This window comes from Nelumbo nucifera, chromosome 8 (assembly GCF_055504915.1).
Source record: "Nelumbo nucifera cultivar China Antique chromosome 8, China Antique-T2T, whole genome shotgun sequence".
Taxonomy (NCBI): domain Eukaryota; kingdom Viridiplantae; phylum Streptophyta; class Magnoliopsida; order Proteales; family Nelumbonaceae; genus Nelumbo; species Nelumbo nucifera.
The window spans coordinates 16,327,426-16,399,514 of record NC_142656.1 but is presented as its reverse complement, the minus strand read 5'-3'; the positions used below and the strand labels follow the sequence as shown (position 1 = coordinate 16,399,514).

Sequence of the window (72,089 nt, the reverse complement as noted above, 5' to 3'; positions counted from 1 at the left end):
CTTTTAATAGTAGATTTTTATGGCTAAAATTGTTATTGCCTTTTTTTTACTTGAGAAATAAAAGAATATGGGTAAATACACTTACTTGGGTAAGTGTTTCCCAGGAAAAACTGACCCAGGTATTTCCATTTACCCAAGTAACTTACCGAAATGCAAATTTTAATTAATTGGAATGACAAAACCAGTGCACGATGGGTTTCTTTCCCTCTTCTATTTAATTTTTCTTTTTTTTTTTTCTCTTACTGCTTGTTTTCTACTCATACTTTCTGTTTGCTATCTTCATATAATAATCACTGATCCAATTCTATACAAATCATACATTAGGTTTATTTTGGAAAGGGTACAAATGCAAATATGTAGAGTGTAATACCTTATATTTTGTATTATTTTGTATATATTTGTACTGTACATATTTGCATTTATACTTTTTCCAAACTGAGCCTTATGAAAAAAATAAAAAGAAAATTCAAAATCGACGGATTAAAGAAAGTTGCAAGAACACGATCGTGATCCTATGCATTCCTTTTAAGGATCACAAAATATTAATTCAAAACCCCCTACTAGAATTCTCAAACCCAACCCACTAACATCCTTCTTGGGATGAAAGTAGATTCTAACCTATGAGAGAGAGTTTCACCATACATTTAAGTCCACACTTGAAATTCCCTTCTTTCTTTTGATAGCTTATGATTTTTACTTCTAAAATTTTGAAAGAAACTTATAAACTATAAAACTGAGTGAAGGAAAGACATGTTGGATGTGATTAAAATTGACAATTGTGTTTGAAATGGTTTTGAGTAGAAATTGTGCACCTATGAAATTTTTGCATCTAAAACTTGAAACTTATATCAAAGTCCAAAAATAAATAATTAATTAAACTAGATGTAGAAAGGTCACTAATTCAATCATTTTAACAAATCACAATTTGACAAAACAATAAAAATGCAAGGAAAAACATTGATAGTAATAATAGAGGGACTCAGATGCCAAAATATTGATAAAAAACTATTGTTTTAAAAATAAATTGCCTCCTAGTTTAGCAAGCCAACTTATTGTGATGTTATAAATTTAATAATAAAAATGAAAATATAGAAAATTTTGTAAAACTTATAGAAAATTTAAGCATGCCTTTAACATTATATTCATAATATTTGACAAAATATGTGTGAAAAGTAAAATTGTTGTTATTAATGATGGAAATGGCTAAAATACAGAAAAAAATGAACACAAAAATTAATATCTTATTCATGCCTCGTTGACCTGACCAAATAGATTAGTAGTTCAACCAATAAGGCCATCTGCTTATTGACCAAATCAATGGTCTGAGTTAAAATATACTTATAAATTTACCCGTGAAATGGGTTAATCAATTGAACTGTTTGGTTTAATTGCAAGTTACAAACAGTTACATAAACTACAAATAAAAAGATATAAAGATTGGTCTTTAGATTAATTAAATGCAACAAATCTATTATTACACCATGCTTCAATTACTTGTATTTGTTACATAGGTTTTGATAAAAACATTAAAATTATTATTATTATTATTATTATTATTATTATTAAAACCAGAAGGAGAAAACAGTATCTTACTTGAGCGTGCTTTCAATTGCTGAAACACGCATCAAACCATTCCTTACATTGGTTGATCGGTGCAAGCTGCAGTTCCGCCACTGGTATAGTGAGAAGAGGATGGAGAAGATAAAATGAAACATTAAAAAACGAAAAAAAAAAACTCTACTATTGATCTTTAAGGATGTAAAAATGAAGAAAGAAAAAGAAAGAAAAGAAAAAAAAAAAGAAAAGAGAGGGCAATGAAGAAGAAAGGGTCAAGTTGCAGCTCTGCCGCTGATCAGAGAAACGGTCAAAGAGCCAACTCTATGTTTTTTTAGGGCATGTGGTATTTTGAAATTTAATTGGGACAACTTTGGAATCAAAATTTCAAATAAGTGTTTATTGTATAAAAACTTAAAAAAATTAAAATTGTAGGCTTCTTCAATAAATACGTATGTTGGATTTGTTTTTTAAATAGAAATAAGTGTTTATTCGAATAAGTATTTAGTTTTAAGCACTCCTAATAAATACGGATGATCTTGATGCCTGCTTCTTCAGATGATTCATACTTTGATCACGTAATCTTAACCATTTATTTGTCAAGGCTCATCTGTGCTCCCATGCTACACCGTCTATATTAGACTCTGAGATGGAGACACGTAGCCCACATCCACTGGTTGCTCTTCGCATCTAGAAATCCATAATATGTTTTTTATGTGATTTTGTTTTGAGGAACATTCTATTTTCAAACAAGATATAAGATGGTTTTAATTTGCTTTTAAAACCAGCAACAAAGAGAAGCAATTCATGTTATAAAACACTCCCTTGTTGCTGGTTCCGAAAACAAATTACAAACATATACCATTGTTTGATTTGTTTCTTTTCTTTTGTTTTCAAAATGACACAGATTCCTCTCAAGTCTGAATATCATTTATTGGCAAAGGTGAAAGTATATCCATTCGGTCCGAATCTCTATCTGATATGAATATTACTGTTTTGGTTTTGATCTGTCTTCAAGAAATTTCTGTCATTTACTCTGAAAAGAAGGAAAAGAAACAAAATTTGAAAAAAGTGTCAACTGACTGGTTGGAAAGGTCTCCTGCTGGTTGTGATGTATTCCACCTACATCAGGAGTGGGGAAGTTCAGATTAGTATCCCATATATCACACCTCACATGCCATATCTCAGCATTGCATGCATTGAGAATAAGAGATATTCCGAATATACTGTTAGGATGTGCTGTAGGGCACGTCTGAGGTGCCCATGCGAATTCAGGTTGGGGGGCTATTGGGCTACCCCGTTGTGTTATTTAATCCAATGGGCCCCATTGGATCTCCTAAAACGATTCCTACACCAATCAGACAAATTGATAAGCGCTTGGGTCACCACTACCACAGGGCCCACAACGGTGCGACTCTCCTTTGAGACAAGTTGGATGAGAGAGGTTATTGGAGCCTTAAATGTCTTAATCGGCTGTCCATTAAAAAACACGTGGCCTTCTAGACCACACCTACCGGCTGGCTACTACAACTACAAGCAGTTCTTCGACCCGTCCAACCATTTTAAACCAATTTTTTAGAAACAACAAGGCCCACTAGGTCAGCCCATTACCCACAATAGGCCATGGATCCCTTTCTTTCCATTTTCCTACCCTACCCCTTTTTGGCTGCAGAGGAAATTACTCTACTACTAGGATAGACGACTTGATTATATAGAGCATAGTATCATGACATCTGCTACACTTAGAGGGACATGGGACCCACCACTCTTTGACACCCATCCAAAAAACCGCCCTCATCCAGTGATAAAATTAAATAAATTAAGGGTCCGTTTGATTTGCATTATAAAATGGTCTATTTCCCTGCATGTTTGGTTTAAATAAAAAGCAGATTTGGAATCAAATTAATTGGAATGGATTCTTATTCCCAATGGAAGAGGAGGGAATGGATGTTCTTTCAAATAAAAAAGTGCCATTCCACAAAAATGGGAATTGGATTTTGATTCTATTCAACCAAATGGTAGGAATTGGATTTTTGCAAACCAAACATATCCTAAATTTAAAATGATAAGTAAGAACCGCCCAGACACTCCAGAATGATCAAGGAGATAAATCAAAACTTGTATCAGACGATTGGTTATATCATGCATCAGAGCTTGAATCAATTCATTAATTTTCAGATTTATTCACCTCAAATTATCTACAGCAACATGAATTTTATATTTTTCTATTTTGTAGTTATATTCTATTCTAAAACATTAAACAAGAATTACAATTTTTTATTCAAGGTGAGGAGCCCCACAGTACCTCTGCAACAATTGTGGCAGCCTCAGCATCAGAAACACAGGCTTCTCGAATTCTTCTCAGTATCTCCTGCTTGAAAGCTCTTTTTTCTCTTTGTCTCAGTCCTTCTCCCACCTCTAACTGAACCGCGAACCTCGCAACGCAGCTGGCGAATGGATGGGTCTCCAAGAATTTGCTCTCTCTGCTCTCTTTCCTCCCCTTGGCTTCGACCTGAACACCTCCCACACTCACCCCATTGTTGGCATTCTCGTCGAATCGACCCATGTCGATCAAGTCACCACCAAGTTCGGATCTCTGCAACTCCACGAGCTTCTTAATTAGACCCTCTTCGAGCATCGCTTCGATTGCTTCTTTTCTCCCGAAATATCCGATTTCGAGAATACAGTCCATGGCGGTAACTCGGATAGACAAATCTTCAACGCTTAGGAGGCTGATGATTTTGGGGATTTCTCCATTCGATTCGATTTCGTCGACAAGAGGGCTTCTGATTGACTTGATGAGAGAACAGAGGACGTGAATTGATGAGTTCGAACCCATGGATACCAGTGCGCGTACGGTCGGACCCATCAACACTTGACCCACGAACACGTCTTTGTTGAAGCGAACCAGAGCAGCCATAGCGAGAGCCGATTGCTCTCGAATCCGCTTTGAACACTTCGAGTCGCAGAGAATACATTCGAGCTCCGAGAAGACCTTCGATTTAAGAAGCGAGTCCTGTAAACCTCTATCGAAGCCCTGAGACACCCGGCTCTCGAACTGAATCAAAAGCTTAATCTTCTCTTCCTCGCTGACGGACCCATGTAGGGAACTCACGAGATTCTCAACGCTCTCCCTATCGATCCAAGCCTGGATCTCAATCTCGATGGAGCCAGCAATCCGAGAGATTTCATGGTTGGAGACTCGGCGACGGAGGAAAGACCGGAGACTGTAGCCTTGTGATTGTTGAAGATTGTCGACGAGGGTTTTGAGGTTGGAGAGATGACAGGAGAGCCTTGACAGATTTGGATCGCTGGATAGGATGTTGTCAGCCTCGGTTTCAAGCTCTAGCAGAGCTTTAATGGCGGACGCATCTTTTCCTAAACTCGGCTTCCTCTTAAGATCGTTCGAAGCTTGTCTCAGGGCTTCTAACACTTTCAGCACTACTTGTTCGTTCTCTTCCTTACCAGTTTCCTCTCTGGTTTCCCCCATAACCGCTCAGCTTCGAAGCTCTAACACAGAAGGAATGGAGGGAGAGTTTCTTCATTAGAATCTCTAAGAATAAGCCCAACGACCAGTCTTTCATATGGCGGGACCAAACCAAACCTTCCACTGACTTCTATTTCACTTTTCTTTTTTTTTTTTTAAATTTCCGTAGGGAAATTAAGCACCGATCCGGCGGTCCCTACCCGACACGTACCGATACGTTATTTTGTTTGTCGGCCCTAAAGTGAAAGCGTCTGGCCTGGTTCGATGCGGTTCATGCATTTCCTTAAACCAATTTGACCCAATGGCATATAGAGAAGGCAATCGATGTTTTAAAAACTGACTCAGAACCGGAACTGCTTTGGCCACCGGTTTTTGAGTTTGGCTTTGGTCAATGTAAGCCCATGCTTACCTTGCATTAGGAATATTTCCCTATGAAATAAAGCACATAAGTACGGAGATATTCCCAATGCAAGACTGTAAAGGTTGTTTGGACCAGCATTGAAGCCAAATTCCAGGTTTCCAGGTCAGTGGTTTGATCATTCTGTCTAAACAGATGGCCCATTGTAATTTAAAAAACAAAAATAATTAATATAATTAAAATAAAAAGGCCAAAATTACTGTTTGAGTTAAACGGGTCAATAGTTCGACCACCCCAGGTCAGTGAATTGCTGACCAAATCAATGATTTTTGGCAAAAAAAAAAAATTGAGAGTAAAACATAACCAGTTGCCTAGACAGTTTTTGGACTAAATGGTCTGACCATCTGGGTCAATAACGGTTTAAAAACCATAAAAATGACTTTCAATCTAGACCTGTTCACAGGACAGGGTTGGACCGGGCTTTACCACTTTTTAACAAAAATATCCAGGTCCATATTATCAATCACTAAAACTAATTGGGCCTAATACTTATAGCCTAGCCAAGCCTAAGCTTGTGGGTCTTAAATTTACGCTTGGGTTCGAGAGGTCTACGTCAATTGGCCATAAACGGTTCATAACCATTATTTATTATAATCATCTCTTACCTTACTTTGGTCTAAACCCATTGAACGTCAAGCCGGTTCAATGGGTGGCTTGCGGAGTGGGCCGGTGCCTCTTCAGTCTTCACGTGGGAATTGCTTAGGCTTTGGGGGAAATAATTATTTATAGGCTTTGAGTGACTACTAATAAGATTCTAAGGTTAAATTATAATTATTTAAAATAAATATTTTGGCGTTAAAGTATTTATTAAAACAAAAAGTTGACCACGTAAATGTGAGACACGGAAAAGCAAGCGCGCGGTGGTATATTCTGATCATAACGTGGGAATATGGAAGCCAATACACGTTTTGGGGCTGGTGTTTTCTTGTTTGCTTCTATTTATTTACCTGAGAGGCTGATAGTAAACGATTTGGTTTAATTAATCTGAAATCTGGGATTCATGGAGTCTTTTTGGTGGGGTTAGTTCAGATTTACAAGTATAATTTTTAGTTGTTAAGAATGATGACTTTAGTTCACGCATTTCGGTGATGAGGTTTTGTCCTGTGGCTGTGGGTCCAGAGAGAGAGCACATGACATGAGAGCTAATTAATGGTTGTGTACTTGTGTATTATGAAAGGGATTACTGTTCTTTCATTAATAATTTTTAACAGTTTTTTATATTGATTAATACTTACAATGTCCCGATATGCATTTGTTGCTTCAATCTCTTTTTTTTTTTAACTTGTATTATTAAAAAATAGCGGCTTTTTAATTTTGATGTCTCAAAATACTAGAGTATAAATGTTTCATGGGTCCGACTATAATGTCAAATTGGCATGATCGTTCAGATACAATCATGCCATTAAGGCTGGTTGGTTGAATCTGTTTGTAACAGCAAGGTGGCTCTATCACTTACAATGTTTTAACATATATATTGCAATTATGTACATTTATATTCTTATTCATCAAAAAAACTACATTTATATTCTAGTTGCTTCAGTTTTTCTTAACTTGTTTGCCCTTATAATGCTCATACTTTTTAGAATCAGTGTTTTCAAACCGTTATTGATCTAGACAATTGGACTGTTGGGTACGAAAATTATTCAGGCAGTTGGTTCTATTTTATCCTTAACTTAGTATTTGGTAAAAAACTGTTAATTTGGTAAGCAATTTATTGACTTAAGCGATCGAACCATTGACCTGTTCAATGATTTTGGTTATTTTTATTTTAATTATTGTTTTTTTATTTTTAAAATTGGTATAAAATTGTCAGTTCAAACTGAATAGTCGAACCATCAAACCAAAAACCAATGGCCATAATAATTCTGATTCCGATCGATTTTTAAAACCTTCAAAAAAAATGATGATTTTTAACTTTTATTTCTAAGAATACTATAGTAGAAATGTTTCATGGGTCCGACTATGATGCTGGAATGGCATGATCTATTGAGATACAATCATGCTCCTCCTCACTCTTTAATTATGTATTAAAGGGCTAAAGGCCCAAGGTTTATGTAGGGGAAATTAGAATTAATGGACCCTGCTCTTACTTCTAATTAAGTTGTGCCAGCTAACAACTCAACTCAAATGGCCAAAACACATGCCAAATACTCTTGCTTGAGAGACGGATTAGGATAATATTTAATAAACGATTTATTGACCGGATCTATGATTCAACAAATCTCACCAACCATTGTTGTAAGACTCAGACTGAACCGGATGATCGGACCGTAAAAATTGAGAAAACCAGTAGACATTTTGGGTCCCGATTAAATAGTTTTTTTTTTTCATGAGTTGAATGGACTAACTGCTCAATTGACCCGTAAATTGAGCGGTTAGTCTCCACTCTCCACATGTATGGGTATCAATGGAATTCACTTTTGCTATGATAATGTTCTAATGAAGGATTAGAACTAAGAATCATGGCCTTAGATGTATTGTTGTGATCCCACCAAGATACCAGTTCATTTAATTTGGGGCCGTATCAATTCATCAAATACTTTGATTTTGATAGTGTGCAATCTGAATGTTTTTAGCCGTAGGGCAGTTCGGATGTCTGTCGCCAAGTAGGTTGTTCGAACTGCAAAGAAAAGGAGGAATTAAAGAACCCGGGGTGACTAATCCGGCAGGGTCGTTCTGATGCTTAAGTCAGTAATAATAATACGCGAGCTGAGAGTTTGAGAAATAGGAGAGCAAGAATGCACTTAATCGTGCGTACCTGGGTTCTAGGGGGGTTGATGTTCTTATATAGTTGAGTTGTCATGGTTCTCACGAAACAACTCCGATATCCTCGGCCCGTGTAGATGGGATTCGTTCCGCATTAGAAGGAGAGTAACGTACCAGTCAATGAAGTCTACCGTTACTGTTTGATTCAGACGGGGAGAGGATAAGGCCTGCCGTTACACGACGTGATCCTGGGAGATTCGGAGTCCGCTGAAAAGCTTCTGAGTCGATTATATGTCACTTCGGTACTCGGGTACCAATGGTGCCGAGGTGCCCAAACACCCGGGCTCCCGAACTATTGACAAGGCTCTCCTTGCTGAGTTGTCATCCTGTTGGCAGGTCGTGTCCATGTGTCCTTTACTTACTAGGTTGCGCCAAATCACCTCTCATCAATTGCCCCCCATTCCTCGTGCCAAGGGTCCTGACTTGGCACGGGGAGTTCATGACAAGCCTAGGTGGATTTGGCATGATGTCTAGGGGTGTGGAGGGAGGTTCTTTGGTCAGACCTATATGACTGCTTGGCTCGACCAAGAGTTGACCTAGATCGCGTATCAGGTACACGCAAACTAGACCTGTTCATGGGCCGGGCCGGGTCGGGCTCGGGCCGGGCTTTTACTGTGTATTAACAAATTTTTTTAAGGCCCGAGCCCAAGCCCGGCCCGACCATCGGGCCTACAATTTGGGCCCAATCCCGGCCCTCATAAAAAGCCCAAAGTCCGAGCCTGGGCCCGGGCCCGAAATTTAGCCTATATTATTATTATTATTAATGTTGAAGCAGCTGAATAAAGAGAGAGATAGATTGAAATTATAAAAAAAAGAATAAAATATATATATTAAATTATAAATATATATTTTAATAAATATTGTATTATTTATATATTTTATATAATATATAAAATACATATTATATATTATATATTTTATAAAATATATAATACTGAGTCGGGCCGGGCCGGGCTTTTTTGACAAATCCCGAGCCCGGCCGGGGTGCGGGCCGGGCCGGGCCGGGCCGTCGGGCTACCCGGCCAATGAACAGGTCTAACGCAGACGTCACACTGTTTATAAACTCTACGGATGTCAAAACACGCTCTCAACTGATTTCAACCTCGGGTGGCGTGCAACCGATTTTCATAGGAGCCATCGGATCATGCAGATCTTGGCCGTTGAACCTCGGATATGGTGGCTATAAATAGCTCACCACAAACCGCATGATTGAGTTTCTTGAGATCGCTTCCAAGTCTCCCAGCTCAGTGTCAACTATCCCCGTGTCCGAGGTCGTCCTACTTTCTTCGGTCTTCTTGGTGAGTTCGCTTTCCCTTGCTTCCAATTTCGTTGTCCTATTCCTTTAGCTTAGCATGTCCAGTGTTAGTTTAGATAGCCTTTTAGATGGGAGTGGTGAGTTCGCTAGGGCCGAGGTGGACACCTCGACACAGCCTGTGGAGTCTCGTTCTGCCAAAGTGGGTACCTCAGTGTAGGATGTGGACTCCGACCCGTCCGAGGCGGACTCACCTTTATAAGAACACGAGGCTTCCGACAAGTCGGCCTCCACTTCGCGTCGGGGTCGGTTGCCGGACAGCTTTGGTCCATCTTCAGTGACAGCGGATAGGCTCTTGTCCCTGGTAGCTCAGTATAGGCTACCCGATAACCTTGTGTATAACATTCCCTTGGGATCATGACCACGACGAGATTGTGGTCTTCGAGGACCGGCTCGTAGCTGGGCTGCGCTTCCCACTTCACCCTTACATAGTCGAGATCATCAAATTCTTCAACATTGTCATAGACCAGCTCCATCCCAAATTGATCCGTGACACTTTTTCCTCCATCTTATCCATGAAGAAAAATTCAGCCTGTGTTCTCCCCGAGCATAGGCGAAGTTATTATATGTTTCCTCGCCCCAGGTACAAACTATTGCACGAGCACCCAAACAAAGTCCCGGCCTAGAAGAGCGTTACTTTGTAGTCCATAATACTGCGGGGTGTCCGTTTCCAACTCATTGGAGGCCTTCCATCCAGGACCTTGACGTCATATTGGACCAAAAGACATGGGAGGAAGTCCGATCTTGGGCGAAGCTCGAGCTGAAGTTCGAGAACTTCGTGACCGAAGAGAATCTCGTACAAGCTGGGCTAAGTCCTCCTGGTAGGTCGTCATCACAATTGTTGTACTTGCTTTCTTCGTCTTGTTTTGTTTCGATCTTGTAACTTACCCTGTTTGTCACCTTTTGCAGCTCCCATGGCCAACATCCCTGCTGACGAACTCTTCGGGAGCGTGATGAAGGGGAAAAAAAAGAGGGCCTCCAAAAAGACTCGTCTCCACAAAGGCACCACTACTTCCAGCATTGACACCGCTGTCCCCGAGCATCCTCTGGTTGCCGAGCACCTGCCAGTCATTGACTTTGTCGAGGAGGACCAAGGTAAAGCTTCTCCGCCCCACCTGCCCGAGGAGACCACATCATCCGAGCCTTAGCACACTCAGGCGGCCACCCCCTCTAGAGATGATACTTTCGGGGCAGTTTGAAGTATCTTGACTCCAAAGTTCGGTCTCCTTAAGAGCAAGGACGCGGTCTTCGCTAAGGAGGTTGCTCATTGGGCTGACCTACCGATAGGTCAGCTCGGGGCCAGAGCGGTAACTCATTGCATGGTGGTATGTACCTGACCTTTGGACTATATTCTTCGTAACTTTTTCTCCATACTTGGATTTTGTTTCTTCTCTTCGCCGGTGAACTCTGCGATCCACGCCCTGGCCTACCAATTCAAGGTGAACCTGAAGCGAGCTTTGGAGGCTGAGGAGTCCTCTCAAAATGCTAACGCCGAACTAAACCTAACTCGCAGCGAAATCAACAAGCTGCAAAAGGACACGGAGCTAAGAAGGAATTGTTGACTCTACTGATGGCGGAAAAGAAGGAGCTAGAGGAGCGTGAGGAGGCTCTCAAAAGAGAGAATGAGAACCTCGAAATACTGGTGAAGTAGTCCACCTGATGAAATAGGAGCGAAAGCCTGGTAGGATTTCTCTAACTTTGTCTAAGTAGGCCGCCATAGTTGCATCACGAGCTTCATAATTGCCGTTGACTTGGTTTACCATTAGCTGCGAGTCGCTGTACACTACAAGGTGTTTAACATCCAATTCTTTCGCTAACTTGAGCTCGGCAATTAGTGCCTTGTACTCCGCCTCATTGTTCGATGCCTTGAATTTGAACCGGAGAGTGTACTCCAGCTTCACCTTGCTTTGGCCGTACAGTATTAGTCCAGCACTGCTTCTTAGCAGGTTAAACGAGCCGTCTACATAGAGGATCCAGGGTTCCTCGTCCCAGGTCGATCTTACCCCGATCGGGACCAATGCCGCACTGGTTGACGCCTCCAACGTGTTAGCAAGCTCAGTCAATTCTGGGGCCGGCGTACTGAACGTACACTTCGCAATGAAATCCACCAAGACTTGGGCTTTGATCGTTGACTGTGGCTCGAATCGGATGTCGTACTCGCTTAGCTCGACAGACGACTTCGTCAATCTCCCTGACACCTCGGGTTTAAACAGAATATGCCTCAGAGGTCTATTGGTGAGGACGATGATGGTGTGAGCTTGGAAGTACGGGTGTAGTTTCCGAGCTGCTACTACTAACGTGTATGCCAACTTCTCAATGTCGGGATACCTCGTCTCCGCATCCTGCAAAACTTTACTTACGTAGTAAACTAGTCATTGGACCCGATCTACTTCTCTGATCAGTACCGAGCTGACCACCTCGTCACTCGCAGAGAGGTATAACTTCAACTCATCTCCTTCCTCAAGTCAGGTTAAAACCAGGGCGGTACTTAAATACCATTTTAGCTCATCAAACGCAAGCTGACACTATTCAGTCCACTCAAAGTTTTTGTTCTTTTTTATCGCCTTAAAAAAGGGTAGGCACCGACCCGCCGATTTAGACATAAACCGGTTTAGGGCAGCTACCCGTCCAATTAGCCATTAGACTTCCTTGATTTTTTGGAGCAGTCACATATCTAAAGTAGCCTTAATTTTATCCGGATTAGCTTCGATGACATGTCGGTTCACTATGTAACCGAGGAACTTGCCCGACGTGACCCCGAAGACACACTTGTTTAGGTTTAACTTCAAATTATACTTTCTTAAAATTTGAAAAACAACATTTGAATCATTAATTAAAGATCTAGAAAACTGGGTCTTCACGACCATGTCATCAACGTAACATTCCACTTTATTGCCATTCAAAGGCTCAAAAATTTTGTTTACAAGTTGCTAGAATGTTGCTCCAACGTTTTTCAAACCAAAGGGCATAACTTTATAAAAGTACAACCTGAGTTCGGTTACAAAATCAGTTTTATCCTGGTCAGCTATGTCCATCATAATCTTGTTGTAGACAGAGTAGGCGTCCATGAAACTCAGCAACTCTTGCCCTAAGGTCGCGTCTACTAGGCGGTCTATTCTGGGCAGGCTCTATTCAGGTCGGTGTAGTCGATTTACATGCGCCACTTGTCGTTGGCCTTCTTCACCAGCACGGGGTTGGCGACCCAGTTTGAGTAAAAGACCTCCCTGACGAAGTTTGTGGTGAGGAGCTTCCCGACATCCTCATTGACCACCCTCCACCGCTCTGGGGCGAGGTTGTGTTTTCTTTGTCTAACTGGCTTGACTAAAGGGTCCATATTTAATTTGTGAGTTATCACACTAGGGTTGATTCCAAACATTTCTACCGTGGACCAGGCGAAAACATCTAAATTATTAAGTAAGAAACTTATTAGTTGTGTTCAGAGCGGTTCGTTTATTAGGGCACCGATCTGGAGAACCTTGGTCGACTCGATCTCAGGGACCGGTATGTGGACTGTCTCCTCCATCGAGGATGCTCGCTCCTCGGTGTAGTCCGCTAGTTTCTCCAGTTCAATGTCTTCTGCCAGTTTCGCTTTTCCCTTGAGAGCAGCCACGTAGCACTTACGAGACTCGAGTTGATCGCCTCGTATGACCCCTACTCTATAATCTGTTAGAAATTTCATCGCTAGATAGTAGGTTGATACTATCGCACGTAAAGTGTGCGTGATGGGCCGACCTATGATCGCGTTGTAAGGGGACAGAGTTGCGACCACCAGGAAGGTGTGTTCGAACCGCACAATGTTCGGCCACATGCCCGCCTCCACCGGTACTGTGATCCGACCGATAGGCCTGACTTCTTCTCTACTGAACCCTATTAAGGGGGTATCCATCGGTTTCAAATTGCTTTGCTGTAGCTGTAACTTGTCGAAGGTCCCTTTGAAGAGGATGTCGGCCAAACTATCTGAGTCCACCAAGATCTGCTTCACTTCGAAATCATTGATGATGAGCTTTACGACAAGAGCATCGTCATGAGGGTACTGAATCCCACGAGCATCATCCTCGGTGAAGTAAACGGGTTCTTCTATCCGAGGTCGCTTTGGTGGGTTCTCTACCTCGTGCTCCAGTTCTCAGACTGAAGTCTTCCCTGCTACTACTGTGCACCCCGCTACAATGGATCCACCAGTGATCATGTTGATCACCCCGCGGATCGGTCTTTCTTCTGGTAGCGGCCGAGGTGGCTGCTCGTTCTGTCTGCTTGTCTCCGGGGCATCTTTCTTCTGATCTCCCTGTCGGTCCCCTTGCCCTTTCTCCTCACGTAGAATATAGTTTTTCAAATACCCGTGGCAGATGAGTTCCTTGATCTCGTCACGGAGATTTCTGCAATTTTCCGTGCTGTGACCATGGTCCTGATGAAAGTGGCAGTAAACATTTGGGTTCCTGGTCGTTGGGTCTCCCTGTAGCCTAGGTGGCCATCTAACAATAGAGGAGTCCTTGATGGCCATTAAGATCTCTCCTCGCTTCGCGTTAAGGGGGGTGTAGTTGATTCTCTCTACAGGAGGGGTCCTAGAATGCCAACCCGACCTGTAGCTTCAGGAGGGGGACTTACTCCTCGAGCACGTCGGTTTGCTTCTTCTCCTCGGGGACTTGGTCTTTTTTCTTTTCTACTTACTGTTGCTCGTTCCTTCTTCTTCTCTCTTCCTCTTTTCACCTTGTTGGTTTACTATCTTTTGGTTGATCTCTTCTTCATTGCTTATGAACTGATCGCCCAGCCTAAGGAACTCGGTGATGTTCTTTGGCTTGTTTGCTACGACATGCCACTTGAATTCCTTGTGAGTAATTCCCTCCCGAGCTGCGGTAAGGCGTACTGCTGGATCAAGGTCTGATATCTGCAAACAGGTCTCGTTGAAGCATTTGATATAGCTTTGAATTGATTCTCCTTCCCTCTGTACCACATTCAGAAGGCTCTCCTGTGACTTCAGACACTTCTCACTAGTGATGAAGTGGGCCATGAACATGTCTGCGAACTGCGTCCAACATTTGATAGAGCCCAACGCAAGGTTCCTGTACCACATGTATGGGCCATGAACATGTCTCCACTCTCTTCATGTACGGGTATCAATGGAATTCACTTTTGCTATGATGATGTTCTAATGGAGGGCTAGAACTAAGAATCATGGCCTTAGATGTATTGTTGTGATCCCGCTAAGATATCAGTTCTAGCAATTCATCAAATACTTTGATTTTGATGGTGTACGATTTGGATGCTCCAAGCTGTAGGGCAGCTCGGACATCTGTCGCCAAGTAGATCACTCGAACTGCGAAGAAAAGGAGGAATCAAAGAACCTGGGGTGACTAACCTAGCAGGGTTGCTCTGATGCTTAAGTTAGTAATAGTAATATGCGAGTTGAGAGTTTGAGAAATAGGAGAGCTAGAATGCACTTAATCGCGCGTACTTGGGTCCTGGGGGGTTAATGTCCTTATATAGTTGAGTTGTCGTGGGTCTCACAAAACGGCTCCAAGATCTTTGGCCCGTGTACATGGGATTCATTCCACTTTAGAAGGAGAGTAACGTACTAGTCAATGAAGTCTATCATTACCGTCCAATCCCGGCAGGGAGAGGATAAGGCCTGCCGTTACGCGGCGTGATTCCGAGAGATTCGGAGTCTGTTGAGAAGCTTCTGGAGTCGATTGTGTGTCACTTCGGTACTCGAGTACAGTAGCGGATTTGGTGCCGAGGTGCCCGAACACCCGGGCTCCCGAATTGCTGACAAGGCTCTCCTTGCTGAGTTGTCATTCTACTGGTAGGTCGTGTCCACATGTCCTTTACTTACTAGGTCGGGCCAAATCACCCCTCATCAGATTTCGTTATTTTAGTGCCACACTATAACATGGTATGGGTCTAATTGGATACGAGTTGTAGAGTCTCAACCCATCATGAGTTCAGATTGTCCCACTTGCCCTGCTTCGTGACCCGATATTGATTATTGTCCCACTTTAGTTTTCTTTTTTTTTTTTAATTTATTTATAAAACGAGTTTGGCTTCTATCAGGGCAAGTCGGTGCTCACACCCTTCGAGCAGCCCCTTGCAACCTTGCATTGGGAATATCTCCCATGAAATAAATCACATAACTATGGAGATATTCCCAACGCAAGGCTATAAAGCCTGTTGGAATGGGCTTTGCCCTGATTGATTGAAGCCGAATACTTATTAAACCAGGTAGTGGTACCCAAGATGGGGGTAGCACGTCCCCACAAATCACTCAAACAAATAAACCCTAAGACACACAGGATATTACACATATTAAGGGGAACAAAACCACTGATAAAAGAGTGAGCTTCATTTGCAAGCCAATCAATCACTTGGTTAGCTTTTGAATAAACATGCCTGTAATGAATTCCTTGCTTGAGTTGCTCCTTCATTTGCAAGCAATCCTGCACTATATTCCTCAGACTCCATGAAGGGGTAACCTGGCTGTTGAGACATGAGATGGCAAGTTTCAAGTCCCATTCTATTATAATCGAAAAATCTCTAAAATTTGAAGCCAAATTATGAACCTTCCATCCAGCCCACACTTAAGAAGCATTATAGTGGTGGCACCTAGGGATGGCAATTTTCCCCATCCCCAATGGGAACCCAACTTCCCCAACCCGATGGGGTCGGGGATGGGGATTGAAATCTTCACCCCGCCTTGACCCTGAATATATTTATTTATATATATATATATATATATATATTTATTTATTTATTTATTTAAATATTATTTATATTAAGTGTATATTATATATATATCAAAATATATTTAAAATAATATTTATAATTCAAAATTTTATTTTTCAAAAAAATATTATTATCTAAAAAAATTTTATTTAAGGGTTATTTTCAAAATCAGAGATAAGAAAGAGGAATATAATCCCTTCCCCAAACCCACACTATTGTCATTCCTAGTAGCACAAGAGAATATCGTTTATCGTCCCACCCTGCATTTCTATTGATGGGTCGGGGCAGATTCAGGGCCGGATATGTTAAAAGTCAGGTGAGCGCCCAACCATGCTAAGCCCGATCCATTGACATCATGCACGCCTCTTATCATCATATCTCTACTCTTCATGTAGCAAGTTAATGCTTTATTATTGGAGCTGCAAACAATATCCGTTTGTCCAAACTTAAATCTGAATCCGATCCAGTTTAAAGGTGATTCTATTTAATTCATTTATAATTGGATTTAAGACAAATCTGTGATGCGAGAACTTGACGAATCAAACCAATCAAAATCCCTTGTGAATTTTGATGAATATCAACTGATTGATTATCACTTTTATAATTTTAGTTGATATATTATAAGGTTTTTTTAGATATTATTCCAAGTATGAAGTATCATCCCCGGATTCTTGAAATTAATATGGATCCACCTCTAACCAATGCGATATAATCTAATTTATTCAATGATATGTTTATATTTGCATTAAATTTATATTATAAAATTTGTTTAAATGTTGTATGGCCTAAAATGCATTCAAGAGATATTGCAATCCAATTCGATTTAAAAGATATCCGAATCCAACAATTGGATCAAATTCAAAGTTGAACAGGATCGGATCTGACTCTTTTTACTTTTTCTGCTTCAGTGCTCCGACTCATTTGTAGCCCTATTTATAACCCCAAATGTTTGAAAAAATAATTTTATTGGGAGGAAGAGTCAATATACATGTATTGACCTTGACTTAGAGAAAGGGACAAAATAATTGAAAATGGATAGCTACTTTTCTTACTATGTTCACCATTCTCGTCTGCCCCCAAACACGACCTAACAATTTGTGACTAGACCAGCTAAGATTGCAAATTTCCACCCGTGTCAAAATTCGCCCCTTTCATAGTCCCTCAAGGCTCAAGTTAGCTGTTAACTGTTTGAACCGTTTCATTTCTATTAATAGCAATTGAGTTTATTAAGGCTTAAAAGCAGCTGGAAATACCAAGGTATTTCACTGTTTTTGTTTGATAACAACTAAAATGATTAAATTGAAAATCTTATTATTTTGTTTTTAGCGAATAATTTAGATTTCTATTAATAGCAATTTAGATTAAATTGAAATGATTAAAGTATTGCTTTGGACCATTTTGGACTAATCCATTTCAATGTCTAGGCCATCCAACCTTTCAAATTGGTTGTAATTTAGATTGGCTTCAACTCAAACCCAGTCTATTGACACCTGTTCTCTTATCTTATATCAATGGATCAAATATTGGTTCAAACCATCCCATTCTAATATAAATCCATTATAGATAAACCAGGTCCAATCCAATCCAATAAATACTTTGGACCATTAATTTTGAACTATAATCCATTTCAATATGCCTTATTAATTCATCTAATCCTTTCAAAATGATTTTGATTTGAACAAGATCCAATCCAAAGCCGGTCCACTGTTCCCTGCCTTATTCCATAGTGAATGAGATTATATTTCAAACTTGCTTTCCATTGATGAGCAAGGTATAATTTAGAGTTGATGCATTCCATAATTAAGCTAATACATCTCTCGTGGAATCCATGAGCTTAAGGATGTAATATTCGATGAAATTCAGTCAATTCTATCTTATGTTTTTTTTCATATCCCACTTAATAATCATCTAACTATTCTTTCTCTTGATTTGTCTTTTTTTCTTTTTTCTTGTGTTATTATTTCTTGTCTAAAATTGTATATTATTTCTTGTGTTATTAGAGTATTAACAGTTTTTTTATGGCTCAAAATGAAAATGTCCCACCAAAATCAAGTTTATGACTTTATCTAGCAATTGTCACATTCCAAGCTTTTGAACTATCCAAAAGCTTGGACTGGTTGACCTGTGAACCATCCAAGCAATAGGTTCCGTTTTATCCGAAAATCTTTCTTGAGCCAAAAAATCATTGACTTGGTCAACGATTTGTTGATCCAGTGATCAAACCGTCAATCCATCAACCTGAACAATAATTTTTGTATGTACTTTTATTTTAATTATTTTAATTTTTAAATCAGAATGAGTCATCGATTTGAATCAGATGGTCGAACCACCAGTTTCAAATTAATTTTTAAAACATTAATTTATTTCATTCTGTTAACTTTAAATGCCTGGTTGGTCAATTCTGTTATCATTGTCAACGAAATAGGATCTATTCCTCACACATGGGCGCCTCACAGACACATCCACGGTTGGAAGCATCTCCCATGAATTATAAGTACGGAAGATGTTCCCATGCATGATAGGATGTACGGTGAAGTCGGTGTGAGGCGTCAGGTGGGGATCCGGTCTCATTGTCAATAAGCCAAGCCGAAAGGAGGGAAACGCTAAACTGACCCAGTTCACTCGCCGTGGATTAAAGCCACGTAATGAAGGTTATCCGATGCATACAAGACGTGGCATTGTTATCTACCGTTAAAAGGACCATTTCCTCCAATTTTTTAAGGGAATAAGGAATCTCATTTCTATCATTTTTGGTTTTGGAGGCACGTTTGTCAGCCATTACTAAAATTGGGAGACTACACCCGAGATTAGTGGCGTCTGTTGCTTTGCCAGTAACACTAATGCCTAACTGATAAACCACTTCAAGATTCCATGGGATGAAACACATCGTACGAAAATGTGCCCACCAATTTTTCTCGGCCAATATTGATAAAGAGCGTCTTGTCCATCCATTTCATAACCGAGAACATAGATCAATCTGTATGTAACTTATAAGCATAGATCAGGTAATACAAATGAAGTCGAAGCTCAAATCAAATGGTAGAGACTGATGGGGGCATTTTCAAAAATTGTAATCGGGTCTGATGGACAACCGGTTGGATCTTGAATGTAACAACCGTTTCAAAGCAAACACCATGTCAGATGTCACCATCTCTCTTAACTTACGCCTCCCCTCATCGCTTCTTGCTAATTTATGCCTTCTCACCCTTGCGTATAAAGCCCTCTGTCATTCCTCTCTCTCGCTCGCTCTCTCTGCCAATTACCAGTGTCAGGTATGCACTACTCATGATCTGTAACAGCTTTCTGTTATCAGTTTCTTGCTATTTGAACTTCAGAACACACACACTCTTTCTCTCTGCGTATAAATCTTTGTGGTTTTTCTGTGTATTTCTGTTCTGAAATTTTACTTAATTCTGTTTATGGAAAGGGAAGTATATAGATGAAAATGTAGAGCAACTAAGCTGAAGACTTGATATTTTAGCTGAATAATGCGGATGACCATTTCAATGAAGCTTGTTGATCATGTTGCCTTATCTGGATTGTTATTTGGTTGGTTGCTCTATACATGTTTTTCTGAACCCGAGTGTTAGCTTAAGGGAGGAATTTGGGGTAAGTTTGGTTGAGTGCTGCAGTGTAGGTTGAAGAATCGATATTCAACTGGCATTTGCAGAAGAGCAAACATATATATTGCAATGCTAATTATCATCATCATCATCATCTAAGTCTTGTCCCAACTATATGGGATCGGCTAAATGATTCCTTTTTGATCATTCCGTTCTGTTGAGTGCCATATCCATTGTTAAGTTATGAGTGCTTAAATCATTTCTTACTACTTGAACCAATGTCCTCTTCTGTCTGGTTAAATGCTTAGGTTTAGATGATTATCAAATAAGAAAATTAGAATTTATTTTGCTTTCTGAATACATTCGGTCGATACTAAAAGTAAATGTGTTGTTGTTTATCAGGTTTATCAAAATGATGGTAAAGATTATGGGGGTACGAACAAGAATGATTCAGCTCCTACTTGTATCATTTATTCTCTTGAGCTGTTTGGAAAAAGGGAGTGCAGGGGTCACTAGTTCTTTTGTTCGTTCTGAATGGCCATCCATTGACATCCCTCTTGACAATAAAGTATTTGCAGTTCCGAAGGGTTATAATGCGCCACAACAAGTAAGCCATCATATTATTTGTGAATATTTGACTATTTATAATAGACAATCCTGTTTGCATTTGAACTGAATAATAAAGATACATAAAATTCTCTGCCTACCTCATTCTCCGAAGATGCTTTCTTCATATTTACACAATGAAGTTACACTGTTGGGTCCTCATTTTCTTGAAGTTTGTGTTATTGTTAAGCTTGTTGCCATGTGAAATGGAACCTTTATGTTGATATAACCTTGGTGAATGCTGTTAAATTCTGTTGTTGTATTCAAGTTATTTTTTTTTTTTACATTGAAACAACATTGAAAAGTAGGCTGGACTTGTCATAAAATTCAAGAGAGAAAAAGAAAAGTTTCAATTGTGGAAACCATAGTTATTCATGACACTTAGCACTAATATCACCTGATATTCCACCTGTGATTAAGGCTCCATTTGTTTATAGTGCAAATTTTATTTGCAATGGTGTAAATGCAGGGGAATGCAAATGGGTTGGGTGTAAATTTTGGTTTACTTTTGTTTCAGATTTTACATTGGCTTGTTTGTTTGTAATAGGTAAAATGATGTGATCCTACCTTACATGAAGAGAATGGAAGCAATAGGAGGAAGGTGGTGAAAATTTTGCATAAATTTTTTAGATGCAAAATATGCATTGCTAATTAGTGCAAACAAGGCAAAATGTGCAAATTTTTACTAACTAGAAGTGCAAATCATAGTCATAAATTTATGCAAAACTGAAATGGGTGCAAAATTTTTATCTGGTTCAGATTTTCACTACAAACAAATACAGCCTAAGCAACTAGAGATGTTTGCTACCAGAGGCAAATATGGTTATGTAATAACTAATATCTATAAATGATTTATTCATATAATGATTGATTTTGTTTGAAGGAAGTTCTATTGATATACCGAACCAACTGGGACTTCATATTGACCACTTGATTTTTTGGTGTAGGTGCACATTACTCAAGGTGACTATGATGGAAAGGCTGTGATAATCTCATGGGTTACAACTGATGAACCTGGTCCAAATAAAGTTCAATATGGCAAATCAAAGAAGAAGTATAGTTTTAGTGCTGAGGGAACAATAACAAATTATACATTTTACAAGTACAAATCTGGCTACATTCATCACTGTCTTGTTGATGACCTAGAGGTAACTTTCTGATTTTGAGCCCTATACAACCGACCCACTCCTCTATGCTATATTATCCAGGTACCCGTACTAGGGTGATCAGTGTTCTTTTGTGACTTCAAACTTTGGTCTAAATTCCATATTCCACACCTTGTTTAATTTATCTTTGCTATATCTAGATAACATAGTCAGAAATGCAATACAAAAACATTCACAGCATGATTTACTATATCCATGGTTCAAAATGTCTAAATTCTTCCTAATATTTGCTTTCATTAAGCATTTCTTTTGCTATAAAAATATAATATTATAAAAATATATTTGACATATTTTCTAGTGCTCTAAATTGTTCTCAACATGTTTTAGTTTGTTAATTATATCTATGTAATATTTTCAATTTACATATACATAGATATCTCTGAAATAATTCTTTTAGTATTATTCTTTTTTTTTTCTTTTAATCCATTGTTCTTCAAGTTTGTCATTGCAGATGACTATTCCTTATCATTTTCCTTGATGAAGTATTTTTTTTAATAGTATATAATTTAAGAAAAATATAATTGGTATTTTAATATTTTAAATATTATGAATAAATAAATAATATAATAGCATAAGAAGCATTTTCATATGCAAATCATAATAACTTTAATATTAAATAGAACACATGTACACAACAAATAATATATAACTAAAATGTTAACAAGTATATTTAATGATTTTTTAAACTGTTAATTAGAATTATTCTAAGCAGAGGAAGAGACCATTGTGAAATGATGTAATTGTTTTAAAAACAAATTTTATAAAATTATTGGAGAGAGTATGTCCTTTTATAATTTCAAAAAATATCAACAAATTTTTTCATGGATTAATGTTTAGTATGTTACAAGATTTTTACAATAAATCTACATAGAAATTCCTAATACTTTTGATGTATTTCTTATTATTAAGTGGTTGATATTTCCACCTAGGCCAAAATTTTAAACCTTTTATGCATTTGAAAATTTTCAAAGAGATTCTTGTACACATCAAAATTTATATCTAAACATATAGTATGATTATGAACTGGAATATTTGGCATAAATTCAATGTTGCAATATTGTACTGTGAGAGGAAACTACTTAATATAGAAGGAATTCTTTGGCAAAATCCTCTTCGATTCTGAGAGTAGATGTGATATTCAGTTAAAGAACAAATAAGCATTTTTTTTTTGATAAAAGGCAAATGTATGTATGTATATATAGGATTTTTTTTTTTTTTTTGCTATGGCTACAAAATTATCCTTGGGAATTGCCTTAGATGTTTACAGCCACCATTGGAAACAAATAATTGGAATAGTAGAAATAAATTACTTTGTTATTATATTTATTTCTATACCAAATTGATTTTCCAACACTTAAAAACTTTTGACTCTCATATTTTGTAGTTTAATATCTATAACTTGCTATTATATTTCTTTGCATATTTATTTCATGAATCATTTGGATGGTGATATTAATTTACAGATTATCAGAAGTTGATACCAAATTGTTCTTTTGTTTCATAGTATGACACAAAGTACTATTACAAGATTGGGAAGGGTGATTCTGCTCGAGAATTTTGGTTTCAGACACCTCCAAAACTTGGTCCAGATGCACCATATACCTTTGGAATTATTGGTAACTTTTATCTCCTTTCCTATCTATCTGTAGAGAAATAGTTTTCAGATTAATTACACTTGGTTAAGTAATTGAAATATAAATCTACATTACATAATGAATGTAATTGCATTTAATGTGTGGAAATTTTCTTAATGAAATTTTCTATTTTAAATGTAAAATGGCAAGAAAGTTCTTTTTTGGCCATGTGATCAGCGGCTATTAGCTACTTGCCAGTTATATAGGAAGAACAAGAACATCTTTTCAGAAATTTTGACATGCAAATGTATCGATGAAATGGGTATATTTACTAAATATTATTTACATTGTTTGGTTTCTCATATCTGATTTGGTTTGCTATGTTTCAGGAGATTTGGGCCAAACATATAATTCTCTTTCCACTCTTAAACATTACATGCAAAGCGGAGGACAGACTGTCTTATTTGTTGGAGATCTCTCCTATGCTGATAGATATGAGTATAATGATGTTGGTATTAGGTGGGACTCATGGGGCCGCTTTGTGGAGCAAAGTGTTGCATATCAGCCATGGATTTGGACAGTTGGGAATCATGAAATTGAGTTCATGCCTAAAATGGTAAAATTTTTTCCAACCCACCTTGAATTATTGTTTGCATTTTGTTTTTGCGTTTGATCACTGCAATCTGTTTTTTTTCCTAGTTCCTTTTATCCTCAAATGATCGATGGATGCAGTAGGTTTCTTCAAAGGAATTAAATTTGTTCTTGTTGCATATATTCATTTATATGCTAATGTGACATTGAGTATTTTTCTCTCTAAATATTGCTGGAGCATCGTTAAAATGTAATTAGTCTGGGTGACAGGGCAGATTAATCATTGCAGCATCCATATAATTTCTCTTAATATTTCTCTAGAGTCATAGTGTATACATGATGTAATTTAAATTTGAGATCATTTGTGTTAATCATAACAGCATTTCCTACTTCCACCCCCATGTTCTTATTGACTAATGTTTGGCTATATTTATTTAGGGCGAACTTGATCCTTTCAAATCATATCTCTATAGATACACAACACCTTACATGGCATCCGGAAGCTCTAGTCCTCTTTGGTATGCAATTCGCCGTGCATCTGCTCATATCATTGTTCTGTGCAGTTATTCTCCTTTTGGTAATCTCTTGGTCCTTTGCCTGTTAACTGAGTACATTTTTAGTTAATACTACAAAGCGAATTATCATGTTCTAATGATGCTTTTAGTGTTTTTGGTGTGTGCTTTGATGTAATGATACTGAAAGGATAATATCTTACCTCCTGTTTTGCTTATTTTTAAAATGGTAACGAAGATACATGGTTACCAAGGGAAGAAAGGAAACCTAGAATGGATGCAAGCTGAACTTATTGGTCAAGGAAATCCAGGAGGAATTGACAAAGAAGAGTGAGAAACAGTAACCAAAATTCAAGCACCACACATCCCACTGGAGAACTCTGAATCCTAAAAGTTAACACCCAACATCTGTCAATCAGCAGTCTTCTACAATTGACTTCCCAGATGGTCCACCTGATTGACAAGGGATATGCCCCCATGGACCCCTCCTCTTCCTCTGCGTCTTGAAGCCATTTTGATGTCCCTTGAAGATTAAAGGAAGTATAGTAACTTCCTGCTAAAGTAGAGAAACCCATGTCAGACATCACAACTTGTTTTCACTTAATAAAATGGACACACTTGACATGCATTGTAACATCATATCTCTCCTTGAATCTCATCACAAAATGTCCAATTTATGTTGCTCTTTCCACATAAACAATAAAGAAGAAATTAAATGTTTGGCATGGTTTTCCACTGAAATATATTTAGGTCAGAACACAGAAACTCTAGAAAAAAAAACTTATTCATGATATTCTACATGATTAAAATAGCATATGAAAATGTGAAAGCAATAAGGAATGAAATCGACATCAAAGATCAGCAAATGCCTTGGATCAAGTCACTAATGCAGCTTCAATTGTGATTTGAAATCAGATGTAAAATCTACATCATAATCAAGATCAATGAACTTCAAGGCCTACAAAATGGCATTTGGAATTGCTTACCCACTAATGTCCTAAGTGGGACACATACAGGGTAAAAAAAGGTTGGCTAGGTATTTCTGATGCAGGGATTTATGGCCATTTCATCTACACAAACAAATGGTCTGGAGACTGAGAGATCTTACTTTCTGTCTTCACAGTCAACTGTAATTGATCATAGGAGATGAACCTAAGGTTCAGTTTAGAAGGAGTACAAATACAAATATGTAGAGTACAAAACCTTGTATTTTGTACTATTTTGTATGTATTTGCAGTGTACATATTTGTCTTCGTACTCCTTCCAAACTGAGCCTAAGGAACTAGCATTTTCAAGAGGAAGCATCCAAAACCATTGGTTGGCCTAGTCGAACATTCTAATTGAGTCTACATATGAAAAGGCATTATTCATGGTTATTCAGTGCATGGATCATCCAAACATATGATAAGCTAGTTATTCCAATGACCAATTTACATCAACAGTCTTTCCCTTTCCATTGTATGTCTACAAGGAGCATGCCTTATTACTCCATCATCATCTAAGCCTTGTCCCAAGTATATGGGTTGGCTACATGGCTAGATGAATCATCTAAGTATGCCTTGTTACTTTAGGAAACTAAATGCATTCCTTGGAGTATTAACTTTGATATTTTACAGAGACATAATGGTTTTACACTTTTACTCCTGAATGAGAGAACTCATCTTTGTTGACTTTATATAAATGTGTGTGTGTATGGTCTCGTCTCTATAGCTGGCACAGTTTAGTTTGCTTGTACTTAAATATTTTTAACCTTTTTCAATCAGTGAAGTACACACCTCAATGGCACTGGCTGAGAGATGAGCTAAAAAGAGTGGACAGAGAAAAAACACCATGGCTTATTGTTCTTATGCATACTCCAATATACAACAGTAATGTAGCCCACTTCATGGAAGGTGAAAGCATGCGATCTGTATTTGAGAGCTGGTTTGTTGATTATAAAGTTGATATCATCTTTGCTGGCCATGTTCATGCCTATGAAAGATCGGTATGGTTTATCACTTACTATATTTCTATTTGATAGGTAAAGGAACAAATTGCATTGTATTCATGGCTTCAAGGAGTTTAACATGGCTTTTCCATTTCATGAATTGTACTTGTCTAGTCAATTGCACAAGGTGAAATATTCAAATTATATAAAATAATTAGGTTGAAAATTTTATTTTCTTTTTCTGGTATGGTAATACCAAAGCTTGCCTTGGGAAGGGAGAGATGATGCGGTACAACATATGTAAGCTTTATAGGCCTGTCAGTTCAGCAATGTACAAGAGAAAATCATAGGTCCAAATTATTTGGAACTAAAGTATAAAAGTAATAATCTATATGCTGATTGCAATGGATGGTAGATTGATATGTGAAGATCAAAATCATACATACTGTGTATAAAAAGGGGTTGAAATACACTATCCTCCCAAGACCCTGTATAGCAGGGACCAGCATTGGGTTAGGGTAATTCCCTTTTTTTCTAACTAGAGCCGCTCAATTGAGATCTCTAGATGTGTTGAATAATCCTTATTGTATAAAAGATTGAAAGATTAAATATTTTGGACCATCTAATTTGGTCACTTTTTCTGAGGAGATACATCATTATTGAGATGCTTCCAAATGATCCCTTTTATGTAAATCTATTGCTATTTCATTTGTGAATGTGTAAATAATCTATGATGCTCAATTCTTTAGGCTTCCATTTGTACATGGTTTAGTTGTAAAGCTTCTAAGGTTTTCACCAGATCAGGTAGTGCTATTTGTCATAGAAGAATGATATTCCTCATAGGAGCCAGGTTGAATTTAATATTTAGAGACAACAATTGTTTGTAATAAGCATCATTGCTACTCTTTGAATTCATCTTGAATTTTTCCCTTACTGAGATGACCCTCCAGAACATAGGACTGAAAAGGATATTGACAGTCAAAATAGTTAAATAGGCATGGCTACCCTTCATTTTACTTTGAATTGAAAAAGAGAAACTATAACCTAGTTTGAAGATAAATTGGCTCTGTAATACCATACTGGTCACAGAGGTTTCTGCCTCAGGCAAACTGAGGGGTTTCTTTTGGATCATCTAAATTATTTTTCCTTCCCATTGAGTTGTAGTACCTCCTCTCAAATTACTCCAAGACAGTTCTGCTTCACTATTTTATGCATGATTCCCACTATCAGTTATTGTGTAATCTCATGAGGAACATGTTGGTTTGCAGTATCGTATCTCTAACATAAACTATAATGTATCAAGTGGAGACCGTTATCCTATACCAGACAAATCAGCTCCTGTGTACATTACTGTTGGAGATGGTGGAAATCAGGAAGGACTTGCTGGAAGGTGCAGTCCATGTGCCTAATTCAATGGCCTTCATCAACAAAGTGGTTTAAGACATCACATTTTGTTCTGTAATGAACTCATCATCTTTTCTTTATGCAGCACTCTCATGTTTCATTTTTTCTTTCCTTTGCTTCTGTAGGTTTAGGGACCCACAACCAGATTATTCTGCATATAGAGAATCCAGTTACGGACATTCCACGTTGGAGATAAAGAACAGAACACATGCATTCTACCATTGGAACCGCAACGAAGATGGGATAAAAGTGACATCTGATTCTGTTGTACTCCATAATCAGTACTGGTATGTGTAATGTATGATCTACTATTTTGTGCATAAGCCAGTTATGACACTAATGTTCTAACCTTCCAATTGATAGGGGTGCAAGTTGGGTACCAGATTTGAAGAATCTATCTTGCATCAGGCCTGGGCCTTTGGGTTGTGCCCCTTGAAATTGCTCAACCCAAGCCTGCCTGAGTTGCAACCGTACTTACTGGACTATGCCAAAATTTAAGGGTTAGAGCATAAAATACCTAAGAAATATAAAAACATGTCCGGTCAATTGTCATACACATTATAACCAACAAATAGTTAAGATTGTTTCTGATATTGCAAAAAAATATAATAACAGAAATTTCGTATCAACACTTCAATACTGATTTGATTAAGTGAGAAGAACCCACCTGAAGTTTTTGTGGGGCTATTCTTAGAAAAATCACAGTACAGTTCAAAAAGAATGATACAAAAAATCTATATGATAGAATCTAGAAAATCTGACATTTTTTCTCATTGAAGCATCAAAAGCCTCTTTATTATTTAGTGACATTTTAGTTTTGTCTTTCTGCAATGAAAAATCAATCTACTTGTTACAATGTATATCCTGCAACAAATTGTCACACCTAAAAGCCAAAGATCTTCCTCTGCTTTAGCATTTACAGACTATCCAACAGGTAGAGGACACTCTGGATTGGCAATGTGTTTGTTCTCATATCATCTCTATGCAAGACCTTGTAATGAAAATTTCCCTGAGTTAGACTGCTCAAACTTCAAAATTTTTAATTTAGAAGAACCTGAAAAGAAAGTATATGTTAAAAACATGGAAAGATTTCTGGGTTGAAATTTTGAAATTTAGCCCATGAATATGTGATGATTAGAATTTCAGACTGGGTGACTTTGGGGTCCAGGTTATCTCCTGACCAAGGTTCATTGATTATAGGCCACTACCGTCCTTCCATATAGATGTAAGTGATATTTTCCCCCTTCTTGTCTTTCTTAAGAGTGTAATATAGTACAACATTATATGAATTGTTTGTATAGGATGATTTATGACCATATCACTTGCACAAATGTGCACATGAAGTAGACAGAGACATGAACTTGGGCTTTTGGCTGCCTTCTCCTGAAGTGCCAGAGAGCTCTCTGGTTCAGCATCTCAACAACTCCTAGGATCGTTAGCATCTTCGATATTTAAACCATTTTACCTAAGGGAGTACAATTGGTCATCTTGTCCTAGTCATGGACTAAATGACAGGAAGGCATGATAGGACACAACAGATAAACCAATTCTTAGTGCCCAGAAAGTGGTACATGTTGCAGAGTATCAGCAACACTCTTACTTTGATTTCATGATATTGAATTATATACAGCATAACGATATGTGATCATGCAGGGCAAGAAATCTGCAGCAGAGGAAACTGAGGAACAAATATTTCAGGAAGACACTTGTTGACCGTGCAACTTACTGATGGGATTTTGGAGGTCGTTTTTTTATTAACTGTAGTAAGCTACAACTTAGAAGGCGGGAAAGACAGTTGCTGGAAATTGAGGATCGATGTCAGTTTCATTCATTCATTCATTCTAAATTTTGCAGAATCAAATGTCTATGTGTTTGCTCAGCTTCTAATTTCTTCCAATCAAGAAAAACTTCTCAACTTTCCTTGCATGTGTGTTTGTGCATGTGTGAAGGAGAGATGTGAGGATCGATGTTTTATTAATCATCTGTTATTCTGCTTTATGCTTAAAGTTACTTGATTATATGATCAACAAATCAACAATTGGTCTCTCTTTGGGTGGTGATTGATGAATGTCTGGGATTCAATCAATGTTGAAGTTAGAATGAAGCATCTCAGCATGGTTCAAAGTATTTTCTTTTATGAAATTCAAAACTCAGGGTAATCTGCTACTTGGGTGGAATTTCTAGCGTGTCCATGTTTATTGGGCAGTTGTAACTTGTAAGAAATGTTGCAACCATGATCTCAGGCTTTTAGCAGATGGTAACTCACAAAAAGCACAATGGCCAATTCCCAACTGATACAAGATTAGCACGTGGTAAATCATGATTGGCCCACTAATATGAATGGAGTTTTAGAAAATCCCTCCTTAGTATTTAAACTAGCAAGTCCCACCATACTCTCGCCAGTAGGAGTCCTCATAAAAAATTGAAAATTTGATCCAAATCGAGAAAATCTAACCAAAAAAATCCAGTTAATTGATGAACCAACCGGTATATATAGGGGTGTTAATTGGACTGGATTTGGTTCAATCCAATTCAGTCCAACGAGTCCACTACAAATGGACCAGGTTCAATCCAATCCAATAAATAGTTTGTACTGTTTTGGACCAGTCCATTTCAATGTCTAGACAATTCAATGGACCAGATATTGGCTCAGTCCAACCCAATCCAATATAAATTCATTATGGATGGACCAGGTCCAATCCAATAAATACTTTTGACCATTAAGTATGAACTGGTCCAATTCAACCTGCCTTGTTGGTCCATCCGATCTGTCCAAACTGATTTTTATTTGGACACTAGAATACTAGTGTGTTCATTCATTGGTTAATAGCCTGTTGTACACATTTTGTTTGCAGCAGACCCTGAGTCTCTAAATTGCTGCATCAGAAGCTTGAAGCACTAACGCAGGAAGGAGCAGAAGACAAGGTACAGGAATATCGACCAATTTTTTTCATCGGTAAAGAAACTTCCATGAATAATGAGACTACTTTTGGAAGTACCATTTTTCTATATCCAAAACCAGAGTCTGGTCTGGAAGATATTAAAGAAAAAAAATTCTGACCCTGCCTGTAAAAACCAAGTGATGGGTAAGAACGAATACTTTCTCTACCATTTATTTCAGGGGAAAATACTTAGGGTACGTTTGTTTTGCAATTGAAATTGGAACTAGTATGATCTATTCCCATGGTTTATTTGATTCAGACAGGAATGGGAATGGGAATTGGAATCAGCAGGAATGGAATTTCATTCCCAAGGAAGTAGCAGGGAATGACCATTTCTTCAAATGGGAGAATGCCATTCCAGCAGGAATGGGATTCTGATTCCACTCAACCAAACAATTAGAAACGGAATAGCCCATTCCAATTCCAAGACCCTTATTCCCGTGAACCAAACAGGGCCTTATACCTCCCCTGACGTTTCTGATAAGTACTTAAGCCTCGCCTCACCTTTAAACTTTGCAAAGATCTCCCTGGACCTTTGGCATAAAATCTGCTTACTGATCCCTTCCGTTAGTTGCACGCTAGAAACTTAACAGAAATATAAATCTATTGCTCTAATATTTTTTAAAATACCCAAATTACCCATGAATCATGCTTGGGTGAAATACTTATACCTCCCATAATATTTCTAATAAGTACTTAAACCTCCCCTCACCTTTAAACTTTGCAAAGGCCTCCCCTGTTTGTTCAAATTTTCAAGTAACAAAACACTAAATGAGCAAAGAGATGCGTTATGTTGTTCTTATTCTTGGAAGTGTGATTGTGACCCTAGCTGATAGTAATTCAAATTCAGAATACTTTGTTCCTGCGGGATCTGCAATTTGACAACAATGCATTCAGAGCCAATCTAATGTTCAACTAACGGAAGGGGTCAGTAAGCAAATTTTACACCAAAGGTCAGGGGAGATTTAAGTACTTATCAGAAATGTCAGGAAGGTATAAGTATTTTACCTAGGCATGATTAATGGGTAATTTGGGTATTTAAAAAAATATAGCAATAAATTTATATTCCTATTAGTATTAAGTTTCTAGCGTGCAACTAACGGAAGGGGTCAGTAAGCAGATTTTATGCCAAAGGTCAGGGGAGGTCTTTGCAAAGTTTAAAGGTGAGGGGAGGTTTAAGTACTTATCAGAAACGTCAGGGGAGGTAAAAGTATTTTACCCTTTATTTCTTGTACAACTTTGAAAATAAATTAATACGACTCCTCAGATCCATTATATTGTCATTGTGGTCCAACCAAGGGTGGCCTCCAATTCCTTTTCATCTAGATCATGCAATGGATGGAGTTAAATGAAACCTTGGTTAATTTGGATTTTGACATTAGTTTGGATTCATATTTAGAGTGGCACTTAACCTAACCAAGTCCATCTAATTTATACCTCTATAAGAGAGAGCCAAAAGGGGTTAAAAGAGATTTAAGGGGAGAAGAGGGATTTAATAATCTTATTAGAGAGAATAAATGTGGATTTCATAAGAGACGATAAAGGCCCACGAGGATTTTTATTTTCACTTGTTATATTTTAATAATTTAATTTAAAAATAAATATCCATATGTATGAGAAATGAGATTGTTAAGCTCTATGGTGAGAGGACCCCTCTTTCCTCTTTCTAATATAGATATAGATAAGAATTGAGCACAGAAGGTACAACTAGAAATAGCATAAGGAAGAAAAGGTAAAGAATATGAAATTTATTGGAAGAGAAGTCTGGAGAACATATGAGACAAACATCTATCATAGCATATGACTTCTTCCTGATTTTGATCTGCAGAATCTCATCTTTTCCTTTATCACTAGATCAAATATTTGGCTTTGACTATTTTTCAGAGTTACAAAAACACATCCCACCCTGCATATTTTCTACACGAGGCCCCTAAGATTTAACTCTAAATTCTGTTGAGGAACACATGCATCTCAAATTCAAATACAGGCAGGAAGGGGCTGACACGAGAATTGCAGCAGGGAGTTTCAACTTCCAAGTATTCTTATACACCTCCCTGAAGTGCAGAGTGCATGCGAAGAAAATTAAGATCCACTTTGGCTCACATCAATTAGGAATCTCTGTATATTGGTTGTGGTGTCCATTTGAGATGCAAATTTAGCTTTCCAGATTTAGCACCATCCAGAGGGAAGCTGTCAGTGTATTCTCTTTCTAATAAAACCCTAGTGAGTGTTAAGATGCATCTCCCCATGTAGTCCTGCAAGTGATCAAACGAGACAATTAATAGTAATACAGTTTAAGAAATCTAACAAGTACCATGCCAAACCAATGTAAGAGTTCTGTACAGACTTATAAGTTTGTTGTAAATTGCAGGTTACAATCGATATCTCTGTTAGTGCTATAAATCCATAGTTGCCCATCCTTCAGACCAAGTCAAACTGGGAACTACAAACTTGCAGGTTAAGTAATGTGGCAAACTAAACCCATAGCTGCCCAGCCTTAGGGGGATAGGAATCAAGCAAATACACATGATACATGGAGAGAGAGAGAGAGATTTATGTTGCTATAGTCATCCAAACTGCATCAATTACCATTACTGTCACTGCAGAAATTCCAGAGAAAAACTTTAACTATACACATATACACCCCAAATACTTTCTGATATCAGCTGTCAGATTGCATCAACCCAACCTACTCACTTAATTCAGTGTTGCATGGACATGGGGGCGAGAATAAGAATCCAAAGCATGTCTGGGACTCTGACTCAGCAAGAAAAAACAAGGACTAACACACATCTATAGAAAAGTATAAATAATTAGAAATAGTCCATATTTTTTTCGGATTCTAACATCATATACCTAAAGTTTAGGACTTCATATGTGTTACTTCATAATAGTTTCTTAAAAAATGATATTCTTTGTGTATTTTAGATATTCATTTATGTCAAACAATCAAGTAGATGGAGTAAAATGTTTAGTTCAAGTGCCCATCAAGAATCCATGCAATGTTATGTATCCAACATGTGTCCAGCACCGGCGGTTCATCCACTTAAAAGAGACCATGCAACACCATTCAACATTTGATGTAGGCAGTTTTACCAAGACACCTCAAAACTAAAGGGTGTAGCCAAGCTGACACTAGGTGCTTCACACAACTCCTTTTAGCATCTCAACTATTCTCCAAGATGAAGTCAGCAAATATCTTGGCACTTGGCATTTGTAAGCAAGGTACCAAAAGAAACGAAACACTCTACAAGTAACCAAGACTTTGATTTTCTCATTTCTACTATACCTTTAGATTACTTACATATTTAGATATTACTTATCACTATGCCCCATACCATGACTTTTGAAGGTTTTTGTGCTGGCCACCTTTGGATGCTTGAATACTCGGCATCTTTGCTACATACCATTATACCGAGATAACAGTTGATGTGGTGTAGGGTAGGGTTTTTTACAATACAGCCTTGTAGTTTTCATTAAAATAATAAAAGAATAAAAACTATAGATTAGATCGTTGCTCCCAAAAATGGAATCTTAGTCATTACATCATAAATACAACCCACCAACTCATCAACATTCAGCATGGCTACTTCTTGAATAGGCCACAGCCATAACCAAGTTCAGCATCCTTGCCTAATGACAATTATCATCAGATTGGAGGCTTATGCAAGAATAGCAAACCAAATAGATGGTCTAGTTCTGAAGTTGGTAGGAAGCATTACATCAGAGGTGTCTGGAAGCATGAATAGGTGTCACAGTCTCATCCCTAGGAATAGCATTCAGCAAGATAATTCCATTTAATCCAAGTGCCCATCCGCTAAAAGACAAGAAAAGATTAAGTTAAACAGGAGATGTTACCTTACTAAATGTGTCATGGTCCCAAAGCTCCAGAATTAGCATATCATGTAAAGCATCCTCCACAACAAAGTCAAATGTCTGATTCCAAACTGGATTGAGGCTGTTATTCACTACCTGATAAATCAACATAATTTCATATATGTTAAGATCATATTTTGTTTTTATTGAATGGTCACCAAAAACATGGAGGGAGATCCCTGATCTGATGGATGATCAACAAAAATACACGACATCTATTGGGAAGAAAGAAAACACAAAAGTAAATAAATAAAGTTGTGGCAGTTCTTGCTGATGGGCAAATTGAAAGTTACCCTAGTTCTGTTCTTTGTCTCAGTTTTCTTCATAAGGAGAACAACATAGGGATCAGCCTTTCCTATCAAATCAACTGTCGGCAAATCTTCAGCAGATATCACCGTCACTGAAAGAACTCCTCTCACAATCACCTCCCTTCTCTTTTGTGAAGCTGCTTTTGCAATATCACCAACCTCAGTTCCATCAGCCTCAACCTTAAAGACCTTCTCTAAAGAGGTCATTGATACTTGGGGGGCAAAAGGGTTAACAAACCCATTTTCCATGCCAAAAGGACAGTATAGAAGTTCCAAATGCACCTAAAATACAACATATCGGACAAATTATTAAAACATAACAAAGAAAAACAAGTTCCTAAGGCATTCTAACTCACATACAGAAAGAAAAGTGCTTTCTCAGAAGCTGTTTCCAAAAGATTTCTATGCACATGCAACTGGTCTGACAATGAGTTTGCAAAAAATCTTCTATTTAAATAACCTGCAAAGCTCCTCTATCTATAAGATAAAAAAAGTTGGGCTTGATCTGCTTAAGAATGTCAAAATTATTGATGAATACTGATTAAAGACTTTCTAGAAAGAAAGCCAATATAATATAGCCAGGAAAATAGTTAAATCCGACACAACCCAAGGGAATGCCTTAAAATTGATTTTTTTTATCAAGTGCCTTAAAATTGATCGGCAAATTCAGGAATGAAAACTCCTGAGGTTTAAAAAGAAAATTACAGGCTCTTCAATAGTTGGGGTTGTGGGGTTTCCCAAGGCCTAGAAGGCAGCATTACTATGGTGTATTTAGGTCCAAAAGGACATGGAGACTCTTTTTTAAGGTAAGAGACCTCTGGCATCTAAAGTGAACATCCCATTCTCTGTTTTATGAGCCAAAAAGAAACATGTGAACAGATCATTCAAATGGATATTTTGGTCAACTAACTCTCAGATTGAGAGCTTGGTTAGCAGTTCTTTTGGGGGAGACAAAATGTTCTCAAGATCTACAGTTCCAGGTTAACCATATCTTTCTGCCTTCACTTTTGTCTAAAAGAAACATGTTCTCAAGATCTACATCCCATTCTCTGTTTTATGAGCCAAAAGGAAACATGTGAACAGATCATTCAAATGGATATTTTGGTAAACTAACTCTCAGACTGACAGTTTGGCTAGCAGTTCTTTCAGGGGAGACAAAATGTTCTCAAGATCTACAGTTCCAGGTTAATTATATCTTTCTGCCTTCAATTTTTTCTAATTATGTATTTTTACAGCCTTTCGAGTGTGTATTCTTTCGTCCAGGGGCTCCCAAAAAGCAATTTTCTTTTTCCTTTTTTTTTTTTGCTTGTTAGGCAAGAGCCTTTTCTTGGTAATAAAATCTTTTGTTAATGATTTAAAAATTATGTTTTGGAAATTTGTTTGTTTTCTTAACATGTTTTCTTCATGTTCTCAGATCCCTTGATTGTTGTTATCTTTCAGTATTATTATCTTCTTTAATTTTTCTGATTGCTAAAAGGAACTTTTTTAATTTATGGAATATAATGAATACCCAGATACCTGTACAAGGGCTCCATGTTGTGCCAGATACTTCAATTTTTAGTGTAAATTTCATATCCAGCTATGTCTTTGCCATGTCCAAGATGAGTCAACCACCCCTTTTAGGAATTTAGGCTAGATAATCCCATATACAAGAATTCAACTTACAAATGACTGTAAGAAAATAAATCCGCAAAATAATACCCTTCTATTAACCCCTTTCCTAGCTACTGCATCAGTTAGGCTCTCTGTGCCTATGTGAATGTTTCCATCAACTCCCTATCCAGAAGTCATTCTCTCACTGTATGCCTCTAAACCCAATTGCTTGAACCAACTCACAACCACCCTTGGATCCACTTCCACCAATAGGTCTTTGTAATCAAGTGTACTTCCCAATTTCAGATCTTGTAAAACACCCAACAATTCTGCCCTCATTGAATTGCCATGGTCTATAGGCCCAGAAAAGATAGCCATTATTTTCCCTTGGCTCTTTCCAAACACGCCCCTACACCTGACCCACCTAGATTGCCCAAGCAACAACTATCAAAGTTTAGCTTGATAATATGAGAGGCTGGTGAACCCCAGCATAGAAGAGTATGTATCATAGAGGCAGATAAAAACCCCACTTGATGCCAGCCTCAAATGATATCATTCATACAAAAAAATTGGAATAGTGACCTGAATCTAACTCAATAAGCCATCTTTATCATGATGGTTTTAATACTGCTTCTTTGGTATGAGACTTGCCTTCGGAGATTTTAGTATTTCTTTCCTCCAATATAGACTATAACATGGCTTCCTTGTACATCTCCATAGCACTTTCCCTCTCTTCTTAGGAGGACAAAAGGGACTCAAGAAAGAAAAGACATTTTCTAGAAGAATCAACTTGCATCCAAAAAGTGAAAGGAAAAAAATCCCAAATGCCCAGATGCAGAAGGGCAGGAGATTACTGGTGGAAAGAAATCTCAGAACTTGTTCTACACAAAAAACACCCATGAAGCAACAAGTACCAATAGGGCCTTCTATTTTGATGGCACTGTTCCTTCCCATAGTGCCTTCATAGGAAAAGCAAAGGAGATTCTAGAATATTACCATCTATCAATTCCATTCTTGACTACTTTCTTTATCTTAAAGGCCACTACCCAACATTGGTCCCAGCTATCTGGAGTCTTGGGAGGGGTGGACTGGATATGGACCTAACCTTTGGCATTCTCTTCTACACAAAGTGGCCACTCTCTGCTATCTGGAATTTTGGTTGATCTTTATTCCTACTTTTGTACCCTGGATATTGGTTAGTCTTGGATATTGCCCACCACGTTTATTCAGTTGAGCCACCAAAGTCAATAGTCCCAGTCCTCATTCTCTGGATTGCAAGCATGTTTAGCTTTCCATTACATTGTTTCTTTGAACACTGCAATTGCTCCACCCATACACCAAATTAGTCAATTCTAATTCTTCCTCTATTTCTGCCCCATTCTTTACCTGGCCCTTAAGAGCCCTTTCTCCCTCATAAACTAGCCATATAAAAGCCCTAAAGCCCAATAACCCCTCTCAAAAACCCTCTAAAGAGCTCTTTGATAATGGATGAAGAGGCTGAACTTAAGGATTCAATGTTCTGTATTTTCTGAATAAAACAATCATAAAATAAAATTTTTAGGGCACAGTAATCAACTGAACATTCCATTCAGTAATTAAGGAGTTCACAATCCACATAACAACTTATTCACTAAAACAGAAAGCAATAAATCACTCAATTTGATCATCTCAGCTGTTATCAGATGGCTCATAAGTATCATCATAAACCAGAGCTTCCCCAATTGGTTCTTGATTATTGATGTCAAAGAATCCCTGGAAATTGAACAGACAATTTTATTGTACAGCCATTATCCAATGCTGGTTGTTGCTATCCAAGGTCTTGGTATGGGTGGACTAGATATGGACATAACCTCTAATATTTTCTGCATGAAGTAGTTGTAAAGAGATATATTTTATTTGGTTTTATCTGGTTGTCAATGGACTAGACCCGGCCCATTGACAACCCTAGTCAATATCTATTTTATTTACCTCATACAAGTTTTGCATGGAAGAAGTTTGATGAAATGTTTCAACAATAATCCTTTATTATGCTCATCAGTTATGAATTATTGTTGAGAAAACCCTTGGAATTTTGATCTCCTTAAGCGACATGGTATTTTGACTCACTTTATCTAGTTGGCTTTTCATTGGCCAAACTTTGATTCTTTGGCTTGGTTTATGGAGTCCACCAATCACCATAGTTGGCTTTCTGCTAGCAAACTCTGTTTTGGTATTTTGTTGGCATTTTTTATTATCTAGTTGTTTGACATGGTTGGTTCATCAATTTAATGATTGTGATTGTCCTTTTGATAGCTAACTTTGATTCTCTGGCATGATATGTGCTGGCTTTCCATTGGCCATCTTCAATTTGGTGATTACTAGATCATGATTTGGCTCTACTCAGGCTTTCCAACGCGAGTTCATTCAACTTTCCAACATCCAACTTTGGTCTCTAAGAGGTCACATCAACATCTCAAGTTTCACGATTGCTACTTCAACAGTACACCGATTTTCATGGAGGTTGTTTCAACATCCTTGCAAACTCATGTTGGTTTCCCCACCTCAAGCTTGAGGGAGGATGTAAAGAAATATATTGTATTTGGGTTTTCATTCAAGGAGGGTGTTAGAGGTTGTAGGGGTATATTTGTATTGTTGATAAATTTTGGGGACTTGTATGTATTTACGGGAGGAAGAAGGGCTTGTGTAAAATTCTGATGTAATTTGGTCTTTTGCTTATTTAAGCCATTGGTGTGGGATTAGGGTTGAGTGAGAGTGGACATTTTGTTGTGAGTTTGTAGAAATGTCAATCTTGTATTTCTTATTCTCATAGTGGATGTTCTCCCTCTCTTCCCGTGGGTGTAGGCTACCGAGCCAAACCACGTTAAAACTTGATGCTTTCTCTCTTTCCTCTTCCTATTTTCTTCTTGGTTTACAATTCTCTTTCCTACTAGTTGACAATCTCACTAGACCTATTCATGGGCCAAAACACGTTAAACCAGCCTGCTCCTAGTCGGGCTTAGACATGATCTTAGGCCAGCATGCTCATGCTTGGGCCCAAAACACCAAGCTTGTGTTTTCTTTTTATTTATTTATTATTATTTTTTTTTGGGGGGGGGGGGCTCGAGATTTCTCAAAAAAGCCCAGCCCAAGACTGTGCCCACCCTAACTTTATTATATATAATAAAAAATATATAAACATTTGTATATAATATTATATGTACTTAAATATATTTCTTATTAACTCAAAACCCTAGCCTGGCAAACCGACAACAAGCAACTTTCTATAGGCACCACCGCACCACCAGGTAGGTCCTCTATCTCTCTCTCCATTTCAGTTTTAGGGTAAGCATTTTCTTTGATTCCTTCAATAAAATCTTTTTCCTTTGTTAAAGAAAAGCTGTCAAAAAATGTGATCCCTTTGACAATGGAAGTATGACTTAAAAACGAATTGGCCATGGTCTAATTGAGCTAATTGACCTAGGCAAAGGAAGTCAAGATTCAGGTTGTGCCATGTGCTGCCACAAGGTTGGTCTAGTTAACACGCTCTTGTTTGAAAGTAAACAATTAATGGTAGCTGAACCAAATAACCCTTCATGCACCATCATCACTCAATAGATACTAGCTCAGATTCTCAACAAGTTTGTTCTATTGCATTAGTGCTTTTGGTTGGTAGGCTAGCTAGAGTTATTGGATGGTCTTTGGCTTCTCTCTACTACACAAAAGCAATCAATCCTTCTCTTCCTAGGAAAGCAAGAGGCAAAGAAGGCACTAGAACTCAAAAAGTATAGCTGTCATCCCAGGATGGGCTTTGGGCTTTTATGAGAGTCGAGCACAGCACAAGTTGTAGGCCCGATGGTCAAACCGGGCTTGGACTTGGGCTTGATCAAATTCTATTAATAAAGAGTAAAATCCCAGCCCGTGAACAGTCTATTAATAGAGAGTCGAACTCGGCACAAGTTGTAGGCCTGATGGTCAAACCCGGCTTGGACTTGGGCTTGATCAAATTCTATTAATAAAGAGTAAAATCCCAGCCCATGAACAGTCTACTAGTCACTCTCAGGCTCAAACCCATGTTCTCAAACTTCTAGGCCTGAGGTTTTACCATTGCACCATACAATTTTCCTTGACTATTTTATTGTAAGGCAGGATGAAGTTAGTAAAATTCAGTTCTCAAATGTTAAGTCAAAATTTCAAAACCTTTTTACCCTCTAATCTGTTGTCAAGTTGGTACTATGAAAAATGATCCTAATCTTAGGGTCAATTTGTTATAACCCATATTGAGAACAAACAAACTTATTGATCAAAAAAATATTGAGAACAAACCTGAAACTTCTTTATGTGGGATATGAACATATCCACATGTCCCTTAAACATGTAATTAACCACATAAGTTCTTTATACTTTGCATAATGCATTTACATATTTGAATCTTTAATATGCAGTAAAGCTCTACAGTTATCTATTAAAAAATGTAATTCTGGAAGGCAGTGTAGCCCTAGAATTGAACTGGACAATAATGCCAATTTCCCTAGAAGATCAAAGAGTAACTCTTTTAGCAAAGTGACAAGGGAACAAAAAAGTAAAAACAGGAGTTTTCTATGTACTTTTTATATTTTTAAACAGTAGGGGTATTTTAGTTATTCCAGAGGCCATTGCACCAAAATTTTCACACTGACAAGCAAGAGAATGCAGGTTCTGCCACTTTATGTAAAAAAATGGCGAAGGTTAGATCTCTATCGAGTCCATTCTCCCAAGATCCAGGTAACCAGGGACCACCATTTGGTAATGGCACTTTTTTAGAGGTATTTTGATCATTTTACATGTATGAGGGGTTCGGCCTATTTGATTTTTCTGGTTGTAGTTTACTTATGCCCAAAATTCCAGTTATTAGTTAAGTAGTTTAGTAGTCATTTAGATTCATTTGGGTTGAACTATGAGTGGAATATAATGTTTGGGTTTTCTATATTTAGGAAGGAGTTTTGCTGACTCTACATAATTTATAGATGTGTGTAAAGTTGCTAGAACATTGCTAATGAAATTGGAGATTATTTTCTGGTTTGTGTGACATTTGGTGAATGATTCTAAAAGCCCTAGAGTGATTGCTAAGTTCTCTAAATAGAGGGCCAAATTAATTATGTTGTAAGTTCTCTTTCAATTTCTTTCAATTTCACACACTTTCTATACAGAGAATTTTCTCTCTAAATTATCCCTCACAAGTAGGGGAGGCAACGAGCCGAGCTCTTCACGAGCTACTCAAGCTCAGCTCATGAAAAGCTTAGCTCGTGAGGCTCGCGAGCCAGCTCGAATATATATATATATAATAAAAATATTATAATTCTTAATTTTTTAATACCAAATAAAAAAATATTTTTATATATAATTTTTTATTTTTATAAAACATTTTTTCTCAAAATCGAGCTCAAGTCGAGCCAAGCCAAGCTCGAGCTCAAGGTTCTAGCTCGAACCAAGCTCAAGCTCAAGATCGAGCCTTGTAGAACAGTCTCGAGCCGAGATCGAGCCTTGTACTATTCGGCTCAGCTCGACTCGGCTCGAATCCACCCCTACTCACAAACCTTGGAAAAACTCAAGTTTCATTCAGCCATCTCCCACATTATAGGTCCATTTTTATCACATTAAAATAGATTTCAAAGATTCCCACTAAAAACCCCTTAGTTTTCAAATTTTTCTAATTTTGGAAACATTCATCCTTGTGTGCCAAACCATATCAAAATTCATCCAAATTTTGTCCCCCTCCTTATTTTAAAACCCAAAAACCCCCTCTTAAAAAGTTTAAAGAAATTCCATCCCAATCTCAAGTTACTAAACTTTTTCTCTCTTTAGAATTTTTTTGCATATTGCAGGAATTTCAGCCCTAAAGTAGCTTTCAAATCAAATTTCAAAGCCTACAACCTAAGATAAACTCTCATCTACCTCTGATGGTCCCACTCCTGCTCAGAAAAATAAACCATAGGCTCTAAAACCTCAAAAACATTAAATCTCTTTAAGAATTGTCCTCAAAATTTCTACTAGTCCAACCTTGAATCACCAGTCCTACCTTAATTGGTAACAAAGCAATTAATCTTACATTGTTTAGTATCAGAGCACTCAGCCTACATCACAAAGAGCATTCCTATACTATCCCTCATGAAAATAGTAATGTTGGTCGTTTTATCTCTGCTACTGGCATGGCTCCACATCTAATCCTAATTCCCAACCCAGGACTTTCATCAAAGAAAAAAACATAGGACTTTTTTTTCTCGTAATAAACCATTATACAGAGGAATTCTCTAGTAAACTTTTTCTGGGATGCTTGGCAGAATTATTAGTGATTATGAAAATACAAAAGCTGAACGACTCCACCCTCTGTTTTTTTTTTTGTACTTTATCTTGTTATTATAATGGTTACATATATTTTGTTATTTTTGAAAAGTTAATACATATTGTATTATAACATTCTTTAAAAAACTAAGGTTTTTATCATTTTACTTGTGGGAGATAGAAAACTTAACACAATGGTTAGGATTCTTAAAATTTTTGGCCCTACTTTGCACATCTTGACATGTATATTTACACTTGAAAATAATTTTGATTACTCATAAAAGAAGAATGAGTTAAAACTTCTTTATTAATTTATGAGTAAAAGATAAAAAGAACATCAGAAATCAATTAGAAAAGGAAAAGAGAGGCACTTGGTTTTCTCACCTGGCCCCTGTTTTTATTATCTCTCTGGACTTCCAAATCTTTGACCAATTTCAACCACACATCCTTCACCTTACCAGGCTCAAGACTCTTTATTGGCACTTGAGCACATCCAATAAACTCAGATGCCTGAATTCCTTCATCATCAAAAATTTTTATTACCAAGCGTTGAGTGGATGCATCTTCAACTATAAATTCAAAATGTTCATTCCAAATTGGATTTAACTGGTTGTTCTGAAAGAGAGGAAAAACCATTATTATTTGGATAAGCAGAAGAAAACAAACAGAAAATGGACAAAAGAGGTAGGTTATCTTGACAAACAATTATTTTGCTGGTTTTCATTCTATCACACAATGGCCGTATGTACAGTACAGCATAGGGATCAGATTTTCCAATGATATCTTTATTCGTTAACTCCTTGGCTTGCACAAGCTTCACTTCTAATGTCCCAACAGGCTTTAACTCTAGATCACTAACATGTAAGAACAAAATTACAGGCAAAGGTAGTCAGTAATATAAGAAGACAGTGTTACATTTACTGCCAAAATGAATATGAGCATCTTATGAAAACTTTAAGAATTATCAATAAACACGGTAGACATCTATGGATGGTGGGACCACCCAGAAGATTGCATGACATGATCCAATAATTGAACAAACCAATCCTTACGAATTTTGCACTTCCAACTCAATTTTACTCCTCATTAGTCCATAAAAAGGACAAGTATTTTTAGATTTCCAAAGAACCAATAGAATATGTGATTTGTAATCATATTCTAGATGAGTGACACCAAGAACCCTTTTCATACATCACAATTCTTCTAAGGCTATCAGTAGATATTAATATATTACAAATTTCCCTTCATGTGGTCCACTGAATAAATAGTGTAGCCTTTCTTTTTATATTGACAAAATGCAATACCTATAATCCCCTGGTAAAATGGGAATGACTTTCCGGACTGGCCATGTTAAAGAGTCTTCAACAGCATCACGAATGGTTCCCTGCATAAATGGACATACTGATACCATTAAAAAAGAAAATATAAAATAGAATGAAAGCTTGCTCCTAAATAAATACAACCCTCCAGAAAACAAAACCAATTACTATCAAGTATGCATAACTCCTTTGGATAAGTTGGTTGAAATGCATAATGGTGGAAGCAATGACCATCCACTCTTTCAGATATTTTCCTTTTCCTGGATAATAGCTAATTGCAGAAAGACAATAACCAAGGTATTTCAAATATAAATTGATTACTTTGGCTTGCTTCCAAAGGCCACAGCAAAGAGAAACTAGAAAACACTTGGTGGTTGAAATACTTGGACGACATAGACCAACTACCTCTACAAAATCAAATTAATCCCAGCCTTCATTGGTTAAAAACTCTTATCTGATGAAGAACTATTGATGCAGGCATGGAAGCAAGGAAAGAATCCATGGACAAAATCAATTTTCTCCCAATTTTTCATCCAATGGAAATTTTGTAATTTTTGGTGTATTGGATTTTTGTATTTGTAAGCTTTTTAAATTATTTTCTAGTTTGTTAGTATTCTTAGTATAAGGGCAACTTTTTTCCTAGTAAAAATCTAAAATGCTATTTATAGTAACTTTCAGACTTGTTACTTATAGTAATTCCCATAATTAGTACTTATAGTAAAATCATGATATACTGGTTTTAGTAATTTTTGGTGTCTTTACAATAATTTAATTTTAATAGCATTAATAATTGTTATTTAGAATTATTTTAGGATCTCCACTCAGATTTGGGAACACTTTCTCAAATCCATGGATATCAGTTGGGTTATGCCTAGGTCGGATAAGGAGCTTCTCTGCTGCTGGAATGTTAAAGGCCTAAGCAAGAAAGGGAGTTTGGTGTGGAGGACTATTCCGGCTGCTGTCTTGTGGTCCATTTGGGTGGAGAGGAATAGTAGGGTTTTCTGTAATAGAGCTAAAGGTCCTGAAGGTATTATTCAGAGAGCTGTGGGCAAGCTGATATCTTGGGTTTCTGTATCTGAGGAATTCAAAAGTCTGAATTTGTCTTCTTTCCTTTGTTCTAAATCCTGGTGGAGAATGTAATTGCTGTGGTTTTCAGGATGCCTTTCAGGGCCTGAATCCAGCTTGTATGTGCTTTTGTTTTGAATAAAATTACCTTACCTTTTAAAAAAAAAGAATTATTTTAGGAGTTATAGTCCTTATTTGAGTGTGGGTTATCTACTGGGTTGCCTTAGTTTTGAAGTGGTTAGAATTTATTAGAGGTCACGGGGGTAGGAATAATTCATGGCTGGGGAAATGGTTGTGGTGAGGGATGTTGACAAGCTTTGTACAAGGTGATCTTAAGTATCCATGAGCTGTCAACAAATTGGTGGGGTGCTGGCCCTTCAAATAGAGCTACACTCTTTTCCCCTTGGAGGTCAATCTCCAAGTCATTCCAGATTTCATTAATTTTGTAAGGTATGATGCTTGTTCAGGGGGCAGAATTAAATTTCAGGAGGATGTTTGGATTGGGAGCAAAACTTTAATGGACTCTTTTCCTAACCTATATTCCATGTCTAACTTTAAGAATAAAACCATCAGTCATTTTGTATCTCCTTCTGATAATGGTGTCAATTGGGGTTTAGGCCTTAGGAACTCAAGATGTTGTCTCGTTTAAATTCTTTAGACAAGGATTACTTGATGTTTTGTGTGTTTTGCTAATGGAGAGTCTACTCACCACTTACTAATCTCCTATGGTTTTGTCTCAGTAGAAATCAGAAGAAATATAGAAATATATATATATAAAAAGAATAGAATGAAAGAAAGAGTTTGTGAGAAAAGGGAAGAGGAAGAGAAAGAATGAAGAAAGGAAGAGAAAATTAATGCTGGCCGCTCTCTTCCATTAGCATTTAATCTTTAAGTAAAAAGTATGTACAAAGACAAATATGCCATCAACAGGGCGGCTGATGCTAACAACTTTAAAAAAGAAACAAAACACTACTGTAGCAACTTCTAAATAATGGGCTGTGGTCCCAACTAACTAACTAAACAAAGAATAAATAAGAAAATAAGCTATTAACAGTAAAAACCTCAACACTCCCCCTCAAGTTGGGAGAAAATGTTACACATTCCCAACTTGTGTATAAATCATGTTCAAGCTTGCTCTTTTTTACTACCTTGGTAAAGACATCAGCCAACAGTAAACGGGAAGAGGGATAAAGAAGGCAAACTTCTCCAACTGTCACCCTCTCTCTTATGAAGTGTCTATCAACTTCAATATGCTTTGTCCTGACATGCTGAACTGGGTTATGGGCGATATTAATTGCTGATTGATTATCACAGTATAACATCATAGGATCCTCTACATAAATCCCAATCTCTCTCTCTCTCCCCCCATTTTCTTCTAAAGGTGCAATCTTTCTTCTCTTCGTTCTCTTTTTCAGATCTGAATCTCTTCCTCCTATAATTCAGATCCTTAGTCTCCCTCTTTACCTACCACATTCACCTAGTAGGGCTTCCTCCTACTCATCCAAACTGGGCAATTTTGGGAGATGGTTAAGAAATAAATACATCTATTGGATAATGACTGTGTTACAATTTTCTACTTTTTTTCATATTATTATCATTTTTCCTTTTTTGAATACACTAACCACTCTGATGTCTATGATAATATAAGTTACTATAATCTTGAAAGGCATCAACTGGTTAGGAGGATTTGAAGAAGCAGGGTGTAATGGGTACAAAGATGGAAGACTGAAGATGCTGATCACTAACTGCAGTTAGTTAAAGCTATACTTGGTTTAGGTAGGGGTGCAAGTCAGGTACCTGACTTGAAGAATTTACATGGCATTGAGCTTGGGCCTTCAGGCCAGGCCCATTCAAATTTTAACAAATGCTTAACCTGATCCCACCAAGTTGCAGCCCTAGGTTTGGGAACCCAGGGATGAGATCATAAGAATATGGATTGGAGTCTGAGACTGGCCACCTTGTGCAAAAAATGCTGAAGGTTAGGTCTCTCACAACCCCAGATAGTTGCAATTATCATTGGGTAATAACCCTTTTGGGAACCCAAGGAGGAGAGAGGTTTTTTCTTCAACCTTCAAAAATTGTATTAGGATAATAAGAAATAAAAAGAATTTGGTAGGACCGTGAATTGACTGCTCAAGACCCCAAATTCAATCCAAATCTGATCTAATCAAGCTAGATATAGATTTCCAATGGTAGATCCATTTTCTGATGATTTCAAAAGAACACGTTCGGACAATACAACCAAGATCATGAATTGAGTAGCTATGATATTCCTTAGTTTAAATTTCAGAGAGGAAATTTCCCTGCCAAGCGAATTTTTAGGATTCATCAATCAATGGTCCTGCTTGTTCAGTCATCCATTTATTTATTTATTTGTGTATTTAAAAGAGAAACACACACGCCATGATACAACCCTTAAATAAAAGACTTACCTAATCTTTAATGAATAAACTCTCCTACAGAAAACAATTAGCCATATAGATAAAAGTGGGAGAACAAGAAATAAAATTTCACCAAACCTCAATAGCATCATATAGCCCAGGAATTGTTGATATATCACCACCAATAACTTTAAGTGTAAAATCCAGATTTTTCTGCCATCAAAGAAATCAGGACATTTGTCACAACTTCCATTTATTTACATGTGCAAACATTGAGGATGTGCATCACTACATCAACCAAAAATGAGTCTGTCCAATTAAAAAAAAAAAAGCCATAAAAATAGACCTTCTAAAGGCGAAAAAGGTTTCTTAGAAAGAAAAGCCTAACCTTTTCCATCAGAGAATAGGAAACCGCTCCAAAACAAGGAAACTGATCAACCAATGGCTTAAAGATTAACCTGAAGACCCCAGTGAAGCCAACATTTTTTACCTAGACAACCAAAAGATGAATTAGAATTAGGAAAATAGCTCATGAAAAAACAGAAACAACTGACAACATACATGAAGAGGATCAAAGGGAAAAAAAATTAATATATAGCAGCATCATGATATTTAGAATTTATTAATACAAATATCAACAAATTGGTAACAGAGGATAGGGAATATAGCTGCAGTAATTTTAGATCAAGATTATTAGCAACTTGAGAGATGATAAAAGAATGAAAATAAATGATTGTTTACTCCCGAACTGGTGCATACTCTGGAAGGCTAATAGTGAGACTGGTTACCACTTACCAATCTCCTATCCATTTGTTACCTATATTTGGGAATGGTTCTTTTCTCTATTCGGATGCAGGTGGGCTTTGCCTATGATCTTATCTAGTTTGTTCAAGGCTGGTACCTTCAGTTTGCCCAGGAAAAGAGGAATTATTATGTGGAGATGTACAAGAGATGTTGTTTTATGTTCAATATGGGAAGGAATGCATAGATTTTTTATGATAAAGAAAGAAGTAAGAAAACAATTGGGGAGAGCATTATGGCAAGGGTGACTCATTGGGCAAAATCCTCGGAATTGTTCTCGCCTTATTCATATGATGACATAAGGAGGAATTGAGGCGTAGTGGCTGCATCTTCTTCAAGAAAGAGTAAAGTTCAGAAGGATTGGGAACCACCAGAGGACAGTTTCATAAAGTTAAACTTTGATGGGAGCAGCTTTATGTACCACTCAGCATGCATATTAATTAAAAATATAGCAGTTCTCTTTATTAAGAATATTACCTTTCCTTTCAAAACACGGCAAATCATCATATCTAGGGCAATAGTATTTCGAATATATTAATTTAAATACTTTCAAAAATAGTACTAACATAATAACCATTTAGTAGAGCAATTTCATATAAAATTAGCAACTAGTGAAGGCTATAATTTTATATGATAATATTTAAGATAGAAAGTAAAAAAGAAAAAGAACAAAGGTGGAGCCATTGTTTTTATTTAATGTAAGAGAGAGAATGTAATAACAAAAAAAATAAAAACTTGTTATAAATTATAATCAAGGTTCAAAGTATCAATACGATACACCCTATATTGGGCATATCATATCATATCAGTGGCTGAACGAAACACCTTTTTTAAGGATTTTATAGAAACTTAGTTTTGTAAGCATTAATTACCCTTAAAACCGACCTCCCAATGAATGCCAGAGCCAAAAAAAAAAAAGTGTTTTATAGTACTGAAACACCTGATGCACATGTTCATGCCTATTGGGTGTATCGTTACTTTGAACCATGGTTATAACTCTTTTCTTCTTTCTTTATATATTCTCAAAACCCTTGGATCTTTTAAATTTGAATAGTAAAACTTTAAAACAATGTGTAAAACTACAAATGATATATGTAGTATATAATAGAATGTATTAACAAATATATTAGTAACATATAGCAAATGAATGATATTATAATAAGGCACACACCTTGTCATTTTTGTTGCCTAGATGGGTGCCTAGTTGCCATAAGTCAAGGTGTTTAAGCGAGGCACCCAGCCAAGAGTGCCTAGTTGTGTAGGCAATGCCTTGACAACTATGAGCACCAGGGTCTCCTCTGAAGCAAATGCCTGAAGAGAGTAGTAAAGTGCCACTTTTGAAAAAAAAAATTAAAGAAAAACCCGATATACAAGAACATGGAAATCTAAATTCTTGAAAATTGGCTAAAGTATCATCTTATTAACATGACAGTTGCAGCCTTGTATATCTAATTCCTACAAAGAGTACCTACAACATGATAAATTACCTATTCAACATCAAATTCAAGGTTAAATCACCAAAGCATTAGCAACACTCTAGGTGAGATACATCTGGGTTCAGGCAAGATACACCCCACAAAATGAGCCTAGACTATGAGGCACACCTTTTAAAACTAAATGATAAAACAGCTTGATACATTGAATTGAAGAAAATTAAATTAAGCATTTTTTTAGAAAAGGGTGACATTTTCAAATCAGATAATATAGTTGCCAAATTTTGTATTGAAATTTAAGACAGATTTTTTATTGGAAATGGTAACTTTCAATTAACAAGTATAGATATGACACCAGTCAAAATACCCAAAACAAGAGTGCTGAATTCAATTACGAAGCAGCCCAAAAGAGTTCCCTCCTAATTGTGCCTTGTTTAGCTAAACTCTCGGTCATCCCATTGGCTGATCGTTTACTCTACTTGAAGCTGATACCAACTTCCTTTGATAAATGAAATATCTCCCTCATGACCTGTCTGTGGGTTCACACCCCCAAACTTCTTGTATGCATCCACCGTATCACTAGCTTAGAATGACCTTCTACTTCTATCTGCTGAAGCCCCAACTGTTTGTCCAATTTCAGCCCATGGAGAAGGGCCATAATTTCTCTTCTCAGTGAGTCTCCCACCCCTATTGGACCTGAATAGAGGGCCACTACTCTTCCTTCTCCATCTCTAAAATAGCATACATCATGTGACTAGATGCCAGTATAACTCATTTATGCATTTGGATTTAGTTCTATCAAATCCACATAAATTTCTGTAAACTTTGGGGTGTTCTCTGTGGAAGAAAGTCATGGAAGCTCTCCCATTTCTGATGAGAGGTTTGCCTCCAAAGGTGGGTAATGATCTTAGGCTGAGTTTCTGGAAGGACATCTGGTGTAGAAACAGGCCTTTATCTGAGTTATTTCCCCAGCTGTTTCAAATTGGCTGGCTGTTATGAAGCTAGGGATGGCACAATCTCTTGGAGCCCTTCCTTACCCTTTCAAGACTGGGAAATTGATCAAGTCTCAGAGATGTTGGAGTTGTCGTCTAGGCAATCCCTAGATTTGTCAACAGAGGACACTTGGAACTGGAATTGCAGTGATGATGGGCTGTTCTCTGTCTGTTCTTTTGTTGGGATGCTAGAAGAAGGAAGTCAGTTGGTTGTTCCGGCAGATATAATTTGGAACTCAATAGCCCCTTCCAAAGTGAATGCCTTGGTCTGGCCAGCGGCTCTAGATAGGTGCCTTACCAGAAAGAGTCTGATAAGAAGAGGATTACAGATGCAGGACCCGCTGTGTGTGCTGTGTGGTCAAGTGGAAGAGGATAACCACCCGTTCATTCATTGCTCTGTAACCTCTGCTATTTGGGGACACTTCCTGTCTGCATTGGGCCTTAATTGGGTCATGCCGAGTTCTGTTATGGAGCTGTTATGGAACTGAGAGCTCCAAGGTTTGTCCAAGCTGGCTAAATGTGTTTGGAGGATCATTCCTGCTGCAGTGTTTAGCACAATCTGATCTGAAATAAATAGAAGGATCTTCCAAGATAAAGCTAAAGAATCAGACTGTTTAATCTCTTTTGCATTTGGCAAGCTGGTCTCTTGGGTTGACCTCGGTTCTGGGTTCTCAGATGAGATGTAGAAGTCTGCTAGATTTATGTTGTACTGGAGCTTGGTTCTGTTGATTTTGGCTCCTTTTGTGGCACTGCAGTTGTAATCTCTTGATCAATTTAATAAAATTACTTTGCCCTTTTTCAAAAAAAAAATCTCTAAACTTTGGTTCTTAATTGAGTTTGGTCTTCAACTGCACAACTATGCCTTTCTTAAATATAGTCCTCAAGAACAAACAGCTAAAACAATCATGCTTTAAAAAGACCCCTAATAAGGATTATTTTTTAGCAATTTCTAGTAAAAGGAAAGTATAAGGTTCATATCTTATTGTAACACAACTTTTTTACGGAGTGTAACCAATAAGGTGCACATTACCTGTACAGGTAGTGCTACACCAAGTAAAGTTTTGATATCAAGAATAATACTTGGGTTTCCATCCCACTGCAACTCCAGCTCCATAGTGATGCCATCACTTCTATCTTCAATAATTGAAATTCCTAAATATAGCAATAAAATATATGAGTTTCAAAAACAACTTCTTCAGAAATAAGCTATTTCACATAATAGAACAATAAAGAAAACTTATGCTTGTTGTTTTTCTTAACTGCAACACTCAGTGCCCCTGACAATGAACCAATTCCATATGAATTCCTGGGGAATGGAGGGGGATTCATTTAATAAAATTGAAGAACACAAATGATTTAACAAGGCTACACCATGCCAAGAAAAGAGAGAGAGAGAGAGGGGGGGGGAGGGAGAATCTAAATCAATTTCTTCCATAAATCTTCAAGCTCATGCTAGGTTATGTATGGCCCAAAATAGAATGAACAGTGGAGCAACTTGTTATATGCTATCCAAAGTTCTAGTTCAAGATCCCCTGATGTTACAAATAAAAGTCTGGCCAGTCATTGCACTATAGCAACTCAAAACAGCCTTATCTCAACTAAGTCAGTTCAAGCTGTTCCATTGTACTGGTTCCTATATCTATGGGGAATGTGAGATCTTTTTTCATATCTTAATATTTTTTTAAATACTGTTCTTCATTAAAAAATAAAAAAGCAATGCCTTGTCCGAACCATATTAGTTACCCACAAGAATCCAATTTTCCCATTCCACTATATCAAACACCAAATCTATTGTCAAATTGTAAGCCATCAAATCAATTTTCATCACCTCAATCCATTTCCTTTTTTTGCCTATCCCCTGGCTCTTCTGCATCCTTCAACTTGCACCTGATCACTTCTTACTAGTGCAATATGTGGTCATCTATGCAAATGCTCAACCCATCTTAGTCTACTTTCCCTCATTTTATTGTCTTAGACCACTCATAGATCTCTCATCATGAATATGCTCATTTCTAATCCTATCTTTTCTAATTTACCATTCATCAATCCCAATATTTGCAACTTTAAATGGATATTTCCAAGCTTGGGATTGTGCAACAATTGCAGAACTGCACAGCTCTCATCAAATTAGTCAGGACCAGTGTTATAAAAGGTATTAGAGGTGTATGCCAGGAGGCACACCTCCAAGCAAGATGCTGAGTAAATGCTTGGAGACACATAGTGGAGGCATAGAGATGCTTGAGGAGAGGCATATGCCTCCAGCATAGAGATATATGAGGTGTATGGATCTGTTGTACTATTTTTTGGGTAAAGCCTCTGTTGTACTTTATACAAGAGGCAAATGCCTCGTGCACTTAAATTTTAAGCTGGTTTTATGTTAAAAGGGAACCATTTTTTCATGTTGCCTATCATACATTAACATAACACAGAAGATGAAAACCCTCTAAATTTGTTCATTATTATATGATAATAAAAATATTATATATAGAAGTGGGGGCACCATAGTTTTAATTTCTTTTAATTCATTATATTCATTTGAATGTGAGATGTCACACTTGATTATGTTAATGTTGGGAAATTTATTGAGTTGTTAATTCTGAAACTTTGATTTGCAACTTTGCAAGTTATACTCTGATGGCTGATGATACTTATATAATAATGGATGATCATATAACGCATTGATATTTCAATTCTATATTCAACCTTTCTGTTCTCATAAGTTTTCCTATTTTTATTTATTTCATCATGCTTTTAATTACTTATTAATTAAAAATCCATGCTTGGGAGGCTTATGCTTCTTGCATTCTAGTTTCTGTCTCATGCCTTAAGATGGTAAAATGCATCATGTCATCCCTCCACATTTTAAAACATTGATCAAGATTTTTCTCAGACCATTTCCACACTATAAGGCATGGCCATTTGATGGGTCAAATAGCAACCAGCAGTAAGGAAACCATGGCCAACCTCAAATTGCACTTAGACAAGATACCCAAACTTTACCACGTTAACTATGGAATATGGAGCAGAACCATGACCTTAGCAGAAACCATATGCAGTAAATCAAACTAACCTGTAAATTGTGGAGCCACAGTACCAAGAGTCAACTTTTTAAATTTAAGAGAATCTAAGATGATTGGTCTATATTGCTCGAGAATTGGCTCAACAGAATTTCTTATCATCTCAGATGTTGCCTATGTCACCACCAAAAAAAATACAAATAACTACTACTCAGTATCAACCGAACCATAAATGCATGACCATCTGTTACAACAGAAGCTCAAGCACAGGCCAAGAAAACTACCTCGTTGACATACGGCCAGATCTTCTTAAGTTGAAGGTTAAGCCAAGTTAACTTTAAGAGGTAAAGAAAACAATATCAGTACACGAGAAGGAAAGACAGAGAACCCAAAACAAAATAACAACTAAAACTCAACTTCTGTCTCTGTGAGAAAACGACCCATGGAGGGTAATATTCGGCTGGTAGAATTTTCCTCGAATCTGCCACTGTCATTTTCGAGAAAGCCGCTATCGTTGTTGCCTGCAATAGACCAAACAAAAAAAAATAAAAACAAAAAAACAAAAATCAAATTAAAATGACAAGATTGTACGAAGGGATCAAAATTGTATACCAATTCAGAGCGGCGTTTGGATCGGGTGTTCTCGAAACGCACCAAAGTGACAATTAACAAAATACCGAGCGTAATTCCGAAAACCAGTCCAAAAAAGAACGACATTGTTCCACAAATGCGAGCCAAAACCGAAGTACCCAACCAAACCAGGAACTCCAATTCACTTAAAGAGCTTCTACCTTAGCTTCATCCAACCATATACGACTCTAAACAGGTCGAACGAAAGCAATTAAGATAGGCCAATAACAAGAGATGCTTCACTCGCACATTTTCTCGAACAGAGATCGCACACCATATAACAATAACGCAGCTTCTACCTTAGCTTCATCCAACCATATACGACTCTAAACAGCTCGAACGAAAGCAATTAAGATAGGCCAATAACAAGAGAAGCTTCACTCGCACATTTTTTCGAACAGAGATCGCACACCATATAACAATAACGCGATGTCTAAGGCTTGCTTTGCAATACCGGCAACTAACAAAAAACGGGCATTATAAATATGATGAATGCGAAGAATCCGAAGAGGGTAGATGCGCAGAGCTGGACAAATTAGCTGCTTGTTTCGTTCTTCTTCTTTCTGCTTCTGCTTTCCTTTTTGACATTTCTTATTCGGAAAGGAAGAAGAATGGAATTGGATTCTTTTCGGTGGTTTGGTTGTTGATGATCGTTGCAATCCAGCTTGGAACTTGGATACACCGTAATCAACCTCCGTCTTCCAGACACCTGCGCATGATTGTGATTGAAGCTTGCCGAGGACGCCATTGACGTCGCCAAATTCCTTCTTTGAACGTGGCGTTTCCTCGTACAAAATTCTTGACAAAATTCCATACTTTCGTCTTCCATATGCCGATTGCCAACGTGAAGTAGGCTCAGCGCTCAGGAATCAGGATTGGAAACGTGACTGATACCGTGAACGGCGTTGTCCGAAGATCCAAATTCCAAACCCGTTAGAATGTCAATGGACCGGGTCCGGATGTAACCCACAAATTATGGCTGGCGTGGAGCGTTAGGATTGGTCCATAGCCTTTATTACAGCTATCTAGAATGAGCGAATTTTTTTCGATTATCAAAAGTAATTCCAATTTCCAAGTTTACACGGCAGGTATAAAACTGTTGTGAAGGTTTTTGTCGATTCAAAAAACTGATGTGGACTTGAAAATTCGAAAGGTATAGCTTTATGAAATTTATTTGTGCAAGTGAAAAGAATAAAGTGGCAACAGGCTTGGATCGAATCCTGCCTACCACAGGGTTGGGGATGGGAATTGGGATACCCCCGTGGGCCGTGGGCCGTTGGTTGTCTAAATGTCTAGTCATATAGAGCAAAAGAATTTGCGGCAAAAGAAGTTAGTGGTGTAATTTGAGTGGGCTTAATTCGAACTTGATTTGGCCCAGCTCGAGATGCTGGGATAAGCTTGGGTTGGGCCTGGGTTTGATTAACTCGAGTTTAACCCTGAGTTGGGCAGCATTAGCATTCTTAATTGTATTAGTTTTTACTTTTTACTAAATTGTTTTAACTTATACTAAATTTTTATTTAATATTAATTTTTGTTATATTTAAATGAATTAAGGGATTTTAAATTAATAATAATTAAGTTTAAAACTAATCATTTTGTTAGTTTTTAATTTATCAAAAAATTTGTAGTATCAGTTTATTTCTTCAAATGAATTTTAAATGGATATCAAATTATAAGGTTTATTTTTGAAACTAAATTTTCTTACACTTTTGTTGTTTTATTAATGAACTTGTAGTAATTTGTATAATATCAGAATGATTCTTATTAATTCATATTATTTTTATCTATAATTTTTATTGCATTATTAACTTAATTAGTTAACTAATTTATTTTGTTAATAACTCATTAGTTAACTGATTAAATAAGCATTAGTAATTAAGTTATAATTAGTTAACTAATCATATAATTATCTTATTATTTAATTAATATTTTTAATTATATAATCATTTTCTAAGTTAACAAAATTTGTTAAGTTAATTAATATAATTAAGAAACTTAATTAACAATTTCCTATTTTAATTAATAAAAGTAAGTAATTGATTAAATAACCTTGTACAGGTTAGGCATATACAAAGTTAACTAATAACTAATTTATCAATCTTAGTTAATTAATTTAATTTAATTAAGGTAATGAAGTTAATTAATTAGGATAATGACTTTGAGTAAGTAAATGAAATAAATTAAGTCAAAACTTTTTTTAAGTTAACTAATTGAAGAATTTTGTAAATAATGACTTAATTATATTATCATTAATTTACCAAGTAGTTTGGTACTTTAAAAATAGTCAAAAAGCTCACTTGTATGGATGATTGGTTGACCTTCATTTGTATTTAAATAGGTAAATATTACTTGAGATGGAAATAATGTACTACGGATAGTTGTATTAAATAGTTGGGTTGACCCTTCTTAGTTTAGCTAAACCAAATATTATTAAGGCCATGTGTGAGAGTGTTTATGTTAAAAATAAGTGCTTAAAAACAAGTGCTTATTCGAATAAGCACTTATTTGCATTTGGCATCTAACTTTTTCAAAAAAAATCACTTATTTCATATTGGGCATTTGGTATTTTTTTCTCCAATAAATACTTAAATAAGCATTTGTGACTATTTTGTTCATAATTTTCTTTCAAATTTTACAAAAGCACTTTTATAAAAGTATTTTTATGAAAACACTTTTATAAAAGTACTTTTACGACAACATTTTTATGAAAGCACTCTTATAGAAGTACTTTTTATAAAAATACTTTTATAAAAACACTTTTATGAAAGCACTTTTATAAAATTCAACTAGGGATAGTTTTATAAGTGGCATTTTAAAATTCAATTAGATATAATTTTGGAAGAAAAAAAATGAATATTTAAGCCCTTATTTTTAAAATAAGCACTTATTTTGGGCTTATTTTCCAAACACTAATAAGTGCTTAATGATGTGGTCCCAGCCCAAATAAGCACTTATTTTGAATAAGTACTCCCAAACATGACCTAAGTACGACCCTATTTAAAAATTATAAATAATTTAGGAGTTCCTATAAATAAGGAGTGTAAATGGGTGTGACTCTGATGAAGATAAAAGATAAATAAAAATTATAGATAATTTAGGAGAGAATAATGAGTTTTTTTTTTTGAAATATAGTTAGAAGAGAGAATATAAAGGAATTAAAGTATCCATTGGTTGTTTATAAAAATGATATAGAATAAAAAATTAAAAATTAGAAAAGGAGAAAAAGCAAACATTACACTTCCTTTGTTTGTGTGTGTGTCGAGGTAATGCTTGGCCACGTAGTGCTAACTTGGACAATGTAAGCGGTAAAAGCAGTCCAACTAGTGAGATGTTACCAAACACATTGCACCTGCATTCAAAGCCACCTCACCTATTAATCGGTAAGTATATGTGAAGCATGGCTTTCTTACACAATCTTACCCTAGTCACTAGCATTCTAGCACTCTTCCTCACCTTGGCATGCCTTTGCTAGTCACTTATCTCAACTAACTCGACCGTAGGAGTGACCACTTCACGACTACACCATGAGACCTCTAATGTTATATGCCTATGAAGATATGATCTATAGCAAAAGACCAGTCAAAAGCTTTGGCAAAGCACTCTTATGGCCCTGTTCGCTTTTTCAGTAAGTTATTTATTCAGGTAAATGTAGTTATTTAGGTAAGTTTTTCCAGAAAATACTTGGAAACACTTACCTGAGTAAATGCATTTACCCATGTTCTTTTATTTCTCATGCAAATAAGGCAATAACCATTTTAGTCATAAAAATTCATTGTTAAAATGGGCATTTTTGTCCCATTCAAGTGTTGGCAACTTTCCCCTTAGGTGGGAAAGTTATTTACCCACTTAAGAGATGTGTATCGTTTACCCGAGTAAGTGATACCTAGGAAAATAAACTTTTCCTCATCCCCACATAAATCTGAAAACAGAACATGGGATCCTTGGTCAATGGGAACCAAAATCCCATTGACCAACTTCCCCCTCTCAAAATCCGAATAAAGACACCCCCTATAAGCTATTTAAATAGGCTAAAGTGGACTGCCTTAAAAATGGCTAACAAATTGCTAATTTGGGCTCTTGGATTTTTTCACTAGGGGTTTTCGTAGTCTGGTTTGGTGTAGTTTGGAAAATACTTCATACAAAATTAGTAAATTATGGTTTAGGAAATTCTTAGACCAATCCAAATCGTTTTGGCATGAAAACAAAACCAAACCAAACTGTTTTATTAAAGTTTGGTGCAGTTTCTAATATGGTTTGGGAACTTTGGGTCCTTCTATAATTTACTTGGATTGGTCTAGAACAAAAGAATTAATTAAATGAACATGAATATATAATATTAAATGTAAAACAAACAACATATGAAAACCATTATAGAACTCATTAATATATATATATATCAATTTTTTTTATTCTTCATATTTAATTTGACCCAAACAAGTATGCAAATCTATTAATAAACAAATAACATATGAAATACTGAACATTTGAACAAAGAACAATGCAACATAATTTATACATAAATTTGTTAATAAATTTGCAACAAAAAATATATCTGTTTATCATTGACAATTTAAATGTATACAATGTATAACAAAATCTAAAAACTTAAGAACAATGTAAAATAATCAATTAAATAAATGCAGTAAAAAAATCAAAACATGAATAAAAACATTCTCATGTAAATAAACATATAATTGAACAGTCTCCTACTAAAAACATGCATATATAAACATATAATTAAAATATAAATAAATCCTAAAATTTGTTTGTCCAAAAGTTCTGAAAATGGTTGATATTTTACTTGTCACCCAAGTTGAAATTCGAGTTCTTGTTCCTTTATTTCCACTTCCTCAGTCCTCATAGTTGAACACAAATCAGAGACAGAGAGAAAGGGGCTAGGGCTTTTATTTCCCAAAGAATATAAGAGAAGATGCGAATATGAGGAGAGAGAGAGAGAGATTAGAGCGGCCAAAATAGTGGAGCAGCTGGCGGCGACAATGGCGGGGCGGGTATGGTTTGGTTGAGCAGAGCTCGACAGGGGTTACTTGGGGCTTTTTGTTAAGGTTGGAAGAGAGAAGATGGGAGAGACGGGAGCGGCGACAATGGTGGGGGTGGAGTTTAAAGAAAAGATCAAAAGAAGAGGGGTTAAGGTTTCGTTTTCTAATGTTAGAACTTGGAGAGAGAGAGAGAATGGGCGATGACAATGGTGGAGTGGCCAACACTCGATGGTGACAAATCGGCAAATGTCAATGGTGGCCGGTGGAGCAGCGTCAACGATTGTATACAAAGTAGCTGAGTAGGCTAATGTTCAACTGAGAAGATAGAGATTAATTAGGTTATTAATTAAAAGTTAAAACTACAACTTAAAATAAAAGTAGAACTCTTTATTATCTTTTTATAAATAAATATTTTTATTAAATATTTATATATTTATAACTTAAAGCCTAAAAACATTATTATATTATATTATATTATATTATATTAATACGGTTTTGGTTTATAAAATTTAATAAACCAAATCGAAACTATAAACCATGTTTTTCAAAACTATGAAGCTGAACCAAACTGTTTTTACTACAGACCAAACCAAATCACAAATTGATTTAGTTTAGTTCAATTTTGCAATTTAAACCATACAATGAACACCCCTATTTTTTCACCAAACATAACTTATGAGCTGTCCGTGTGGAGCCACGGGAGAACTATCACGAAGGCACTGTGCTTCAATATGAACCCACCTCTGCTGCTGGCCTACCCGGTCGCACTATGTATAAAATTAAGCTTGGGTGATCAATCATGGGTGTGACACATCAATGTTTTGTGTACATGTCAACATGTGTTTGCAAAACGGGTGTCTTTTACTCGTGATTGGTTAATGGTTATATAGGCTTTTACACGCAACATGGCGAGTGGCAGTCTGGCAAATCCACAAATCAGCCCCCACAATGTCCCATAGTACATTTTCGTTGTGTATTGAAAATATCTCTCTATAATAATACTAGAAATGATGATATCGTCATCGAGAGATGTTTCCAATACACAGCGGAGATGTTGTGGAAGACAATCTTGTGGGAGGCTGATTTGAATTCAGTCTGGACCATTCTAATTGTTTTGGAAAAGTCGTTAAAAAAACTAAAAAAGTTGTACAGAAAAGCCATTTTTTTTGGCTGAAATGCAATTAATATGAACCAGCCTTCAATTCGTGCAAGTCCGTGCAATTCCATGCTTACATTGTTTGAACAATCTCTCCCAATCTTGCATCGATAATATCTTCCTATGAAATAAAATACATAAATACGGAGATAATCTCAAATAAAAGGCTGTAAATACTAAATAGTGTTCGAACAGTCCTTGCAGTGACCGAAGCCGATCCCAACCAATACAGACTTCTTGTATTTTTCACCATACATTTCTTATAGGCTACCCAGGTGGGGCCCAGCTTGCAGAGCCAAAGGCCCTGTGTGAGCCCTTCCAGGCTCCCAATTTGGCACTTGGTAAAAATTCAGAAAAGAACCAATTAAATTTTGAATTTTTGGTCATACCACAGCCATTTTACACCGCTCTATGAGTTCAAATCTACTGATCACAAAAACGCTGATTACATCCTAGCCACAAGATATAAATTATGGAAGATCTTGGGGCTGATTTGGGCACATCCCATCTTCTCAATGCATTTTGGGTGAGAAGAAAAGAAATTATAATAAAAAATCAAACAATGTAGATATTCTTATTGTCGATCTTCTCAAAAAATAGTGATCAATGCCCAAGGTACTCCCTTTAAACTTTACATAAAATATTGTTTTTTTTTACACTATAAATATAAATATATAAAGTGTCAAATCTTGTATTTTATATTATTTTTTATATATTTATACATCAAATACATGAAAGGAAAAGGATGGAGGCGTGAGTGAACTTTGATCATTCTGAAAAGTTGAGGCCTTCTTCGGCTTTGGCTTTGGAATCACTCACTAAAATTGCTTTTACTGTTTGCCAAAAAGAACCGAAGGTCAATATGGTAGATACTAAAGTCTAAATCTGTGCTTGGTTTGAAGTAAAAAGGTAGAGAATCCTCTACGGCTCTATCCCTTATTCCCCTGTAACAAGGAACTATGTAGTATTCAACAATTATGTATATATCCTTACGAGTTACAATTCTGATGGCTAAGGTTCAAAATAGAGATATAATTGATATATCAGTAGGGGCGTATTGGCCTGTATTGAAGTTGATTTTTCCTATTTTTTTAGTTCTTTTTTTTTAAATCTAGTTCAGAGAGGTTGGTTTAAGTCTTTAAAGCCTATCTATTCTTTGAACCGGGTTAAACCCTGAAACACTCTCTACAGGGATGTATCGGGAAGCCCCATATGATATGTATCAGCTGATACAGCCTGATACATATCAAAATTTCGAATCTTTCTCATGGCAGCAAGTAAAATAGGGTTGTGTTCGTCCTATCCAAGGATTAAAATATTAATATTGCATTGAACATATTGTATCAGTACAATGTATCCAGATATGCTTAAATACATTAATATATAAATACTTCAGAAATTTTAAAAGGTTTCAGATCTCTCTTGGGATCCTTGATTATTATAAAATAAAATAAAAAATAATGGCTATATTAATATTGATATCCATATTTGAATATTGGATATATCAATATTTTAATCTTGATCCTATCTATTATGTGAATCCCGATCTCCAAAACTTAAACCTTTCACTTTTTTGAGCTGAACAATCAAAGCCACCCCATGAATGTTGCTGAATTCTTGTTGGTTAGAGTAGAGCTTAACACAAAACCTTTAAGTAGGAGACCCGGACTGCTATTTTGTATATTTGAAGTGCAATTATCCACGCTGTCTTATTTTCTCCAGTCGGCCAATCCCCTTAGAATTTTGTGATTTTTTGAATATAAAAAAATCAAATATAAGAATATTTAAAATCACCCACAATCCATTTATTTTCCTTTGAAATTGGGTAGAGATAAAGCAAATTAGACTTGCCCAATCCAAATCCAGATTGACCCAATCCACAATTTTACATGGACTGAGCTTGAGCCCAAAATTTCGAATTATAATTTACCAAAAAACATAAATACCATGTATGCATTCCATAACGTCTCACAACACATCCCTGTTATATATTAAAAATATCTGATATAATTCAAAAAATGATAATATCATCATTAAAAAATATTCAATACACAGCGAAGATATACTATAAGACGTTGTGAGGGGCAATCTTGTGGGGCTAATTTTAATTCTCGACACGAAATATTTAATTATCTACATATTAATAATGTTAGCCTTTATATCATGAGCTCCACTTATCCATCGTCATCGGTGTCCATAGCGATTCTCAATAATGCTAAGATATCAATACCAATAATACTTGGCGTAAAAGACTTTTAAACCTGCCTTCACTATATAGACACTTGCCATGATTTTGGTGGAGCTCATCATAGTTAAGTACTTGAGTCTCCACTCTATACCTTTTGTTGGTTAATGCCAACATCCCTATAATAAATATGTCATTTGATAAAGACATCCCTATAGTAAATTAATGCTACCTCACATTCAACTCAGTTGCAAGTGTGATATCAATACTGCTCAGTGAATACCCACAACATTAATCCACTAATACATTAAAAAAAAAATCTCCTTTTCCTTCACTTCTGTCTGATTTAATCCGCGGCAGCCATGTCTTCGCTATACAAGAAGTCCTTAACAGGTAGACCTGTTCGTGGGCCGAGTAGTCCGATGGCCTGGTTTGGCTTGGCTTGCACTCCGGTTGAGTTTGGTCATGTAATTAAGCCTGCGGGCCTGATCTCGGGCCTAACACAGTAAGCTTGACTATGTTTCACGCCGGGCTTAGAATTTATCAAAAAAACCCGGTCCGGCCTGATTCAGCATTATATATTTTATAAAATATATAGTATGTATTTTATATATTATATAAAATATATAAATAATATAATATTTACTAAAATGTATTTATAATTTAATATATACGTTTTTTATTCTTTTCTTTATAATCTCTCTCTCTCTCTCTCTCTCTCTCTCTCTCTCTCTCTCTCTCTCTCTCTATTCAGCCGCTAACATTATGGGCTAAATTTCGGGCTCGGGCCCAAGTTGTAGGCCCGATGGTCGGGCCGGGCTCGAGCTCGGGCTTGGGCCTTAGAAAATTCTGTTAATACAAAGTGAAAGCCCGGACCGAGCCCGGCCCGGCCCGACCCATGAACAGGTCTATTAACAGGGGTGCAAATGGATTGAATCCGATCTTAATCTATTTCATCAAATTCAAATTATTCCTGTTTGGATCTTCGAACCGGATTAGATAATATGATCTAGTTAGGAACCAGATTGGATTCAGATCACTCGTATTCGATTCGAGAAGATCTGATTCAATATATATAATACATATGTATATATATGTTATTTATTTATTTATAAATATATTTTTATAAATTTGCTATATTATTTATTTTTTATAAAAAACATGTATATATATGATAAAAGTAATTAAAAAATACTTGTATTTTTTGTTGTTACTTTATTTAAATTAGTATATTTTATTTTTCTTTTAATAATTTGTTAACTTTTAAAATAAATAAGTCTGATCAGATCAGATCCAAAAATCCAACTTACCGATAAGATTTAAATTCAAATCGAGTCTTATTAGATCTGACCAAATCTTCGGATCAGATTCAAATATACACTGATTCAAATCCAATCCGATCCATTTGCATCCCTAGTCCTCAAAGCCTTCCAATAATCACATTGGAGGCATATACACACTCTATGATCTGAACCCAATTTTGGAATCTATAATAGCCGGTTAAAGACATGAGCAGGAGAATTCTTTGCTCCACAAATACATGCAAACTGCATCCAGCAACACTGTAAACAACCTCCAAGGAAGGACAATAGATCTTCATCTTCTTATCATTGCTGCAATAAAGTTCAGATCTTCTCTTTTATAGAACACGTTCAACACCAACCTCACAACATGTCCTGACCACACATTGGAAATATCTCTCATACTTGTATTTATTATTCATTAGAAGATGTTTTTAATACACCATGAAATGTGATTATGAGGCCGATACGGCATACTGTTCCTCGTAGAGTATGCCGTATCGACCTCATAATCACAGATCCCAATTGGCTACGACAATAGCTAAGCAAATGCCGGTGACTATAATCCCCTTGGAAATATATCTTTTAGCATACACAATTGACAATTTCATAGCTTCGGCTTTGATAAAAAAGTAAAGAAAATGATAAACATGTAAAAAATAATAGAGAAAAAAGCAGTTTCTTGTATAATTATAAATAAACATATAAAAATAAAGAAAAACATTTAAGGTAAAAAAATGCATGTATTGAGAAACATCAATTTTACATTTTAAGCATAAATAGATACTTGTACTGATAAAAAACATGAATTTACATTGGTCAACCCAAAATGCAATAATAACACCACATCATTATACCAAAGACCCTCTTACTTTAGGAGGTACAATTATCCTCCTCCTATTGCTTTCAAGTTTCAAATCGACCATTCTTAAATTTTATAGCCTTAAAATAAAGGGCCTGACCGTGAATTGATGTTAAATTCACGAGTAGTATGTAGTTTTATAAGGGGGAGAGGGCTAGAATTCAGAATTGTGCATCGTGTATATCCGTACTTGTCCGAAAAAAACGAAATTTCAACCGACCTACTCAATCCTAAACCCTGACCCAACGTAAAATCATTCAACCCTGACCACTGACCCATGTGATAGGTAAGTTCGGAACCAAATGACCTGTGCTGTCTACGTTCAACAACCTGTGCTGTCCAGCGGCTCTCTCTACTCTGACTGTACGAATCCCAGGCAACAGTAACAGTGCTAAGTCATCATGGCCGACTGGCCTATGAACTATATAACGTGTTGATGCACTGCGACAGCTAGCACAGACTATTATTAGGGTGTTTAGTTCCAACGGTCACAGTGCTAAGTCATCATGGCCGACTGGCCCTATGAATTATATAACGTGTTGATGCATGGCCTTCGACAGAATAGACTATGAGGTTGTTTGTTTCCGTTTATATTTATTGAATAAATGTTTTGTAGTTGTATGACTGTAAAACTGAAAAAAATAATTAATGAAAGTGTTTATGACATATACAGCAAAATACCAATAAATGTCTATCCGTTTCGTAAGCTCCAAAATGAAACTTTCTAATGGGAATAACACATAGAAACTAAAGTTTGTTTTTGCAAACATCGATACATATAAATGCATTTAATGAGTTATTTGCTGATGGAGTGCATTTGTGGCACTCTCTCAGTTGTGAACATCTGATGAAACAAAATACAGAAGCAAAGCACATAAATGAAATTAAAGTTACGGGAGATTTACAAACAAATTTGCCAGGTGGGGTTCCAATCATATCTGTCACTTGCCCGTCAGTGAATTGGCCAAGTCATCTACCTCTCCTCCCCCAATTTACAGAACCAATTAAACTAAATGACCAAATATTAAACCGATTAAATGCCCAAATGAATTCATGACAAACTTCATTATTGTTTGCCCTTCTTTTTTAAACCGATTAAATGCCCATATCTGAAATCCTCTTTGCTCTGTCTCATCTAAACCCTAGTCTTTAACCAGACCACTGGTAGTGTTAATCGGCAGCATCAACTTCTAACGACAGCGTTCAACCAGCAACTACGGGCCTATTTGGCATGTTTTTCTGCACAGTTTTTTGACTGTTTATAAGTTGGGAAGATTGAAAATCGGTCTTTTTTCCGTTTGGCACGTGAAAGATCTAGCTTCCGAAAGATAGAACACCAAAAAGACGTGAGAAGTTCATTTTGAGTCGATTTTGGGACGCTCCAAATGAAGTTTCTCGTGTCTTTCGCATTTTAATCTCGCACAAAAAGACGTAAAACGATACATTGAAAGATGCATGCCAACTAGGCCCTACATGCCAACGATACATTGAAAGATGCATGCCAACTAGATCTTATGTCAAAAGCTCAATGCGTTTTTTCACTCTCAGAGCTACAAGATCTTCTTAAAAAGACTTGCCAAATAGGCCCTACATTTCCCTCTTCTTCTCATAGAGTTTAGGGTTCTACCCTACCCTTCAACTGGGATTCTTTTTCATTCTTCACCAGCGGTCGCTGGCATGGCCTGTGCATCTAAAACTAAAAGTTGAACTATTAATATTCAAAGTCCACATGTTCATTTTGGACTCTCCAACATTTAGTTTCCTTAGACTGGTCCAGTGTTCAGATTGATTTCAACATTTTGCACAGGAATTCATTTTGAGATGTCAATATATACGGGGCTGTTGAACAAAATGGTGCAATTTGAAATGTATTTGTCATTCGATAAAAATAAAGTGATTGACATTCAAATATACTGTGCTGTTGAACAAAAATAAAGAAAAAAAAAATGCATCAAATGTGTAGAGGCTGCAACCAAGAGTTGTTGATAGGCCGAGTTTTGTTGATCCCAACTTTGGATATTTACCAGTGGTCGGTTGAGGGTAGGAAGAACCATAACCTGATGAAGAAGAAGAAAGTTGCTTGACGTCGTTTGAGTACCCGGTCAAAAGGGAGTACATTTTCTTTAGGGTAAACCTGTCAAATTACCCTGTTCACGAGATTGACAAACTGTACTTTACTGTTTAGATATTGCCGCACAAACAGAAAGAAATAAAATGTTAAATTTACCCTTTATTATTTATCAAATTTTCAAAATAAAACACAACTGATAAAAACCCCTGGTTTCCAATTTTTCAAATCCTTGCTTGAAAAACCCCCGAGGCAAGAACTACTGCATTTCCCAGCAAACCCTGCTTACTCTCTTTATCTTCCACCAAATCCGCCATTGCTCTGACCTTGGGCGAGGTGTAGGATGAACAACCACTCCCAGCAAACCCGTGGTAATGGGCTCAGCCCGCTCAGCAACTTGCTTAGATCTCACCAACTCAAGCTCGTCCAACCATCACGTCAATGCTTCTCCTCTTCAAGGTATACTCTCTTAAACATCAAATCATGAACTTAAATCACGAATCCAACCATACTCAAAACAAAAACCAGAATTCCTCACAAGAGCCATCCATACGTACTAGATCGAGAAGCTTCCAAACACCATGCTTTTAGTTTCTCCTGCAGGCAAGCAAAGAGAAAAAAAAAAAAAAAAACAAAAACAGATCCAACAAAAAAGAATAAACACTCCAACAACGAAGAAAGAAGAAAAACTAGTCATGCGTGGCGATGATGGTGCCGGGGGTGGTGTCACACGAGTCACGACGTCGACGTCGGATTTAGAATGGAGAAATTGAGAAGCGAGAGATTACTTTTTGGTCGCTTTTCCATATTTTTCCCGCTCGCTCGCTTGCCGCTTGGGTTCGGTGTTTCTCATAGACAACAAGCTCTGCGTTCGGGGTTGTTTCTGCAGTTGTGCTAACACCCCAACAAGTTCAATCGACGAAGTGGGCTACTTACTTTAAGGGCATGAATTCTAAATTCTCCAATGGTGGGCTCATGTCACAGTTCTTGGATTCTCTCTCCCTAGGCTCCACCGTGGATGCTAAGGATCCATTGGGACACATCGAATACACCAGCCACGATAGTTTCACCGTACACGGAAAGCCCAAGTTTGCGAAGCGGCTCGCAATTCTAGCTGGACGGACTGGAATCACACCCATCTATTAGGTGATCCAAGCAATCTTGAGAGACTCAAAAGATGATACGGAGATGTATGTCGTGTATGCGAATCGCACCGAAGATGATATATTATTGAGAAAGGAGCTGATGGGTGGGCGATTAAAACCATCTTTTTTTCTTCTTTCTCTCAGTTCCTCTTCTTTTATTTTCTCGGTCGGTGGGTGTTAACGAACTTCGATGGTGTTCCAGTGTCTATGGCTATGACCTAGGGACCAATAAAAACTATTTATTTTTTAGGCTCGATTAGGCTCACGAACCTCACGAGCCAAGTTTCACGGGGCTCGAGCTTAGCTCGAAGCTCGGTTTAAACTGAGTCGAGCTTGAATAGCTCATGAGAAGCTCGACTTGTGACCACCCCTAATTTAAAATTTAAGGTTTAGGTGTGAAAATGAATAGGTGGTCACTTGTTAAATGAAACATCCAACCCAGGGTGGGGGTTGATTGGTCAAATTTATTTTGGTATAATACCTTTCTTTTTTGCATGTATGATGGAAATTTTGGAGAATCCAAATCGATTATCGACTATCTGCTTCACCCTCTCTAAATAGTTATTGTGAAATACTTCAAACATTTGAACTAGCTTAACCCGATTTTCAGCTCAACCTTACCAAATAGGCTCTAAAGGGGAATAAGAGTTGGGGACAGAGCAAAGCATATGGGAGATACATTAACATTATTATAGAGAGCCTGCAGTTATACAGTTTTGATCATGTGTTTTCATATTTCGAGGGACACAAACTAACCATCTTAGCTATTGGGCCATAGGGTGGTATCGCATAATAGGGATAATTATGGGTTGAGCCAGGTTTGGTCTAGGCTTGACCCTGGGTCTGAAATATAATCCATGGCTTGGGCTAGATTTTGGGTTTAAGTCATTGAATTCATTCTTAGAAATAATCGCCCCTAATTAGACATGTTCATGGGTCAGACTGGGTTTTGCCTCTTTATTAACAAAAAATATGTAGGTTTGAGCTTGAATTCATTTCAACTAGGGGCATTCACGGCCTAATTTTGAAACCAAACCGGTATGACCAATTTTTGAAAAACCAATAACCGAAACCGAACCGAAGTCAATCAGTTGATTGATTCAATTCTTCAATTTTTTTATATTTACAATATATATTATAAAAAATATATAAATATATAATAAAAACTAGAAATATATATAAAATATTATATTTAAATAATAAATAATATATTATAAATTATAAATATATATAATGCATATTTATTAATTTATAATACATAGAAAAATACAATATATATAATATATAAAAATATATTATATAGAAATATATGTATACTGGTCGGTTTGATCACTGGTTTTTTGTATTGGTTAACCAAAACCGAACCAATACCTTCGGTTTTAAAAATATTGAACCAAAACCAAATCGATTGGTTTGGTTAATTGGATTTTTGGTTTGGTTCAGTTTTTTGTTTTAACCTGATTTTATTAGTATATAATTTTATAGATGTGCCCAAAATTGTTTCATATTTTTTGTACTATTCTATTTAAAAAAAATATATATTTTTAATTATACATCATGGGTTAACCTATTTGATCTGAAAGGTTGAACCACTAACCCACCCCCTACATAGGAAGATGGTTTAATTTCCCGTCGGTTTTAAGTTGTATATTTGATGTTCACCATTAATAAAAATTATTATATTTTATCATAGTTATTTTTTAATATGACAAATATATAATAATAAAAATGTGTCAAATTTTTTAAATTTTTTTTCTATATTTTTTGTATTTCTTATATTTCCAAATTTGTATTATTTATTTATGACATCATGAAATAATTCATTTGACCCAAATTGTCGAAGTACTTACCCATGACCTAAATGGAAAATATGATTTCATTTCTAGGTTTATTTTAAAAATATAAAATTTCATTATATTAATAATTATTATGTATGGATTAGTGGAATTTAATGACGATAAACAAAAGTATTTTTTATATTTTTAAATTTGTATTATTTATTTATGACATCATGAAATTATCCATTTGACATCATGAAATTATCTATCATTTCTATATTTATTTTAAAAATATAAAATTTTATTCTATTAATAATTATTGTGTATGGATTTATTAGTGAAATTTAATAATGATAAACAAAAGTATAAATGTTGGATTCAATGAGAGAGAATGTGATTTATTTAATGACTTAAATGTGAGACTTAATAAGATGTAATTGAATGTAATTAATGGTATTCTTTTAATTACATTTTTTACCCTTTCAATGGAGATGAACTAAATTCAAGATGAAGGATATTTCAATAAAACAAAATCGAGTAAATAAAATTCACATGAATGGACCATAAAATGTGTGTGCAAACAACATTCATTGTTTACACACGTGATACACCATCCAAACATGAGATGGGGGCAGAAAAACCTCCCCTACCACCCTTCTAACTTCAGTCTCTCTTCCTGCTCCCCCACTCCCTGCCCCCTTCTCACTTCGGTCTCTCTTCCTGCTCCCCTACCCTCCTGTCTCCCTCTGTTCCACTCCTCATCGGAAAAGCCCTAGATCCATGGGTTGTGGCTAGATTCTTGCGTCTACCTATGTTTATCACATTTTTCCTGCTCTTAGACCCTCTTTCCTTCTCCCTCGTCCGGAAACCATAGACTCCCAACAACAACTCCTAACTCATCATGGAAGAGATCCCCTAGAACAGTGAACTCCCACTAGAAACCCTTGTTTGCACAACAATCCTAACCCTAGCTTGCCGTTAATTCGCATTGAAACTTTGGAAGCAAAAACCCTAACCTTCCCCTAAAACGCTTGTTTGCAGAACAACCTTAACCTTACCTCACTGCTGACTAGCATCGGAATCAATACCCATCTGCGTTTGAAACCCTGGGTTGGAAACTAATCTGAAATGACCTAAAGGAACACCAATTTGTGTCTAACACCATGCCTTTGCCTCCCTTGCTGACGTTTGAAAATAGAATGCCCTCATTTGTATTTTATTTTTGTTCTGTTCTTATCTGATTCTAAGAAACACTATTTTAGGGAATTTTATAAGATTAGCTCTATTTTCAATAGGGATGGCAATTTCTCTCATAAAACCGGGGCTCCGCCCTGCCCCAAACGGGGCAGGTTTTCCTTGACTCTAAATGGGGATAGGGCAGGGACGGAGAAAATATTTTTTCTTCAAATCGGAGATGGGGCAAGGATGGGTTTTATATATAATTTCTCGAACCCGCCCTGAACCCGAAGGTAAAATTAATAAAATATCTCTAGGTTTAATATTGATATTTAAAATATCTCTAAATCTTCCCCAAATTCTTAAAATCCTAGAATCCCATAATTCCATCTTTGAAGTACCCCAAAGTATTATAATTCAATACCTAAAATATCCCCAAATTCTTATACTATACATGTAAATTATCCACAAAATAAATAATTTTTAAGAACCTGCCTTGGAGCGAGGAAAATTTGAGAATTACCCGTCCCCGATGGAGAGTAGATGACCCGCCCTGCCCTGCCCTGAAACTGTTCTGTTGCCATTCGTGATTGTCGGAAGGAGTTTCCATGGGTTCTTTAACTGGTGCATTTAGTTTTCATGTGTTCTTCAATTGGTGAGTTTAATTAGTTCCTCTTCAGCTGGTATGTTTAATTCGTTGGTTTATCTTTGTGGTTTTATTTTATTTATTTTCTTTGGTTCTATTAAACTTTAGCTTATCTCATTTCTTTCCTTATCTGATTCTAAGAATGATGTTTCAGGGAAGTTTATGGTTGCATCTGTTGTTCAAAGGAGTTTGCATGGATTCTTCAACTGGTAAAATTGAGTGCTATAGGAACAATTGCTGGTTTATTTTTTTCCTTTTTTATTTGCCCCTTTTCCGAATGGCCTCACAACTACCGATTGTTTCTGTTAACTGTAGATATCATTATTTTGACATTTGGGAGCCTTTAGTATCCGAGTAGATAGTATTTTTAGTTATTTAGGAGCCTGTCTGTAGAGCAGAAGGTCCATTGGAATGATAGAATGGTAGCAATCTTGGCATCAACCTATTAATTAAGTGGTTGTAGCATGATTTAGCAAAAGAGCCACAAGTCAAGCAGGTAAAAGAGCTTGGTTGATATAAACTTATAA

General features: G+C 36.6%; 2 protein-coding genes across 9 annotated transcripts; one reads left to right on the top strand and one right to left on the bottom strand.

Moving 5' to 3' along the window:
- The first annotated feature begins 19,208 nt into the window (after positions 1 to 19,208).
- On the top strand, positions 19,209 to 29,629 carry LOC104592522 (bifunctional purple acid phosphatase 26-like). Its single transcript, XM_010251940.3, has 10 exons — positions 19,209 to 19,523; positions 20,217 to 20,421; positions 21,368 to 21,568; positions 23,091 to 23,202; positions 23,550 to 23,776; positions 24,190 to 24,328; positions 26,027 to 26,247; positions 27,459 to 27,580; positions 27,720 to 27,881; positions 29,248 to 29,629. The coding sequence occupies exons 1-10, from the start codon at positions 19,393 to 19,395 to the stop codon at positions 29,321 to 29,323; spliced, it is 1,596 nt and encodes a 531-aa protein (XP_010250242.1). The 5' UTR covers positions 19,209 to 19,392; the 3' UTR covers positions 29,324 to 29,629.
- Positions 29,630 to 32,255: 2,626 nt separating this feature from the next.
- LOC104592521 (synaptotagmin-5-like) lies at positions 32,256 to 55,800 on the bottom strand. Of its 8 annotated transcripts, none has more exons than XM_088893701.1 (13): positions 54,231 to 55,777; positions 54,038 to 54,139; positions 53,903 to 53,956; positions 51,862 to 51,907; positions 51,632 to 51,753; positions 47,764 to 47,865; positions 47,514 to 47,588; positions 43,915 to 43,994; positions 43,314 to 43,464; positions 42,995 to 43,225; positions 34,706 to 35,002; positions 34,395 to 34,508; positions 32,256 to 32,791 (listed from the first exon to the last, which is right to left on the bottom strand). In XM_088893701.1, the coding sequence occupies exons 1-13, from the start codon at positions 54,333 to 54,335 to the stop codon at positions 32,645 to 32,647; spliced, it is 1,626 nt and encodes a 541-aa protein (XP_088749827.1). In that variant the 5' UTR covers positions 54,336 to 55,777; the 3' UTR covers positions 32,256 to 32,644. The 8 variants fall into 8 exon arrangements, with proteins under 8 accessions (XP_088749827.1, XP_088749832.1, XP_088749826.1 ...); XM_088893706.1 differs by lacking the exon at positions 51,862 to 51,907 and adding an exon at positions 53,672 to 53,792 and having other exon boundaries at positions 53,903 to 53,953; positions 54,014 to 54,139; positions 54,231 to 55,776; XM_088893700.1 differs by lacking the exon at positions 51,862 to 51,907 and adding an exon at positions 53,672 to 53,792 and having other exon boundaries at positions 54,231 to 55,768.
- Positions 55,801 to 72,089: the final 16,289 nt, after the last annotated feature.

Bases quoted from the DNA above. Each gene is read 5' to 3' on its own strand.
- LOC104592521 (XM_088893706.1), bottom strand. From the start codon at position 54,335: ATGTCGTTCTTTTTTGGACTGGTTTTCGGAATTACGCTCGGTATTTTG. The intron at 53,793-53,902 runs GTAGTTTTCTTG...GTGGTGACATAG, and splicing joins TCTGGCCGTATGTCAACGAG to GCAACATCTGAGATGATAAG. The intron at 43,995-47,513 runs GTTTGGTGAAAT...CCATTTATGCAG, and splicing joins GGCTATATGATGCTATTGAG to GGAACCATTCGTGATGCTGT.
- LOC104592522 (XM_010251940.3), top strand. From the start codon at position 19,393: ATGTCACCATCTCTCTTAACTTACGCCTCCCCTCATCGCTTCTTGCTA. The intron at 24,329-26,026 runs GTAATCTCTTGG...TTTTTCAATCAG, and splicing joins GTGCAGTTATTCTCCTTTTG to TGAAGTACACACCTCAATGG. The intron at 27,581-27,719 runs GTGCAGTCCATG...TTGCTTCTGTAG, and splicing joins CAGGAAGGACTTGCTGGAAG to GTTTAGGGACCCACAACCAG.